Consider the following 72,089-nt stretch of genomic DNA (forward strand, 5'->3'; position numbering starts at 1 on the left):
CAAATACGAATATTATTAAAAACAATTACATAATACTAGATAACAATGATAACATTAAAATTTATGAAATTAGTTCATTCAATGAAACACATTCACATAGTGGTGTCACCCCAATTTTGGAACAACAGGATTCCAATTTTTTTTTCAATTTATATATGCATATATAATACATATATAGGTATATTATATTTATATTTCTGTATATATCTATATTTCTAATAACCTATGAGTGAAGTAAGAATATACATAAATGAGAGATAAAGAGAGCCTATAATGCAAATTATATAAAATATAGTGTGAAAACGATAAAGTTATAGGCGATTAAACAATTAAATTTTGACAAAACGATAGGGTGGCAGAAAGGAAGATAAATACGGCAACTTACCATTAGACGTCAAGATGGTCAAAATTGTAGCATTTTTAAGCGTGTCTATTACGATTATTTTTCACCAATGAACTATCAGAAACGATTCAAATTTCCATCGTTGACCAAAGCGCACAAAATGGCAGTTTCAAAATGATCGGAAGTTTATAGGAAAAAATACAAAATCGTTAGCGAAGTGAAGTATAGAAAAGGATTGTAATTTCTCTTTATCTGCTATGTAATCGACTGCGAACTTGTCGAAGCCGTAACCGTCGAAAAAAAATTTCAAGATTTGTATAATTTTTGACAAAAATTATATGAATTTTTAGATTTCTAGCCACGGGTTTCCAGAAACTTTTGATTTTTGGCAACGGGTTTCCGAAAATCCATGGAAACCGTTAAGGTGACACCACTGCATTAACATCATACATATATGTATAAAAAATCCACACAGATATTTTCCCGATTTAATTTGCCCGATTCGTAGCGAAAAAAAGTGCACCCTTTGGTTACTCGAGGTTTAGAAGCGCGGACGAAATAACTTTGTAAGGTGATGATGGCACGAATTTTAGAGCGATTCTCAGCATGCATAGATATTATATAAATATGTTTATAAAATGCATGCACGTACATATACATGTATGTATATCTTATATATTAATTTTCCGGTGGGTTGAATGACAACGCGCGCTGCAACGTTCCTCCTGAATATTATATAGGGGGTGAAATGAGGTCTGGGTTTTTCGGGTTTTCCCTCTCTCCGGGTCCCTATCCGGGTGTTTGGCGATGACGGGTGCCTTGAGGCAATCTACTTGGGGGTGAATTGTTGAAGTTTGGCGGTGCAACCATTACCAGCACCATAATTCCGGGCTCCTCGGCTTCGTCAAACAACTCGTTAATCCCGAGCACGGCACGCCGGCCTTCCAATGCTACTTCTCCAGCTTCGCATTTTACACTTGGCAACTTTCAAATTATTAATTTTACAATTTTCAACTTTAGACCGTGCGAAAGAAACGTACAGTTCTCTCCCCTTTGAGCCCCTCTCCTACCACCCCTCCCTCCCCCTTACCTACCCATCGTCGTTCTCCTACTTTCTCGTTTTGAGCGTTTGATTTATCACTTTTTAACAAGCTAAAAATGTTGCGAGTGCGTATTCGAAATTGGCGTCAAATTAAAAGTCACAATTCGCTACATCAATCTGCAAAAAATTGTATTTTAAGAAAAAAGTTAAAAGACGGATTTTCAGCCGTAGTAGAAACGCTGGTATTCGACTGAACACAACTAAGTTCTAAGCTGTGATTTGATAAGCGTAATATTCTTGTGGAGTAACAAACCGTAAACGTCTGGCTCGTACATACACACATATATGCAATGTATATATGTATGTTTTTACGCAATACATAATACAATTTAATAATTTCTCAAATGAATATTCATTAGATTAAGGGTAGACAATTAAAAAATAATTTTATATTAAATTGAAAATAAAATAAATTCTGTAATGAAAAAAAACTTGCTTGGCGTGCAAAATCAAAAGAAATTTTTACGAAACTGAGCTCTGTACTGTTAAAATATAATATATGAAATAATGAAAATTAACGCATTATTACGTGGGTCATATGTATGTACATCGATTGCCGACCACTGTACTGTAGATAAATGTTGATAAGAGCAACATATTTTACATAGCATTATGTAATAACAACAAGCATGCTTTAGCATTTACCCGTAAAAAAGCATACAAAATATACTGACAAAGTAAAGGTATTATGTATAATGTAAACAATTTGAAAAATATACAGTCTAACCTTCTAGGAATTTCACTAAAATAATTTCTATACTCATTGTGATTTTTCATCAAAAATATTTATTTTACGTGCTCAGTAAAATACATAAACTCAAAGCCAATTTTCATACTTCCTTACATTATTAACAATATTATTATATACATTTAACAACTACATTTATGTAGACATGTTGATATATGTAGATATAACGGTGGCCAGGGATAAAGCTGCAAATAATCATTTTTGTAGTTTTTATCATCTACTAGCTGAACCCGGAATGCGTTGCAATGCGCATGCAATTCCCGTTCCCATTCCCGTTTATCGATGTGTTTCTATAAGTGAAAACGTGATTTTTCGTATGCTTTTTTACTGTAAAACTACGCAAAATGAATGGATATGTTTCAGGTGAAGTTGGCCGAATGGATATAAGGTACATTTGGCCAAATATATATTTTTGATAAATTTATTTATCAAAAATATCATATTTGAATGATACATCGAGGTAATTTTTGAATAATACATTAGTTTTTGGTGAGTTTTGAATAATTTCGAAACATCGTCCGATACACGTCCGTTTAGCCAAACGTCCATCGCCTTTATGTCCGTTCGGTTAAAAGTCCGTCGGCCACGTATCCTTCGGCAAAAGTCCGCGCACGACATTTCGTTCGTTCACGAAAATACTAGTTTGTTCATACACGGACCAATTTGGCCAGTTATAGTGTAACAAATTGAAAAAAAAACTACATACATAGTTTGTTTCTTTAGGCATAAGTTTAAGTATTCTCAATCGTTTGTTCCATATTCTATGAATATATGCGTACTTTGCGTTGCAATATTTTTAATATTAGCGAAAACGGGAATTATAGCAACTTTGTAATTAAGTTTTCATAAGATTTCCCTTTAAAATACTGGGTGCTTTGACATCTCAATTGTTTTTGACGGCACAAAAGTTTTGACAGCTAAAACTTTCATGCGTCACTTGGTGAGTGTGTTTGAAGATAGCTTTTGACTGTTAGCACTTAAGCTTAAACCAATAATTCATGTATGAACAAACTAGTATGTTCATGAATGAACCGGAGTGATCACTTGGACTGTAACGGATAAATTTTTTTCTTCAATACTAAAGCTTGTAGAAATTTATATTTATTTATTTAAAGCTTGGACCATTGTAGCATTACAGGAATTCAGTGAAATCATAAACCAGTTACATTTTCAGGATTGGTTTTATTCATTTAAGATTAGATTGTTATGGTTGGTATTATTTAAGGGTTATGATAGGTTAGGTTAAGCAAGGGTTGGCCCTATTCATTTAAGTTGTAATTCATTATTTGATACATTTTCACTCGATGACCGTCACCGCATCGAAAGGTCGAAAAATCGAAAATGTTCGTTTACCATGAATACATGGTTTGGCTCCATTATATGGTCTCCCTATCAACTTCGTTACTCTCTAATGTTGGAACGAGTCCAAAGGAAATTCCTTAGATTTTTATATCTGAAGACATTTGGATTTTATCCATATCTGTTCCCTAGTGCCTTTGTCTTGGGATCTTTGGGTTTCAACTCCCTGGCAAAGAGAAGAGATTTATTTCTTGGGAAACATTTCGTAAAATTACTTAGAGGAGAGATTCACAATCCCACTATCCTGGAGAAACTAAAATTCTGGGCCCCGGAAAATCGTAGAGTTTTAAGAAAACATGATATATTTTTACCAATTAGGGCTAAATCAAACGTGCTCATGAACTCCCCCCTCTCGAGAGCTGTTCGACTCCTTAACTTACTGGCACATTACTTGGACCTATTCGATGCCAGTTATGTTGAGTTGGTGGAACACATCCTAAATAGCACGATATAAATTTTACAATCTTATTTCTTTGTTTTTATTTTGTGAAAATATTTTTTACTTGATTTTTATTATTTTTTTATGATGTTTTTTTTTATTTATGATTTTTATTATTTTCTTATGTTTTTTTTTATTTATGATTTTTATTATTTTTTTTATGATGTTTTTTTTGTAATTTTTATGATTTTTATTATTTGTATTAAAATCACATTGACGCTTTGGGGCAACCTGTCAAGTCTCTGTGGTATTGATTTTTTAAAATAAAATAAAATAAAATAAAAATATGAAAAGCGGGTAGTATATACTATATATCAGTGGCGTGCGGTAAAACTCTCTCTCTCCCCGTCGTACCGCCTCACTTAATTTGTATGAGCAGGATACCAGAGGAACAAGCTTTTCCTCTTGTATCCTGCCCGCGCACATTAAGCAAGGCTGTACGACAAAAAGAGAGATAATTTCACCGCATGCCAATGATATATATTATATAAACATAGTACCGTTTACCATGCATACATTCTTTTTGATCTTTCAACTTACGAGGGCTGTACACCTGAAACCTTAATTTTGTTACCGTTCCTTTCTTCGATATACATATATATTGAGTGTATCTATATATTGAGTGAATGCGACAATATATATCAATATATATATTGAGAGAATACGACAGTTGCACTTCGACCAGATAAAATTTATTTTAAATTGACAAAATCGAGGTTTCGTATTCTCCTATTTTCTTCTCCAAAACTGGACCAATTTTTAAAAAAATTTCATCATCGGTATGAGAAAGATACTTTCTGTGTATCTATTGGCGTATTTTTTTTTTTAAACCGACCGTTAAATAAGCACGCTGGACTCGTTTCTTGGGTGAAAAAAGAGGCCATTTTATAGATCATAGGCGGCTTCTAGCTCCTATAAAAAATAATTAATCAAAAAAATAAAACGATAGATGCACCCCAATGGTGGATATCCATAGCATATTAAAAAAAAATTCTCTAGTGCCATAATTGAGGAAGGGAGAAGTATAGTACGTTTGTATGGACTAGGCGCTGCTGTCCAGTCCTCTTTTGATCTCTTTCGATTTTCGATCTTTGCTTTCCGATATTTGCTTTTTCGATGTTTCGACATTCGACATTCGTGAAAATATATTTTCACATGAAATATTCACATACACAAATGAAATGAGTCATTCTCCATTATACCTATGTACATATGTACATATATGTACTTCTAATCGATATTCTATTTTTCCAATATTTTTGTACTTTAGTTTAGTTGTGTAATGTGCTATTTAATCATATTATAGCTTTCATTTTTTTCCTTTTCATTTGTTTATTTTGTATTTACCTTTTTCATTTGTTTTATATTTGTAAATTTCAATTTCTTCTTCTATTCTATTTTATAACCGTTTCCAAATATTTTAATACTATAGTTTAATTATGCAATGTTCTACATATTTTTTCATGCCTTTATTCTTTACTTTTTAATTTGTTTTCCTTATATTTATCTTTTTCATTTTTGTAAAAATCTATTATTGGACTCGGATGTTACATTTATAATTTATTTACTATTTTTTTTTTAAACATATCTATGTACATCCTGTCTGTTGATTTTTCAATTAATAAAATAAAAAAAATAAAATAAAATACATTTGAATACTTGAAAAATACCAACACGAATATCAATGCGTGGAAAAATCCAAGCTTTCCACGAAATAGTGAGCGATCTATATAAAGCAACTCTGGCATACATACTAAGTAACGTGTCTTATAACACGTGATTACAATGTGCGTCATTGTAGAACGAAAATCGTATCTAAATACCGATTTCACGGCAAGAGCAGAGACGGTCCGGTGTCGCGCACAACTTTGGCAATTTGGCGCAGATTGGCATTTCAGCATTGACGGTTTGCGTGTGTGTAGAGGGCCGGCGAGGGGGCCCAGGGTGGCGGAGCCTCCCAGGGGGCCAGAGGGCGTAGCGCCGGTATCATCCGGGGCTCGCGGTAATACCCTCGTCACACCCCCCCGCACTCCCCCGTCAAACTGTCAAAGTTACATTGTTTTGAGCGCGAGACGATCCCACGTATCAGTTTGAGCGACGACCGTACTACATTTTACCTACAATCTCTCGATTAAAATCGACCGTTTTATTTATTTTTTTTACTCGGCAACCGCAAGCGACATTCTCGAAAAACGTTGCTTTTTACGACGTGTATTATATTAAAAAGTAATACTATTTGTAATACCAGAGCCGTGGATTCGTTGGAAAAAATACGACTCTTACTCTGAATTTTCCTATAATCTGACTACGATTGCGATTTTGAAAATGTTAATTTTTGAATATCTTTGGAGTACTAATGTTTACTTTTAATGTTCTTTTGGAGTACTAATTTATTTATTTATTTATTTACATATATACCAGGAAGGCCTTACAGGTAAATCCCAATGCGCCTTCCTGGCCAATTACAAATACAAATACAAATGCAGCATTTTTATTACTATTAAGTAGTTGAATCGCGAGACACTGAAAAACTCGCAAATTAACGAGACATCTATGAATTGTACAAAATTTGTATTGTACATCAATCAAACTTCAAATAGTGGTGACATAGTAGGTAGGAAGGATTTTTAGCCAATTTTTTTTCCGGAAACCGTTTCAACAATGAAATCAGAGAAAATTGGCAAACTCTGATAGGAAACGATTAACCTGGAGTCACAAATCCAGGTCTGACCAACAGCATACTCTGAAAAATTCATTTCCATTCAGGGATTGAACCCGGCACCTTCTTGACGCTAAGCAGAAGCTTAACGACCGGGCTATGCTGCTGGCTCAGATTATTCTAATGTTTGCCTGCTAGGCCTTCCAGGTATTTATTTATTTAAGCTTAAGTTTGGACCATTGTGGCATTACAGGAGTACTTAATGCGCCGCAATGGTCCAAAAAATACAGAGATATGAGAAAACTAAAAAAATCATATATATATATATATATATATATATATATATATATATATATATATATATATATATATATATATATATATATATATATATATATATATATATATATATATATATATATATATATAATATCGCTATTCTGTCTGTCTGCGATAACGCTCACCGTACTACAATAGTCGTTTCAATTCAACATGAATATGTACGTCACAACTAAACTACTGCCAACAAAACTTATATTTATAATGTTCAATACGAATGTTTCCGCCAGGTAGGAAAATAGACGGCGCTAAATTTCTGAAAATTTAAAGCAATGTATTGAAAATTTATTTAATTAATTAATTAATTAATTAATGTGTAGATCGAACACAGGACCGACACATTTTTTTTATTTAATAACATAATATGCTAACATCCATGAGATGATATGTCATCGGTTACAACACTAGTATACCTAATATATAATACATAATACACATACAAAAAATAAATTTATACATAATCATATATTTACTTTATCTGCATTATAATAATAGCAGATAAAGAAAATATATTAATATCAAATAATAAAATACAAAGTAGGGAATGCTTTGCATCTATAGCCAGTACCAATATTCATATGCATGTATAAGAACCAGCCGCAAATACAAAACATCCCTGCGAGGCCCAAATGGAAGAGAGTGGAGCAAAATTCCAGTCATACATCACATTCAATAATACTAATTATTAAATACTACAACTGTAGTATTTGATATGTCAATAGATACCGGTGTTTTAACGTAGAATTAAGTCTAGTCGTTTAGTATGTAATTGTATATCCCTTTTAAAATCGATATGAGCACTTTTATATTATATGATTCATTAAAGCAAAAACTGATGCTAACAATATATTTAGTTGGCCAGGCTCCTAATATTCAAACCTACGCAAAAAATGTACGAAGTTTCGTAAATGGCCATAATATGTAAATAGTTTCAATGCTGATACGATGGGATTGTGAAATAAATGAACCTATGTAAAACAACAGTACCTCTGGTATTTTCATTTCTGCAATAAATCCTTATCTAGTGTACGTAGATTTTGGTTGAAACACAGCTTGCGAATACAATTCAATGTCGTTAATACCAATTGTTACCGATGTCTGTTAGAAACTAACTGTTGTTTTTTTAAATAAATTTTTTTTCAGCAGAAAAATAAAAGAAAGAAAAATCGAAAAAACAATTGAAAATTTTTATTCATAAAAATTTGTATAAAATATTGATTGATATAATATATACGTATGTTTTTTCAAAAATATTATTCAGAAACACATTCATATATATGTAGCTCGTATTAAAAATTATTATGAAATACATATGGTATGTGGGAAGCTATGTATATAAGGATATATTTTATATAAATCACAATATTTTCATATGACTCATCACCATCATCCAGTACAATCATTCACCACCCAATGCTGGATAAAGGTCTCTCCAACACGCTTCAACTCGTGTATGTTTTGCAGAACTCTCATCCATCTCACCCCATACATCTTCCTAATTAAGTTCACCCATCTTTCCCGTGGTCTTCTTTTTACCGTTTTGCATTATCTCGGGAACCATTCTAGCACTTATTTTATCCAGACTATCCCCCACAAAATCAAATACAAAAATGAAATTAATATTATATAAAATCAACACATTTAAATATAACTACAAACTACATATTGTAACGTGGGAACACGAGAGAGAGAGTATCCGCTGTCTAAGTGCATTCGGGGGCTAACAATGGAGACCCCAGAATTGGCCTAACAGTACTCATAAGTGACCGCTATAATTCTCAGAACCCGAAGGCGTGGGAGAAAGTGATTGTGGGACTCACTTAAAACTGTGCATTGACAATAGATACATAAACGGATCGGGGAAGCTGTGGTGAGCAACAATGATACGCTGGAGTTCTCACAGACCTGGACGAGTACGTACGTAAACTATAGACTCACCAGGGTAGACAATATATACATTAATGGATCGGGGAAGCTGCGCTGTGCAACTTGTCCTTTATACGAAGGTATACACGGTAGATCAGATTATTCTAGAGTGAGCGGTAAATCCGTATGGACTTCTTGAATCGTTGAATAAATTATGTGATGTGACTTTGGCCTTTCATTAGGATCCTGAACTCACCCATACGCAACAGTATCATATAACGGATGATCATACAACTTATCACTTTATATAAGTATGTACATATGTGTACACTATTTTCTGAAAAAATAATGTTGTTGACATTTAATAATATTACAGGTATATACATATATACTTATAGTTAATATAATAATAAAACCTTTATGTCAATTTACGTTGTTTAATTGTTTTTTCCATGTGGCAACACTGGTCACTAGTTTGCGGCGTAGCCATGACGAGCACACGTTCAACAAGTGATGCAACGTTTTCACATCAGATGGTAAAATTTATTTTAACCAATGTTAACATAATCAAAAAATGTTAAAATGATTTGATTTCTATATTTATGATGCATTCTCTTTTAGTTAAAGGCCACAATCTTTGAAGAATGTTCAAGATCTTTCAATTGGATGCGCCATTATGTCAAGTATGTATGTTTTTCAAATGAATTTAATTATGGTCGCTTTATGTATGTATGTAGTGCTGTGAAATGTACTAATTCTGAAAGCAGAAAACATACATATATAATTTAATTATTTGATTCATATGTAGGCAGTTTTATTTGTCAACGGCCAAGCAATTTTTATTCAAACGTTGTATTAAAAATACTCATTTGTTTTCAATGTATTTTCTTCGTAGAAATGTATATACGGAAGTGTGATCAAATTTTGTAGGGACTTTTCCGTTCTCGAAAAAAACAACAGCGAGGTAGCTCGTTTATAGATACGTAACGTTTTTAAATCTACCCCTACTTTGACCCCCTTCGGAAAAGTGTTATCGGTTTTTCCGGAACGTTTTCGCGCACAAAGAGCGTTTATAGATCGTTATTTGGCTAGGATGAAGGCGGGGACGACTTTATCGGCTGCGTTGTGTTTTATTGAACGATCAGGACCAGAATGGATACTCACTAATCAATTTATACATTTGACAAGAAAGGAGGATCAGGTAAAGGACAGCCGATGTCTCACATCGTATATACGTACATATGTATAAATATGTGTGTCGGTTTATGTTTTATGATTAATATGTCTTAATGTGTAAATTTATATTATATATTAAATTTCAAGACGTCAAATAATGTATGCACATATGTTATACGACATATTAAAATAAGGATCGAACTTTTGAAGACGAACTTGATATAGCAGATTTGATATATTTTAATTAATTTATCTACATATATGTATGTACATGGAATATTTTACAAACTTTGATTGATATGTATCAGTATTATTAGTTGTATTTACATATATTCGTTTTATGGTACATCAAATTTGATATATTGTTGTGTTCTTTACTTAACTTTTGACTAATTAAGACTTATCTTATAAGTTTCATAAAATGAATATTTTTCTCATAGCCTTAACAGATATTGATCTATTTATACATTTGTATGTATATTATATACTACATTTAAAATAATTTGAATGAATCTATGTATAGCATGGCTAAGCTTCAATTAAAGGAATCCGAATTAACGAACGTCATAAACTGTATGCTTAACGTCGGACTCTACGCTAAATGACGTTTAATACTTTCCCATATTGGGGTCTAAAGGACAACCCGTTTCCTCTTTAAGTCTATAAATTTTGGGTTTCACTCGAAAATAGGCTCAAAATGGTTTTGCATTTCTTCGACGAGTTCAGTGAAAATTACATAGATACGTTTTCAATAATGCAATAAATTTCGTTCATAATATGATGGATAAGTAAGGTACAGTCTAAGCGTTCGCTCCAGCTCGTTCATGAACATACTAGTTGGTTCATATATGAATCATTGATTTTTGGTTATTTGTTAACAGTCAAAAGCTATCTTCAAATTGACTCACTAGGTGTCGCATGAAAGTTTTGGCTGTCAAAACTTTTGAGCTGCTAAAGCCTTTGAGATGTCTAAACACCAAGTATTTAAAAGGGAAATCTTATGGAAACTACATTACAACGTTGTTATAATAAAAATATGAATGAATAAAATTTATTTATTTAATTACTATATATACTAATACAGGAATACAATGGTTAGACTAATTTCGGTGTACAATTATTCAAACATAAAAATATATAGAATGCATATAGACGCATCTATGGACAATTAAAAAAATGTGACAGCAAATTTGCGAGAAATACGTTTTGTAGGTATCAATTATAAGATTCGAAAAATTTGAAATGCTAATTTTAATTCGAATTTGTGAGAAACTGCGGAGGACGATATCGATTTATTGGATCGGTCACAATAATTTAGCTAGAAAAATCGGAAAATTCAAACAGGAGTCGGTCGACTTGTGTTTTCTTTAATAACCACAAGAACACGCCAGCAGTATTTTCCCGGGACTTGAACCCACGACCTATCTACTCGTATGCAATAGCTCTACCAGTCTACTACGCTGTGGCTTAAATGTTCACTGTATCTTATACATTATTCATTGATTTAATATGAAAAATAGCGGCTACAAAATTATGTCATAAATTTTATGTTCACTGTAAATGTCATTTTCATTACGTTACAGCCTGATAATATCTAACGAGTCCGTAATGCACGCTCAACACGTTACGACTTAATTATAATCCAGTTCATTAACGCCGACCCGTGTCGTTCTCTATTATTCCAATGCTTTGCACAATCGTTTTAAAGTTTTAAATATAAAATTTTGCAAAAACAGTACAAAATCTATTTTCAACTTTCATCGCCGGATTCAATAAGAAGACAGGAAATAGTTCGCCGCTGCAACAGGAATATACGAATATGTGGCACTTTCCTTCCGGCACCTGGTTCAAATACGCTTCCACGTGTAGGGGAAGAAAGCATACGGGGGATGGAAAAGGGTTGAAAGCTTCGCCTGCCTCTATTTTCTGATTCCATCACGCTTAGTTCGGGAATATGTTTCGATATATCGCACCAACTCAGGCGACGAAAAGCCCCACCCTATCTTCTCGTTAAGCTTTTAATACTATTATTTATTAACATGCGTTATACGACGTAATAAGATACTAGAAATACGTATATAAATGCATGTATATATATAAGTCATAAGAAATACTGCAAAAATGCGAGGCGGTCTTATTAATCAGAATAAAATACAAAAAAATAATTAATTATGCACCAACTGTTATCGAAACTGTTCATAACAGCAGCCGTCCCCTCTTAAGTGCTACAAAAGTTCCCCCAGTACTACAAGGGGAGTGTATTTTATTATGTAAGGGGTAGTATTAGTCAATAGAGAGATGGATTAGTACATAGAAAATCTTTAAAAAATTAAATGAAAAATATGAACGCTCATATTTTGAATATTGCACGTAATGTACCGTTGTATATGTATGTGTATCATACAACTTTTAATGTGCGAGTTGATTTCGTGTTCGTAATTTTGTCTCTATTATTTTTAATTAATTGATTTGTTCGACGTGAGTGATGGATATCAATTATATTTATTTATTCGTTTACTACAATTAAGCCATAGTTATATTATACTGGGAGACCGAAAATTGGTAATTTATTACCAAAATGCACGAGGTCTCAGGACAAAGCTGGCTGCGTTTAATTCAGCCGTTTCTACTACATATTTGTGATGATATGGTAGCACTAACGGAAACATGGTTGACTTCATCATTTTTTGATGCTGAACTTTTTGATTCTTCCTGGAGGCTGCATCGTCGCGATAGAGTAGATCGACGTGGTGGTGGTGTATTATTTGCTTGTCGTGATTGGTTTTGGTCAGTCCGGATGACAAATTTTGAAACTCTATCTGGTGAGGACTTATGGAATTCATAACTTGAAAATCATAATCGAGAAAGAATATTACGAAATACAAAAACCTTGTAAACATAGAATGAATTCAAGACGATAAACGATATATAATAATTATAATTATTATTTTTAGTTGTTTGTGTATATATATGTTTTGTTTTTGTTATGTCTAATTTATTATTTTGTTTCTTGTCTTTTCTGTTATATTTTTGACCATTGTGGCGCATTAGGAATTCCTGTAATGCTACAACGGTCCAAACTTTAAATAAATAAATTATAAATATGCTCCAGGGCGTCACAATAGCTAAGCATACTTTAGATTGAACAAATCCAAGTTAACAGAAATCTAGTTGAGGAGCTCGATGCCCTTGCAATAGGTGACAAAACTATTAAATTGATACGTGCCCCAGGAGAAGAGAAGAAAGAAGAAAGAAGAGCGCTATCCATTGTACCTGAGTTGGCTGGGAACATTGAAGCTCAATTCTGCGAGAATTTGAGTATTGCTCACCAAACCAACCAGTAATTTATAGAAATGTTTCCCCAAATATATAATTCATGCCATGACTCGAGGGAATTATGACCTAGTGATTCCGGCAGGTAAGCACTAGGATAGAGCCAAAGATTGCGAACGTCAACTATCATATACTAGGTACGTATGTCTAAGAAACCTCCTCAGTATTCTCTCAATTCTCAAGCAATGGACCCTATCCCTAGGGTTCTATAACATTTGAGAATACTTCGTTCTAGCGAATCATATATGTACATATATGTATGTTTGTAGGATACGGAGTTCTACATATTGCACTCTGGAAAGGCTTACTTGGTCGCAGTATGAAACCCAAAATTTTTTTTAGTTCTTGAGCAAATATCATCAATGTCAAATTACTGAAACTCATGCCGAATTTAGCTTATTTCATTTAAATGGTAAGAGTTTTTAAGTTGGTTTTGCGATCTGGTCTTAGAAAGCAGCACTTCTCAATGTTTAACAGAAACACGTTAACAGCTGAACGATTGAAAATACCTTCCAAATCAAATTGGGGATCAAACGAATCACAAAGAGAATCAATAAATTTGAATAATTTGTGATCGTCAGCCAACAATAGGGATATATATATATATATATATATATATATATATATATATATATATATATAATATATATATATATATATATATATATATATATATATATATATATATATATATATATATATATATATATATATATATATATATATATATATACATATATATATGTATGTCTCTTAATATACTATAATACATACATATATATCACGTAAAGGGGAAAATTTTTCGAAATCTCTTTACCTGATTGCGTCTGTAGATCGTTATCCCCCCGTTTGCAACACGTCGAACCTGTCAACGGCACATGCCAGTTTATTTCTCTTAACTTTATTACGTCGGGAACAAAACAAAAGACATTGTTATCCGAAATAAGACCGGGATATAATAGCCTTTCAGTTTAACTTTTTCCATTTCAGTATTGATACGTAGCCCGAGAGATATTTCTTTCTTAACTTTGTGTGTCGTATCATCATGATATGACATACACATTAAGCGAACGTATTTAATGCAATATATTTTAAAATCACATCATCAGATATTGCAACGGTTACGTGTTATTAAGGCTAATTGAAGTAAACCATTCTTCTTTTTTTTTTTAGAAAATAAGTTATGATTTGATATTCTCATGGAACATTTATTGAAATTAATTTGAACTTTGTTCGTTTGTGCGGGATGGGTAGAGGGAGGGTGATATAAGAAGGTTCACCGAAGTTTGACGGGGTGGTGAATCCTGAAACCAGATTAAGCTGAAAATCACGAGTGATGGCAGTTTTCAAATTTCTCGTTTGCGAGAGCATACTTACTATCTTCGCGTTAAAACTTGCTTCATTTAAAATATCGAATATTGAAAATTGCACAAATTAATGTTCTTTTCAATAATAGTAAAATTTCATATCTCGTTGAGCATTCATATGTACATAATAGCACAGTATAACTATGTAGCTCTTTTTGTGTTCCGAAATGATCGATCGATGCATTTTGTACGTAATTGGGGTATATTATACCCACACAATAATATACTACGTCGGACAATACAACCAGGAACAATGTGCCAACGAGGAAAATTTTATTTATTCGACCGTTGATTTATTTATGTGCCCGGCCTATTTTATCAACAATAGTGTTTGCGATTTGGAATGCCATAAATGAAAGGGGTTTCATTGTTGCGTCGGTTCGATCAAACATCGCGAGTATTTTTTAATTAAAGTCATGCATATGCATGTACATATGTATGTACATACTATTCGCTTTCGTAATTTTATAACGTCGGAAAATTCACATCTCAAATACGAAACAACGACGCCAACAATCGGGAAAATGTTTCGTTCGATCGTAAATTAAATTAGCATAGAACCACTGTCAAGAGGGCTGAAAACTGTCACGGGATAGGTCGACACACTTTTATGACTCCGGGTCTTGTATATTTGATGGTGTCAAAATATGGGAAAAGATCACGCCTCAGGTCTCGTTCGTTTTTCCATCTGTGACAAATTCGCTTATAAAAAATTGAATGCCACTGTGGGACTGGTTCCCTTTTCCAAATCGGAATACATCGCTTTATATTTCAGAGTTCGAAACTAATCTAATAAGTTTGTACAGTTTTACGATTTTGAAGTTTCTCTGATTAAACTAAATATTTAACTGATAAATTTAAAACTGAATATTAAATCATAAATCTTGTTCAGAAATGAAGTGTTTATGTTGTGTGTATATTTATAAATGGATTTTCGGTTTATCTGTACGTAATCTGTGACTCGAGCATGCACGTTATGAATATTGAACGTTTTCCCGGCGAGAGTGTTTGAGCGCGCGCGCTCGGGAAAACCGTGAAAATGCATCATTCTTTTCCGGCGTAGTCGTCGTCTCATTCCGATTGCGATATCCGGCGTTCAAGGATGGGCTCCGATTTGTCATGGGTTCATGTCATCCGCAAACACGACGACATTTTTTATCCGAGATTCGTCCTTTTCGGCAGCTCGTTTGTCAAATAACGCGCACGCGAATTGAAAAAAAAAAGCGACCGAGTCGCACTTTTCAAAAAGTTTTTCGTCGTTCCGGGTCCGGCCCTGACTAAAACAAATTGAACTAATAAATTCTTGGACCTACGTCGCCGATGTTCGACTCAAAAAAATATATAGATATCTCTCCGATATCGAAAGTTTTCCGCGATGACGCGACGTCTTTTGTGTTAAATTTCGAAAAAAACGGCGCAAGCTCACTTCTTGTTTGCAAGTCGAAAATTACAAGTGTACTTATATTTTTTGAATAATATTGTATTTACTTCGATTAACACGCATATATTTTATTCCGTAATTTATTAAAGAACACTTTGGAAAGGTGGCAAAGCCGATGAACCCGAAGAGTGTGTTAATACATAGAGTAGTACCGAAATACAAACATTAAATAAGATACTTCATTAAAAAATTAAAAACGAAAAAAACCGAAAAGAATATATAAACAACTCAAAATAGAGGAAAATATAATAAACAAGAAAATTACAAGAAGTAGACTATTCCAAATTTTGACTACTATATTTGAAAATAAGGGTTCCCTTATTATTTTGTATTTTTTGAGTCTGAGAGTATAACCTCTTAGATGACTTCGATTATGTAGATATTTTTGGAGGTTTCATCTCTTTTATAACAACGCTATTATTTAATCAATAAATACAATTCGTTTCAAAAAGAAAGTCAAACATAATAATATGTAGGGAAATACTTTTTCTGGTTGGTACTTTTTGTCGCTATATTAACCAGCAATAGTATATGTAGCTCTCTCTGGTTAACGTTTGATGGTATCAGCTAAAGGGTCGTGGGTTAAATTCCTTGTCCGGTGTTGCTGTCCATAGCTTAGATAGACATACTCGAATGAATATGTATATTTGACTCCAATTTGATCGTTTTCTATCAAAGTTTGTCGATTTATCTGATTTAATTTTTGAAATGGTTGCCAAAGAAATTGGCAACCTAAATTAAAACCATAACAAAAAAATAGGCCTCAAGATTTAAAGGACATCCAATTCCTTCGAAGAAAAATCAATTATATTCCGGAAATTCCCATGCATTTTTGCACAAAGCATTTGACTACCTTTTTTTGTTGTAAAGTACAAGGTTTTGCGAAAATAATGTTTTATAACTAAGTTGTGTAGGTCATTGAAACTACCGAGAATTAATACTTTGGTGCGGTTAGCACGATTTGTGAATAACTTACAATCTCGAATTCTTTGATTTCGGTGATGGTTAGGTTAGGATGGGGTAGGTTTAGTGAGGGTATCGAGTTCTTTGTATATTTTTCAATGTCGAATTCTTTGATCTCGGAGTTGGTTAGGTTAGGTTAGATAAGGTTTGGTGAGATGAGCGAGTTTTTTGTATATTTTTGCAATGTCGAGGTCTTTGATTTCCGTGATGGTTAGGTTAGGTTGGGTAAGGTTTGGTGCGGTTAGCACATTTAGTGAATAATTTACAATCTCGAATTCTTTGTTTTCGGTGATAGTAAGGTTAGGATGGGTTAGGTTTGGTGAGGTAAGCGAGTTTTTTGTATATTTTTGCAATGTCGAATTCTTTGATTTCGGTGATAGTTAGGTTAGGTTGGGTGAGGTTTTTGTCCGGTAAGCATGATTTGTGAATAACTTACAATCTCGAAATCTTTGATTTCGGTGATGGTTAGGTTAGGTTGGGTTAGGTTTAGTGAGATAAACGGATTTTTTGTAAATTTTTGCAATGTCGAATTCTTTGATTTCGGAAATGGTTAGGTTAGGATGGGTTAGGCTTAGGGAGGTAAGCGGATTTTTTGTAAATTTTTGCAATGTCAAATTCTTTGATTTCGGAGATGGTTAGGTTAGGTTGGCTAAGGTTAATTGAGGTAAGCGAGTTTATTGTATATTTTTGCAATGTCGAATTCTTTGATTTCGGTGATAGTTAGGTTAGGTTGGATTAGGTTTGGTCCGGTAAGCATGATTTGTAAATAACTTACAATCTCGAAATCTTTGATTTCGGAAATGGTTAGGTTAGGATGGGTTAGGTTTAGTGAGGTAAGCGGATTTTTTGTAAATTTTTGCAATGTCGAATTCTTTGATTTCGGAGATGGTTAGGTTAGGTTGGGTTAGGTTTGGGGAGGTTAGCACCTTTTGTGTATATTTTTCAATGTCGAATTCTTTGATTTCGGTGATGGTTAGGTTAGGTTGGGTTAGGTTTATTGAGGTAAGCGGATTTTTTGTAAATTTTTGCAATGTCAAATTCTTTGATTTCGGAGATGGTTAGGTTAGGTTGGCTAAGGTTAATTGAGGTAAGCGAGTTTATTGTATATTTTTGCAATGCCGAATTCTTTGATTTCGGTGATAGTTAGGTTAGGTTGGATTAGGTTTGGTCCGGTAAGCATGATTTGTAAATAACTTACAATCTCGAAATCTTTGATTTCGGTGATGGTTAGGTTAGGTTGGGTTAGGTTTAGTAAGGGTATCGAGTTCTTTGTAAATTTTTGCAATGTCGAATTCTTTGATTTCGGTGATAGGTAGGTTAGATTGGGTTAGGTTTGGTGAGGTAAGCACCTTTTGTGTATATTTTTGCAATGTCGAATTCTTTGATTTCGGTGAAGGTTTGGTTAGGTTGGGTTAGGTTCGGTGCGGTAAGCAAGATTTGTGAATAAATTACAATCTCGAATTCTTTGATTTCGGTGATGGTAAGGTTAGGTTGGGTTAGGTTAAGTGAGGGTATCGAGTTCTTTGTATATTTTTGCAATGTCGAATTCTTTGATTTCGGTGATAGTTAGGTTAGGTTGGGTTAGGTTTGGTGAGGTTAGCACCTTTTGTGTATATTTTTCAATGTCGAATTCTTTGATTTCGGAGATGGTTAGGTTAGGTTGGATTAGGTTTGGTGAGATGAGCGAGTTTTTTGTATATTTTTGCAATGTTGAATTCTTTGATTTCGGTGATGGTTAGGTTAGGTTGGGTTAGGTTTGGTGCGGTTAGCACATTAAGTGAATAATTAACAATCTCGAATTCTTTGTTTTCGGTGATAGTAAGGTTAGGTTGGGTTAGGTTTGGTGAGGTTAGCTACTTTTGTGTATATTTTTATAAATGTCGAATTCTTTGATTTAGGAGATGGTTAGGTTAGCTTGGGTTAGGTTTGGTGAGGTAAGCATGATTTGTGAATAACTTACAATCTCGAAATCTTTGATTTCGGTGATGGTTAGGTTAGGTTGGGTTAGGTTTAGTAAGGTAAGCGGATTTTTTGTAAATTTTTGCAATGTCGAATTCTTTGATTTCGGAGATGGTTAGGTTAGGTTGGGTTAGGTTTAGTGAGGTAAGCGGATTTTTGTAAATTTTTGCAATGTCGAATTCTTTGATTTCGGAGATGGTTAGGTTAGGTTGGGTTAGGTTAAATGAGGTTCTTTGATTTCTGTGATGGTTAGGTAAAGTCTGGTTAGGTTTAGTGAGGGTATCGAGTTCTTTGTATATTTTTGCAATGTCGAATTCTTTGATTTCGGAGATGGTTAGGTTAGGTTGGGTTAGGTTTGGTGAGGTAAACGGATTTTTTGTAAATTTTTGCAATGTCGAATTCTTTGATTTCGGAAATGGTTAGGTTAGGATGGGTTAGGTTTAGTGAGGTAAGCGGATTTTTTGTAAATTTTTGCAATGTCGAATTCTTTGATTTCGGAGATGGTTAGGTTAGGTTGGGTGAGGTTTTTGTCCGGTAAGCATGATTTGTGAATAACTTACAATCTCGAAATCTTTGATTTCGGTGATGGTTAGGTTAGGTTGGGTTAGGTTTAGTGAGATAAACGGATTTTTTGTAAATTTTTGCAATGTCGAATTCTTTGATTTCGGAAATGGTTAGGTTAGGATGGGTTAGGCTTAGGGAGGTAAGCGGATTTTTTGTAAATTTTTGCAATGTCAAATTCTTTGATTTCGGAGATGGTTAGGTTAGGTTGGCTAAGGTTAATTGAGGTAAGCGAGTTTATTGTATATTTTTGCAATGTCGAATTCTTTGATTTCGGTGATAGTTAGGTTAGGTTGGATTAGGTTTGGTCCGGTAAGCATGATTTGTAAATAACTTACAATCTCGAAATCTTTGATTTCGGAAATGGTTAGGTTAGGATGGGTTAGGTTTAGTGAGGTAAGCGGATTTTTTGTAAATTTTTGCAATGTCGAATTCTTTGATTTCGGAGATGGTTAGGTTAGGTTGGGTTAGGTTTGGGGAGGTTAGCACCTTTTGTGTATATTTTTCAATGTCGAATTCTTTGATTTCGGTGATGGTTAGGTTAGGTTGGGTTAGGTTTATTGAGGTAAGCGGATTTTTTGTAAATTTTTGCAATGTCAAATTCTTTGATTTCGGAGATGGTTAGGTTAGGTTGGCTAAGGTTAATTGAGGTAAGCGAGTTTATTGTATATTTTTGCAATGCCGAATTCTTTGATTTCGGTGATAGTTAGGTTAGGTTGGATTAGGTTTGGTCCGGTAAGCATGATTTGTAAATAACTTACAATCTCGAAATCTTTGATTTCGGTGATGGTTAGGTTAGGTTGGGTTAGGTTTAGTAAGGGTATCGAGTTCTTTGTAAATTTTTGCAATGTCGAATTCTTTGATTTCGGTGATAGGTAGGTTAGATTGGGTTAGGTTTGGTGAGGTAAGCACCTTTTGTGTATATTTTTGCAATGTCGAATTCTTTGATTTCGGTGAAGGTTTGGTTAGGTTGGGTTAGGTTCGGTGCGGTAAGCAAGATTTGTGAATAAATTACAATCTCGAATTCTTTGATTTCGGTGATGGTAAGGTTAGGTTGGGTTAGGTTAAGTGAGGGTATCGAGTTCTTTGTATATTTTTGCAATGTCGAATTCTTTGATTTCGGTGATAGTTAGGTTAGGTTGGGTTAGGTTTGGTGAGGTTAGCACCTTTTGTGTATATTTTTCAATGTCGAATTCTTTGATTTCGGAGATGGTTAGGTTAGGTTGGATTAGGTTTGGTGAGATGAGCGAGTTTTTTGTATATTTTTGCAATGTTGAATTCTTTGATTTCGGTGATGGTTAGGTTAGGTTGGGTTAGGTTTGGTGCGGTTAGCACATTAAGTGAATAATTAACAATCTCGAATTCTTTGTTTTCGGTGATAGTAAGGTTAGGTTGGGTTAGGTTTGGTGAGGTTAGCTACTTTTGTGTATATTTTTATAAATGTCGAATTCTTTGATTTAGGAGATGGTTAGGTTAGCTTGGGTTAGGTTTGGTGAGGTAAGCATGATTTGTGAATAACTTACAATCTCGAAATCTTTGATTTCGGTGATGGTTAGGTTAGGTTGGGTTAGGTTTAGTAAGGTAAGCGGATTTTTTGTAAATTTTTGCAATGTCGAATTCTTTGATTTCGGAGATGGTTAGGTTAGGTTGGGTTAGGTTTAGTGAGGTAAGCGGATTTTTGTAAATTTTTGCAATGTCGAATTCTTTGATTTCGGAGATGGTTAGGTTAGGTTGGGTTAGGTTAAATGAGGTTCTTTGATTTCTGTGATGGTTAGGTAAAGTCTGGTTAGGTTTAGTGAGGGTATCGAGTTCTTTGTATATTTTTGCAATGTCGAATTCTTTGATTTCGGAGATGGTTAGGTTAGGTTGGGTTAGGTTTGGTGAGGTAAACGGATTTTTTGTAAATTTTTGCAATGTCGAATTCTTTGATTTCGGAAATGGTTAGGTTAGGATGGGTTAGGTTTAGTGAGGTAAGCGGATTTTTTGTAAATTTTTGCAATGTCGAATTCTTTGATTTCGGAGATGGTTAGGTTAGGTTGGGTTAGGTTTGGTGAGGTAAGCGAGTTTTTTGTATATTTTTGCAATGTCGAATTCTTTGATTTCGGTGATAGTTAGGTTAGGTTATGTTAGGTTTTTGTCCGGTAAGCATGATTTGTGAATATCTTACAATCTCGAATTCTTTGATTTCGGTGATGGTAAGGGTAGGTTGGGTTAGGTTAAGTGAGGGTATCGAGTTCTTTGTATATTTTTGCAATGTCGAATTCTTTGATTTCGGTGATAGTTAGGTTAGGTTGGGTTAGGTTTGGTGAGGTAAGCACCTTTTGTGTATATTTTTGCAATGTCGAATTCTTTGATTTCGGTGATGGTTTGGTTAGGTTGGGTTAGGTTCGGTGCGGTAAGCAAGATTTGTGAATAAATTACAATCTCGAATTCTTTGATTTCGGTGATGGTTAGGTTAGGTTGGGTTAGGTTTAGTGAGATAAACGGATTTTTTGTAAATTTTTGCAATGTCGAATTCTTTGATTTCGGAAATGGTTAGGTTAGGATGGGTTAGGTTTAGTGAGGTAAGCGGATTTTTTGTAAATTTTTGCAATGTCGAATTCTTTGATTTCGGAGATGGTTAGGTTAGGTTGGGTTAGGTTTGGGGAGGTAAGCACCTTTTGTGTATATTTTTCAATGTCGAATTCTTTGATTTCGGTGATGGTTAGGTTAGGTTGGGTTAGGTTTATTGAGGTAAGCGGATTTTTTGTAAATTTTTGCAATGTCGAATTCTTTGATTTCGGAGATGGTTAGGTTAGATTGGGTTAGGTTTAGTGAGGTAAGCGGATTTTTGTAAATTTTTGCAATGTCGAATTCTTTGATTTCGGAGATGGTTAGGTTAGGTTGGGTTAGGTTAAATGAGGTTCTTTGATTTCTGTGATGGTTAGGTAAAGTCTGGTTAGGTTTAGTGAGGGTATCGAGTTCTTTGTATATTTTTGCAATGTCGAATTCTTTGATTTCGGAGATGGTTAGGTTAGGTTGGGTTAGGTTTGGTGAGGTAAGCGAGTTTTTTGTATATTTTTGCAATGTCGAATTCTTTGATTTCGGTGATAGTTAGGTTAGGTTATGTTAGGTTTTTGTCCGGTAAGCATTATTTGTGAATATCTTACAATCTCGAATTCTTTGATTTCGGTGATGGTAAGGGTAGGTTGGGTTAGGTAAAGTGAGGGTATCGAGTTCTTTGTATATTTTTGCAATGTCGAATTCGTTGATTTCGGTGATAGTTAGGTTAGGTTGGGTTAGGTTTGGTGAGGTTAGCACCTTTTGTGTATATTTTTCAATGTCGAATTCTTTGATTTCGGAGATGGTTAGGTTAGGTTGGATTAGGTTTGGTGAGATGAGCGAGTTTTTTGTATATTTTTGCAATGTTGAATTCTTTGATTTCGGTGATGGTTAGGTTAGGTTGGGTTAGGTTTGGTGCGGTTAGCACATTAAGTGAATAATTAACAATCTCGAATTCTTTGTTTTCGGTGATAGTAAGGTTAGGTTGGGTTAGGTTTGGTGAGGTTAGCTACTTTTGTGTATATTTTTATAAATGTCGAATTCTTTGATTTAGGAGATGGTTAGGTTAGCTTGGGTTAGGTTTGGTGAGGTAAGCATGATTTGTGAATAACTTACAATCTCGAAATCTTTGATTTCGGTGATGGTTAGGTAAGGTTGGGTTAGGTTTAGTAAGGTAAGCGGATTTTTTGTAAATTTTTGCAATGTCGAATTCTTTGATTTCGGAGATGGTTAGGTTAGGTTGGGTTAGGTTTAGTGAGGTAAGCGGATTTTTGTAAATTTTTGCAATGTCGAATTCTTTGATTTCGGAGATGGTTAGGTTAGGTTGGGTTAGGTTAAATGAGGTTCTTTGATTTCTGTGATGGTAAGGTAAAGTCTGGTTAGGTTTAGTGAGGGTATCGAGTTCTTTGTATATTTTTGCAATGTCGAATTCTTTGATTTCGGAGATGGTTAGGTTAGGTTGGGTTAGGTTTGGTGAGGTAAGCGAGTTTTTTGTATATTTTTGCAATGTCGAATTCTTTGATTTCGGTGATAGTTAGGTTAGGTTATGTTAGGTTTTTGTCCGGTAAGCATGATTTGTGAATATCTTACAATCTCGAAATCTTTGATTTCGGTGATGGTTAGGTTAGGTTGGGTTAGGTTTAGTGAGGTAAGCAGATTTTTTGTAAATTTTTGCAATGTCGAATTCTTTGATTTCGGAGATGGTTAGGTTAGGTTGGGTTAGGTTTGGGGAGGTTAGCACCTTTTGTGTATATTTTTCAATGTCGAATTCTTTGATTTCGGTGATGGTTAGGTTAGGTTGGGTTAGGTTAAATGAGGTTCTTTGATTTCTGTGATGGTAAGGTAAAGTCTGGTTAGGTTTAGTGAGGGTATCGAGTTCTTTGTATATTTTTGCAATGTCGAATTCTTTGATTTCGGAGATGGTTAGGTTAGGTTGGGTTAGGTTTGGTGAGGTAAGCGAGTTTTTTGTATATTTTTGCAATGTCGAATTCTTTGATTTCGGTGATAGTTAGGTTAGGTTATGTTAGGTTTTTGTCCGGTAAGCATGATTTGTGAATATCTTACAATCTCGAAATCTTTGATTTCGGTGATGGTTAGGTTAGGTTGGGTTAGGTTTAGTGAGGTAAGCGGATTTTTTGTAAATTTTTGCAATGTCGAATTCTTTGATTTCGGAGATGGTTAGGTTAGGTTGGGTTAGGTTAAATGAGGTAAGCGAGTTTTTTGTATATTTTTGCAATGTCGAATTCTTTGATTTCGGTGATAGTTAGGTTGGGTTGGGTTAGGTTTGGTCCGGTAAGCATGATTTGTGAATAACTTACAATCTCGAAATCTTTGATTTCGGTGATGGTTAGGTTAGGATGGGTTAGGTTTAGTAAGGGTATCGAGTTCTTTGTATATTTTTGCAATGTCGAATTCTTTGATTTCGGAGATGGTTAGGTTAGGTTGGGTTAGGTTTGGGGAGGTAAGCACCTTTTGTGTATATTTTTCAATGTCGAATTCTTTGATTTCGGTGATGGTTAGGTTAGGTTAATTAGGTTTAGTGCGGTTAGCACGTTTAGTGAATAATTAACAATCTCAAATTCTTTGATTTTGGTGATAGTTAGGTTAGGTTTGGTTAGGTTTGGTGAGGTAAGCGAGTTTTTTGTAAATTTTTGCAATGTCGAATTCTTTGATTTCGGAGATGGTTAGGTTAGGTTGGGTTAGGTTTGGGGAGGTAAGCACCTTTTATGTATATTTTTCAATGTCGAATTCTTTGATTTCGGTGATGGTTAGGTTAGGTTGGGTTAGGTTTATTGAGGTAAGCGGATTTTTTGTAAATTTTGGCAATGTCAAATTATTTGATTTCGGAGATGGTTAGGTTAGGTTGGCTAAGGTTAATTGAGGTAAGCGAGTTTATTGTATATTTTTGCAATGTCGAATTCTTTGATTTCGGTGATAGTTAGGTTAGGTTGGATTAGGTTTGGTCCGGTAAGCATGATTTGTAAATAACTTACAATCTCGAAATCTTTGATTTCGGTGATGGTTAGGTTAGGTTGGGTTAGGTTTAGTAAGGGTATCGAGTTCTTTGTAAATTTTTGCAATGTCGAATTCTTTGATTTCGGTGATAGGTAGGTTAGGTTGGGTTAGGTTTGGTGAGGTAAGCACCTTTTGTGTATATTTTTGCAATGTCGAATTCTTTGATTTCGGTGATGGTTTGGTTAGGTTGGGTTAGGTTCGGTGCGGTAAGCAAGATTTGTGAATAAATTACAATCTCGAATTCTTTGATTTCGGTGATGGTAAGGTTAGGTTGGGTTAGGTTAAGTGAGGGTATCGAGTTCTTTGTATATTTTTGCAATGTCGAATTCTTTGATTTCGGTGATAGTTAGGTTAGGTTGGGTTAGGTTTGGTGAGATGAGCGAGTTTTTTGTATATTTTTGCAATGTTGAATTCTTTGATTTCGGTGATGGTTAGGTTAGGTTGGGTTAGGTTTGGTGCGGTTAGCACATTAAGTGAATAATTAACAATCTCGAATTCTTTGTTTTCGGTGATAGTAAGGTTAGGTTGGGTTAGGTTTGGTGAGGTTAGCTACTTTTGTGTATATTTTTATAAATGTCGAATTCTTTGATTTAGGAGATGGTTAGGTTAGCTTGGGTTAGGTTTGGTGAGGTAAGCATGATTTGTGAATAACTTACAATCTCGAAATCTTTGATTTCGGTGATGGTTAGGTTAGGTTGGGTTAGGTTTAGTAAGGTAAGCGGATTTTTTGTAAATTTTTGCAATGTCGAATTCTTTGATTTCGGAGATGGTTAGGTTAGGTTGGGTTAGGTTTAGTGAGGTAAGCGGATTTTTGTAAATTTTTGCAATGTCGAATTCTTTGATTTCGGAGATGGTTAGGTTAGGTTGGGTTAGGTTAAATGAGGTTCTTTGATTTCTGTGATGGTTAGGTAAAGTCTGGTTAGGTTTAGTGAGGGTATCGAGTTCTTTGTATATTTTTGCAATGTCGAATTCTTTGATTTCGGAGATGGTTAGGTTAGGTTGGGTTAGGTTTGGTGAGGTAAGCGAGTTTTTTGTATATTTTTGCAATGTCGAATTCTTTGATTTCGGTGATAGTTAGGTTAGGTTATGTTAGGTTTTTGTCCGGTAAGCATGATTTGTGAATATCTTACAATCTCGAATTCTTTGATTTCGGTGATGGTAAGGGTAGGTTGGGTTAGGTAAAGTGAGGGTATCGAGTTCTTTGTATATTTTTGCAATGTCGAATTCTTTGATTTCGGTGATAGTTAGGTTAGGTTGGGTTAGGTTTGGTGAGGTTAGCACCTTTTGTGTATATTTTTCAATGTCGAATTCTTTGATTTCGGAGATGGTTAGGTTAGGTTGGATTAGGTTTGGTGAGATGAGCGAGTTTTTTGTATATTTTTGCAATGTTGAATTCTTTGATTTCGGTGATGGTTAGGTTAGGTTGGGTTAGGTTTGGTGCGGTTAGCACATTAAGTGAATAATTAACAATCTCGAATTCTTTGTTTTCGGTGATAGTAAGGTAAGGTTGGGTTAGGTTTGGTGAGGTTAGCTACTTTTGTGTATATTTTTATAAATGTCGAATTCTTTGATTTAGGAGATGGTTAGGTTAGCTTGGGTTAGGTTTGGTGAGGTAAGCATGATTTGTGAATAACTTACAATCTCGAAATCTTTGATTTCGGTGATGGTTAGGTAAGGTTGGGTTAGGTTTAGTAAGGTAAGCGGATTTTTTGTAAATTTTTGCAATGTCGAATTCTTTGATTTCGGAGATGGTTAGGTTAGGTTGGGTTAGGTTTAGTGAGGAAAGCGGATTTTTGTAAATTTTTGCAATGTCGAATTCTTTGATTTCGGAGATGGTTAGGTTAGGTTGGGTTAGGTTAAATGAGGTTCTTTGATTTCTGTGATGGTAAGGTAAAGTCTGGTTAGGTTTAGTGAGGGTATCGAGTTCTTTGTATATTTTTGCAATGTCGAATTCTTTGATTTCGGAGATGGTTAGGTTAGGTTGGGTTAGGTTTGGTGAGGTAAGCGAGTTTTTTGTATATTTTTGCAATGTCGAATTCTTTGATTTCGGTGATAGTTAGGTTAGGTTATGTTAGGTTTTTGTCCGGTTAGCATGATTTGTGAATATCTTACAATCTCGAAATCTTTGATTTCGGTGATGGTTAGGTTAGGTTGGGTTAGGTTTAGTGAGGTAAACGGATTTTTTGTAAATTTTTGCAATGTCGAATTCTTTGATTTCGGAAATGGTTAGGTTAGGATGGGTTAGGTTTAGTGAGGTAAGCGGATTTTTTGTAAATTTTTGCAATGTCGAATTCTTTGATTTCGGAGATGGTTAGGTTAGGTTGGGTTAGGTTTGGGGAGGTTAGCACCTTTTGTGTATATTTTTCAATGTCGAATTCTTTGATTTCGGTGATGGTTAGGTTAGGTTGGGTTAGGTTTATTGAGGTAAGCGGATTTTTTGTAAATTTTTGCAATGTCAAATTCTTTGATTTCGGAGATGGTTAGGTTAGGTTGGCTAAGGTTAATTGAGGTAAGCGAGTTTATTGTATATTTTTGCAATGCCGAATTCTTTGATTTCGGTGATAGTTAGGTTAGGTTGGATTAGGTTTGGTCCGGTAAGCATGATTTGTAAATAACTTACAATCTCGAAATCTTTGATTTCGGTGATGGTTAGGTTAGGTTGGGTTAGGTTTAGTAAGGGTATCGAGTTCTTTGTAAATTTTTGCAATGTCGAATTCTTTGATTTCGGTGATAGGTAGGTTAGATTGGGTTAGGTTTGGTGAGGTAAGCACCTTTTGTGTATATTTTTGCAATGTCGAATTCTTTGATTTCGGTGATGGTTTGGTTAGGTTGGGTTAGGTTCGGTGCGGTAAGCAAGATTTGTGAATAAATTACAATCTCGAATTCTTTGATTTCGGTGATGGTAAGGTTAGGTTGGGTTAGGTTAAGTGAGGGTATCGAGTTCTTTGTATATTTTTGCAATGTCGAATTCTTTGATTTCGGTGATAGTTAGGTTAGGTTGGGTTAGGTTTGGTGAGGTTAGCACCTTTTGTGTATATTTTTCAATGTCGAATTCTTTGATTTCGGAGATGGTTAGGTTAGGTTGGATTAGGTTTGGTGAGATGAGCGAGTTTTTTGTATATTTTTGCAATGTTGAATTCTTTGATTTCGGTGATGGTTAGGTTAGGTTGGGTTAGGTTTGGTGCGGTTAGCACATTAAGTGAATAATTAACAATCTCGAATTCTTTGTTTTCGGTGATAGTAAGGTTAGGTTGGGTTAGGTTTGGTGAGGTTAGCTACTTTTGTGTATATTTTTATAAATGTCGAATTCTTTGATTTAGGAGATGGTTAGGTTAGCTTGGGTTAGGTTTGGTGAGGTAAGCATGATTTGTGAATAACTTACAATCTCGAAATCTTTGATTTCGGTGATGGTTAGGTTAGGTTGGGTTAGGTTTAGTAAGGTAAGCGGATTTTTTGTAAATTTTTGCAATGTCGAATTCTTTGATTTCGGAGATGGTTAGGTTAGGTTGGGTTAGGTTTAGTGAGGTAAAAGGAGAAGCCAACAAGGACGAAATCAGCCCCTGCGGAAGCAATCCACCAACGAGTGGGGTCCCCAAAGGGGTGAGGTGAGTCGGGGGAGTTTTTTAGTCAGTAAAAATCTGACACTTCCCTCTAGTGCGGACTAGAGGGAGTCTTATTGAAGATTTTCTCCTCCCACGCATAGGAAAAAAAAAAAAAAAAAAAAAAAAAAAAAAAAAAAAAAAAAAAAGGTTTAGTGAGGTAAGCGGATTTTTGTAAATTTTTGCAATGTCGAATTCTTTGATTTCGGAGATGGTTAGGTTAGGTTGGGTTAGGTTAAATGAGGTTCTTTGATTTCTGTGATGGTAAGGTAAAGTCTGGTTAGGTTTAGTGAGGGTATCGAGTTCTTTGTATATTTTTGCAATGTCGAATTCTTTGATTTCGGAGATGGTTAGGTTATGTTGGGTTAGGTTTGGTGAGGTAAACGGATTTTTTGTAAATTTTTGCAATGTCGAATTCTTTGATTTCGGAAATGGTTAGGTTAGGATGGGTTAGGTTTAGTGAGGTAAGCGGATTTTTTGTAAATTTTTGCAATGTCGAATTCTTTGATTTCGGAGATGGTTAGGTTAGGTTGGGTTAGGTTTGGTGAGGTAAGCGAGTTTTTTGTATATTTTTGCAATGTCGAATTCTTTGATTTCGGTGATAGTTAGGTTAGGTTATGTTAGGTTTTTGTCCGGTAAGCATGATTTGTGAATATCTTACAATCTCGAATTCTTTGATTTCGGTGATGGTAAGGGTAGGTTGGGTTAGGTTAAGTGAGGGTATCGAGTTCTTTGTATATTTTTGCAATGTCGAATTCTTTGATTTCGGTGATAGTTAGGTTAGGTTGGGTTAGGTTTGGTGAGGTAAGCACCTTTTGTGTATATTTTTGCAATGTCGAATTCTTTGATTTCGGTGATGGTTTGGTTAGGTTGGGTTAGGTTCGGTGCGGTAAGCAAGATTTGTGAATAAATTACAATCTCGAATTCTTTGATTTCGGTGATGGTTAGGTTAGGTTGGGTTAGGTTTAGTGAGATAAACGGATTTTTTGTAAATTTTTGCAATGTCGAATTCTTTGATTTCGGAAATGGTTAGGTTAGGATGGGTTAGGTTTAGTGAGGTAAGCGGATTTTTTGTAAATTTTTGCAATGTCGAATTCTTTGATTTCGGAGATGGTTAGGTTAGGTTGGGTTAGGTTTGGGGAGGTAAGCACCTTTTGTGTATATTTTTCAATGTCGAATTCTTTGATTTCGGTGATGGTTAGGTTAGGTTGGGTTTGGTTTATTGAGGTAAGCGGATTTTTTGTAAATTTTTGCAATGTCGAATTCTTTGATTTCGGAGATGGTTAGGTTAGGTAGGGTTAGGTTTAGTGAGGTAAGCGGATTTTTGTAAATTTTTGCAATGTCGAATTCTTTGATTTCGGAGATGGTTAGGTTAGGTTGGGTTAGGTTAAATGAGGTTCTTTGATTTCTGTGATGGTTAGGTAAAGTCTGGTTAGGTTTAGTGAGGGTATCGAGTTCTTTGTATATTTTTGCAATGTCGAATTCTTTGATTTCGGAGATGGTTAGGTTAGGTTGGGTTAGGTTAAATGAGGTTCTTTGATTTCTGTGATGGTAAGGTAAAGTCTGGTTAGGTTTAGTGAGGGTATCGAGTTCTTTGTATATTTTTGCAATGTCGAATTCTTTGATTTCGGAGATGGTTCGGTTATGTTGGGTTAGGTTTGGTGAGGTAAACGGATTTTTTGTAAATTTTTGCAATGTCGAATTCTTTGATTTCGGAAATGGTTAGGTTAGGATGGGTTAGGTTTAGTGAGGTAAGCGGATTTTTTGTAAATTTTTGCAATGTCGAATTCTTTGATTTCGGAGATGGTTAGGTTAGGTTGGGTTAGGTTTGGTGAGGTAAGCGAGTTTTTTGTATATTTTTGCAATGTCGAATTCTTTGATTTCGGTGATAGTTAGGTTAGGTTATGTTAGGTTTTTGTCCGGTAAGCATGATTTGTGAATATCTTACAATCTCGAATTCTTTGATTTCGGTGATGGTAAGGGTAGGTTGGGTTAGGTTAAGTGAGGGTATCGAGTTCTTTGTATATTTTTGCAATGTCGAATTCTTTGATTTCGGTGATAGTTAGGTTAGGTTGGGTTAGGTTTGGTGAGGTAAGCACCTTTTGTGTATATTTTTGCAATGTCGAATTCTTTGATTTCGGTGATGGTTTGGTTAGGTTGGGTTAGGTTCGGTGCGGTAAGCAAGATTTGTGAATAAATTACAATCTCGAATTCTTTGATTTCGGTGATGGTTAGGTTAGGTTGGGTTAGGTTTAGTGAGATAAACGGATTTTTTGTAAATTTTTGCAATGTCGAATTCTTTGATTTCGGAAATGGTTAGGTTAGGATGGGTTAGGTTTAGTGAGGTAAGCGGATTTTTTGTAAATTTTTGCAATGTCGAATTCTTTGATTTCGGAGATGGTTAGGTTAGGTTGGATTAGGTTTGGGGAGGTAAGCACCTTTTGTGTATATTTTTCAATGTCGAATTCTTTGATTTCGGTGATGGTTAGGTTAGGTTGGGTTTGGTTTATTGAGGTAAGCGGATTTTTTGTAAATTTTTGCAATGTCGAATTCTTTGATTTCGGAGATGGTTAGGTTAGGTTGGGTTAGGTTTAGTGAGGTAAGCGGATTTTTGTAAATTTTTGCAATGTCGAATTCTTTGATTTCGGAGATGGTTAGGTTAGGTTGGGTTAGGTTAAATGAGGTTCTTTGATTTCTGTGATGGTTAGGTAAAGTCTGGTTAGGTTTAGTGAGGGTATCGAGTTCTTTGTATATTTTTGCAATGTCGAATTCTTTGATTTCGGAGATGGTTAGGTTAGGTTGGGTTAGGTTTGGTGAGGTAAGCGAGTTTTTTGTATATTTTTGCAATGTCGAATTCTTTGATTTCGGTGATAGTTAGGTTAGGTTATGTTAGGTTTTTGTCCGGTAAGCATGATTTGTGAATATCTTACAATCTCGAATTCTTTGATTTCGGTGATGGTAAGGGTAGGTTGGGTTAGGTAAAGTGAGGGTATCGAGTTCTTTGTATATTTTTGCAATGTCGAATTCTTTGATTTCGGTGATAGTTAGGTTAGGTTGGGTTAGGTTTGGTGAGGTTAGCACCTTTTGTGTATATTTTTCAATGTCGAATTCTTTGATTTCGGAGATGGTTAGGTTAGGTTGGATTAGGTTAGGTGAGATGAGCGAGTTTTTTGTATATTTTTGCAATGTTGAATTCTTTGATTTCGGTGATGGTTAGGTTAGGTTGGGTTAGGTTTGGTGCGGTTAGCACATTAAGTGAATAATTAACAATCTCGAATTCTTTGATTTCGGTGATAGTTAGGTTAGGTTGGGTTAGGTTTGGTGAGGTTAGCACCTTTTGTGTATATTTTTCAATGTCGAATTCTTTGATTTCGGAGATGGTTAGGTTAGGTTGGATTAGGTTTGGTGAGATGAGCGAGTTTTTTGTATATTTTTGCAATGTTGAATTCTTTGATTTCGGTGATGGTTAGGTTAGGTTGGGTTAGGTTTGGTGCGGTTAGCACATTAAGTGAATAATTAACAATCTCGAATTCTTTGTTTTCGGTGATAGTAAGGTTAGGTTGGGTTAGGTTTGGTGAGGTTAGCTACTTTTGTGTATATTTTTATAAATGTCGAATTCTTTGATTTAGGAGATGGTTAGGTTAGCTTGGGTTAGGTTTGGTGAGGTAAGCATGATTTGTGAATAACTTACAATCTCGAAATCTTTGATTTCGGTGATGGTTAGGTAAGGTTGGGTTAGGTTTAGTAAGGTAAGCGGATTTTTTGTAAATTTTTGCAATGTCGAATTCTTTGATTTCGGAGATGGTTAGGTTAGGTTGGGTTAGGTTTAGTGAGGTAAGCGGATTTTTGTAAATTTTTGCAATGTCGAATTCTTTGATTTCGGAGATGGTTAGGTTAGGTTGGGTTAGGTTAAATGAGGTTCTTTGATTTCTGTGATGGTAAGGTAAAGTCTGGTTAGGTTTAGTGAGGGTATCGAGTTCTTTGTATATTTTTGCAATGTCGAATTCTTTGATTTCGGTGATAGTTAGGTTAGGTTATGTTAGGTTTTTGTCCGGTAAGCATGATTTGTGAATATCTTACAATCTCGAAATCTTTGATTTCGGTGATGGTTAGGTTAGGTTGGGTTAGGTTTAGTGAGGTAAGCGGATTTTTTGTAAATTTTTGCAATGTCGAATTCTTTGATTTCGGAGATGGTTAGGTTAGGTTGGGTTAGGTTAAATGAGGTAAGCGAGTTTTTTGTATATTTTTGCAATGTCGAATTCTTTGATTTCGGTGATAGTTAGGTTGGGTTGGGTTAGGTTTGGTCCGGTAAGCATGATTTGTGAATAACTTACAATCTCGAAATCTTTGATTTCGGTGATGGTTAGGTTAGGATGGGTTAGGTTTAGTAAGGGTATCGAGTTCTTTGTATATTTTTGCAATGTCGAATTCTTTGATTTCGGAGATGGTTAGGTTAGGTTGGGTTAGGTTTGGGGAGGTAAGCACCTTTTGTGTATATTTTTCAATGTCGAATTCTTTGATTTCGGTGATGGTTAGGTTAGGTTAATTAGGTTTAGTGCGGTTAGCACGTTTAGTGAATAATTAACAATCTCAAATTCTTTGATTTTGGTGATAGTTAGGTTAGGTTTGGTTAGGTTTGGTGAGGTAAGCGAGTTTTTTGTAAATTTTTGCAATGTCGAATTCTTTGATTTCGGAGATGGTTAGGTTAGGTTGGGTTAGGTTTGGGGAGGTAAGCACCTTTTGTGTATATTTTTCAATGTCGAATTCTTTGATTTCGGTGATGGTTAGGTTAGGTTGGGTTAGGTTTATTGAGGTAAGCGGATTTTTTGTAAATTTTTGCAATGTCAAATTATTTGATTTCGGAGATGGTTAGGTTAGGTTGGCTAAGGTTAATTGAGGTAAGCGAGTTTATTGTATATTTTTGCAATGTCGAATTCTTTGATTTCGGTGATAGTTAGGTTAAGTTGGAATAGGTTTGGTCCGGTAAGCATGATTTGTAAATAACTTACAATCTCGAAATCTTTGATTTCGGTGATGGTTAGGTTAGGTTGGGTTAGGTTTAGTAAGGGTATCGAGTTCTTTGTAAATTTTTGCAATGTCGAATTCTTTGATTTCGGTGATAGGTAGGTTAGGTTGGGTTAGGTTTGGTGAGGTAAGCACCTTTTGTGTATATTTTTGCAATGTCGAATTCTTTGATTTCGGTGATGGTTTGGTTAGGTTGGGTTAGGTTTGGTGAGATGAGCGAGTTTTTTTGTATATTTTTGCAATGTTGAATTCTTTGATTTCGGTGATGGTTAGGTTAGGTTGGGTTAGGTTTGGTGCGGTTAGCACATTAAGTGAATAATTAACAATCTCGAATTCTTTGTTTTCGGTGATAGTAAGGTTAGGTTGGGTTAGGTTTGGTGAGGTTAGCTACTTTTGTGTATATTTTTATAAATGTCGAATTCTTTGATTTAGGAGATGGTTAGGTTAGCTTGGGTTAGGTTTGGTGAGGTAAGCATGATTTGTGAATAACTTACAATCTCGAAATCTTTGATTTCGGTGATGGTTAGGTTAGGTTGGGTTAGGTTTAGTAAGGTAAGCGGATTTTTTGTAAATTTTTGCAATGTCGAATTCTTTGATTTCGGAGATGGTTAGGTTAGGTTGGGTTAGGTTTAGTGAGGTAAGCGGATTTTTGTAAATTTTTGCAATGTCGAATTCTTTGATTTCGGAGATGGTTAGGTTAGGTTGGGTTAGGTTAAATGAGGTTCTTTGATTTCTGTGATGGTTAGGTAAAGTCTGGTTAGGTTTAGTGAGGGTATCGAGTTCTTTGTATATTTTTGCAATGTCGAAATCTTTGATTTCGGAGATGGTTAGGTTAGGTTGGGTTAGGTTTGGTGAGGTAAACGGATTTTTTGTAAATTTTTGCAATGTCGAATTCTTTGATTTCGGAAATGGTTAGGTTAGGATGGGTTAGGTTTAGTGAGGTAAGCGGATTTTTTGTAAATTTTTGCAATGTCGAATTCTTTGATTTCGGAGATGGTTAGGTTAGGTTGGGTTAGGTTTGGTGAGGTAAGCGAGTTTTTTGTATATTTTTGCAATGTCGAATTCTTTGATTTCGGTGATAGTTAGGTTAGGTTATGTTAGGTTTTTGTCCGGTAAGCATGATTTGTGAATATCTTACAATCTCGAATTCTTTGATTTCGGTGATGGTAAGGGTAGGTTGGGTTAGGTAAAGTGAGGGTATCGAGTTCTTTGTATATTTTTGCAATGTCGAATTCTTTGATTTCGGTGATAGTTAGGTTAGGTTGGGTTAGGTTTGGTGAGGTTAGCACCTTTTGTGTATATTTTTCAATGTCGAATTCTTTGATTTCGGAGATGGTTAGGTTAGGTTGGATTAGGTTTGGTGAGATGAGCGAGTTTTTTGTATATTTTTGCAATGTTGAATTCTTTGATTTCGGTGATGGTTAGGTTAGGTTGGGTTAGGTTTGGTGCGGTTAGCACATTAAGTGAATAATTAACAATCTCGAATTCTTTGTTTTCGGTGATAGTAAGGTTAGGTTGGGTTAGGTTTGGTGAGGTTAGCTACTTTTGTGTATATTTTTATAAATGTCGAATTCTTTGATTTAGGAGATGGTTAGGTTAGCTTGGATTAGGTTTGGTGAGGTAAGCATGATTTGTGAATAACTTACAATCTCGAAATCTTTGATTTCGGTGATGGTTAGGTAAGGTTGGGTTAGGTTTAGTAAGGTAAGCGGATTTTTTGTAAATTTTTGCAATGTCGAATTCTTTGATTTCGGAGATGGTTAGGTTAGGTTGGGTTAGGTTTAGTGAGGTAAGCGGATTTTTGTAAATTTTTGCAATGTCGAATTCTTTGATTTCGGAGATGGTTAGGTTAGGTTGGGTTAGGTTTGGTGCGGTTAGCACATTAAGTGAATAATTAACAATCTCGAATTCTTTGTTTTCGGTGATAGTAAGGTTAGGTTGGGTTAGGTTTGGTGAGGTTAGCTACTTTTGTGTATATTTTTATAAATGTCGAATTCTTTGATTTAGGAGATGGTTAGGTTAGCTTGGATTAGGTTTGGTGAGGTAAGCATGATTTGTGAATAACTTACAATCTCGAAATCTTTGATTTCGGTGATGGTTAGGTAAGGTTGGGTTAGGTTTAGTAAGGTAAGCGGATTTTTTGTAAATTTTTGCAATGTCGAATTCTTTGATTTCGGAGATGGTTAGGTTAGGTTGGGTTAGGTTTAGTGAGGTAAGCGGATTTTTGTAAATTTTTGCAATGTCGAATTCTTTGATTTCGGAGATGGTTAGGTTAGGTTGGGTTAGGTTAAATGAGGTTCTTTGATTTCTGTGATGGTAAGGTAAAGTCTGGTTAGGTTTAGTGAGGGTATCGAGTTCTTTGTATATTTTTGCAATGTCGAATTCTTTGATTTCGGAGATGGTTAGGTTAGGTTGGGTTAGGTTTGGTGAGGTAAGCGAGTTTTTTGTATATTTTTGCAATGTCGAATTCTTTGATTTCGGTGATAGTTAGGTTAGGTTATGTTAGGTTTTTGTCCGGTAAGCATGATTTGTGAATATCTTACAATCTCGAAATCTTTGATTTCGGTGATGGTTAGGTTAGGTTGGGTTAGGTTTAGTGAGGTAAGCGGATTTTTTGTAAATTTTTGCAATGTCGAATTCTTTGATTTCGGAGATGGTTAGGTTAGGTTGGGTTAGGTTAAATGAGGTAAGCGAGTTTTTTGTATATTTTTGCAATGTCGAATTCTTTGATTTCGGTGATAGTTAGGTTGGGTTGGGTTAGGTTTGGTCCGGTAAGCATGATTTGTGAATAACTTACAATCTCGAAATCTTTGATTTCGGTGATGGTTAGGTTAGGATGGGTTAGGTTTAGTAAGGGTATCGAGTTCTTTGTATATTTTTGCAATGTCGAATTCTTTGATTTCGGAGATGGTTAGGTTAGGTTGGGTTAGGTTTGGGGAGGTAAGCACCTTTTGTGTATATTTTTCAATGTCGAATTCTTTGATTTCGGTGATGGTTAGGTTAGGTTAATTAGGTTTAGTGCGGTTAGCACGTTTAGTGAATAATTAACAATCTCAAATTCTTTGATTTTGGTGATAGTTAGGTTAGGTTTGGTTAGGTTTGGTGAGGTAAGCGAGTTTTTTGTAAATTTTTGCAATGTCGAATTCTTTGATTTCGGAGATAGTTAGGTTAGGTTGGGTTAGGTTTGGGGAGGTAAGCACCTTTTGTGTATATTTTTCAATGTCGAATTCTTTGATTTCGGTGATGGTTAGGTTAGGTTGGGTTAGGTTTAGTGAGGTAAGCAGATTTTTTGTAAATTTTTGCAATGTCGAATTCTTTGATTTCGGAGATGGTTAGGTTAGGTTGGGTTAGGTTTAGTGAGGTAAGCGGATTTTTTGTAAATTTTTGCAATGTCGAATTCTTTGATTTCGGAGATGGTTAGGTTAGGTTGGGTGAGGTTTGGGGAGGTTAGCACCTTTTGTGTATATTTTTCAATGTCGAATTCTTTGATTTCGGTGATGGTTAGGTTAGGTGAATTAGGTTTGGTGCGGTTAGCACGTTTAGTGAATAATTAACAATCTCAAATTCTTTGATTTCGGTGATAGTTAGGTAAGGTAAGGTTAGGTTTGGTGAGGTAAGTGAGTTTTTTGTATATTTTTGCAATGTCGAATTCTTTGATTTCGGTGATAGTTAGGTTAGGTTGGGTTAGGTTTGGGGAGGTAAGCACCTTTTGTGTATATTTTTCAATGTCGAATTCTTTGATTTCGGTGATGGTTAGGTTAGGTTGGGTTAGGTTTATTGAGGTAAGCGGATTTTTTGTAAATTTTTGCAATGTCAAATTATTTGATTTCGGAGATGGTTAGGTTAGGTTGGCTAAGGTTAATTGAGGTAAGCGAGTTTATTGTATATTTTTGCAATGTCGAATTCTTTGATTTCGGTGATAGTTAGGTTAGGTTGGAATAGGTTTGGTCCGGTAAGCATGATTTGTAAATAACTTACAATCTCGAAATCTTTGATTTCGGTGATGGTTAGGTTAGGTTGGGTTTGGTTTAGTAAGGGTATCGAGTTCTTTGTAAATTTTTGCAATGTCGAATTCTTTGATTTCGGTGATAGGTAGGTTAGGTTGGGTTAGGTTTGGTGAGGTAAGCACCTTTTGTGTATATTTTTGCAATGTCGAATTCTTTGATTTCGGTGATGGTTTGGTTAGGTTGGGTTAGGTTCGGTGCGGTAAGCAAGATTTGTGAATAAATAACAATCTCGAATTCTTTGATTTCGGTGATGGTAAGGTTAGGTTGGGTTAGGTTAAGTGAGGGTATCGAGTTCTTTGTATATTTTTGCAATGTCGAATTCTTTGATTTCGGTGATAGTTAGGTTAGGTTGGGTTAGGTTTGGTGAGATGAGCGAGTTTTTTGTATATTTTTGCAATGTTGAATTCTTTGATTTCGGTGATGGTTAGGTTAGGTTGGGTTAGGTTTGGTGAGGTAAGCGAGTTTTTTGTATATTTTTGCAATGTCGAATTCTTTTATTTCGGTGATAGTTAGGTTAGGTTGGGTTAGGTTTGGTGAGGTTAGCACCTTTTGTGTATATTTTTCAATGTCGAATTCTTTGATTTCGGAGATGGTTAGGTTAGCTTGGGTTAGGTTTGGTGAGGTAAGCATGATTTGTGAATAACTTACAATCTCGAAATCTTTGATTTCGGTGATGGTTAGGTAAGGTTGGGTTAGGTTTAGTAAGGTAAGCGGATTTTTTGTAAATTTTTGCAATGTCGAATTCTTTGATTTCGGAGATGGTTAGGTTAGGTTGGGTTAGGTTTAGTGAGGAAAGCGGATTTTCGTAAATTTTTGCAATGTCGAATTCTTTGATTTCGGAGATGGTTAGGTTAGGTTGGGTTAGGTTAAATGAGGTTCTTTGATTTCTGTGATGGTAAGGTAAAGTCTGGTTAGGTTTAGTGAGGGTATCGAGTTCTTTGTATATTTTTGCAATGTCGAATTCTTTGATTTCGGAGATGGTTAGGTTAGGTTGGGTTAGGTTTGGTGAGGTAAGCGAGTTTTTTGTATATTTTTGCAATGTCGAATTCTTTGATTTCGGTGATAGTTAGGTTAGGTTATGTTAGGTTTTTGTCCGGTTAGCATGATTTGTGAATATCTTACAATCTCGAAATCTTTGATTTCGGTGATGGTTAGGTTAGGTTGGGTTAGGTTTAGTGAGGTAAGCAGATTTTTTGTAAATTTTTGCAATGTCGAATTCTTTGATTTCGGAGATGGTTAGGTTAGGTTGGGTTAGGTTTAGTGAGGTAAGCGGATTTTTTGTAAATTTTTGCAATGTCGAATTCTTTGATTTCGGAGATGGTTAGGTTAGGTTGGGTGAGGTTTGGGGAGGTTAGCACCTTTTGTGTATATTTTTCAATGTCGAATTCTTTGATTTCGGTGATGGTTAGGTTAGGTGAATTAGGTTTGGTGCGGTTAGCACGTTTAGTGAATAATTAACAATCTCAAATTCTTTGATTTCGGTGATAGTTAGGTAAGGTAAGGTTAGGTTTGGTGAGGTAAGTGAGTTTTTTGTATATTTTTGCAATGTCGAATTCTTTGATTTCGGTGATAGTTAGGTTAGGTTGGGTTAGGTTTGGGGAGGTAAGCACCTTTTGTGTATATTTTTTAATGTCGAATTCTTTGATTTCGGTGATGGTTAGGTTAGGTTGGGTTAGGTTTAGTGAGGTAAGCGGATTTTTTGTAAATTTTTGCAATGTCGAATTCTTTGATTTCGGAGATGGTTAGGTTAGGTTGGGTTAGGTTAAATGAGGTAAGCGAGTTTTTTGTATATTTTTGCAATGTCGAATTCTTTGATTTCGGTGATAGTTAGGTTGGGTTGGGTTAGGTTTGGTCCGGTAAGCATGATTTGTGAATAACTTACAATCTCGAAATCTTTGATTTCGGTGATGGTTAGGTTAGGATGGGTTAGGTTTAGTAAGGGTATCGAGTTCTTTGTATATTTTTGCAATGTCGAATTCTTTGATTTCGGAGATGGTTAGGTTAGGTTGGGTTAGGTTTGGGGAGGTAAGCACCTTTTGTGTATATTTTTCAATGTCGAATTCTTTGATTTCGGTGATGGTTAGGTTAGGTTAATTAGGTTTAGTGCGGTTAGCACGTTTAGTGAATAATTAACAATCTCAAATTCTTTGATTTTGGTGATAGTTAGGTTAGGTTTGGTTAGGTTTGGTGAGGTAAGCGAGTTTTTTGTATAATTTTGCAATGTCGAATTCTTTTATTTCGGTGATAGTTAGGTTAGGTTGGGTTAGGTTTGGTGAGGTAAGCGAGTTTTTTGTATATTTTTGCAATGTCGAATTCTTTTATTTCGGTGATAGTTAGGTTAGGTTGGGTTAGGTTTGGTGAGGTTAGCACCTTTTGTGTATATTTTTCAATGTCGAATTCTTTGATTTCGGAGATGGTTAGGTTAGGTTGGGTTAGGTTTAGTGGGGTAAGCGGAATTTTTGTAAATTTTTGCAATGTCGAATTCTTTGATTTCGGAGATGGTTAGGTTAGGTTGGGTTAGGTTTAGTGAGGTAAGCGGAATTTTTGTAAATTTTTTCAATGTCGAATTCTTTGATTTCGGAGATGGTTAGGTTAGGTTGGGTTAGGTTTGGGGAAGTAAGCACCTTTTGTGTATATTTTTCAATGTCGAATTCTTTGATTGCGGTGATGGTTAGGTTAGGTTAATTAGGTTTAGTGCGGTTAGCACGTTTAGTGAATAATTTACAATCTCAAATTCTTATATTTTGGTGATAGTAAGGTTAGGTTTGGTTAGGTTTGGTGAGGTAAGCGAGTTTTTTGTATATTTTTGCAATGTCGAATTCTTTTATTTCGGTGATAGTTAGGTTAGGTTGGGTTAGGTTTGGTGAGGTTAGCACCTTTTGTGTATATTTTTCAATGTCGAATTCTTTGATTTCGGAGATGGTTAGGTTAGGTTGGATTAGGTTTAGTAAGGTAAGCGGATTTTTTGTAAATTTTTGCAATGTCGAATTCTTTGATTTCGGAGATGGTTAGGTTAGGTTGGGTTAGGTTAAATGAGGTAAGCGAGTTTTTTGTATATTTTTGCAATGTCGAATTCTTTGATTTCGGTGATAGTTAGGTTGGGTTGGGTTAGGTTTGGTCCGGTAAGCATGATTTGTGAATAACTTACAATCTCGAAATCTTTGATTTTGGTGATGGTTAGGTTAGGTTGGGTTAGGTTTGGTGAGGTAAGCGAGTTTTTTTGTATATTTTTGCAATGTCGAATTCTTTGATTTCGGAGATGGTTAGGTTAGCTTGGGTTAGGTTTGGTGAGGTAAGCAAGATTTGTGAATAACTTACAACTTCGAATTCTTTGATTTCGGTGATAGTAAGGTTAGGTCTGGTTAGGTTTAGTGTGGGTATCGAGTTCTTTGTATATTTTTGCAATGTCGAATTCTTTGATTTCGGTGATAGTTAGGTTAGGTTATGTTAGGTTTTTGTCCGGTAAGCATGATTTGTGAATATCTTACAATCTCGAAATCTTTGATTTCGGTGATGGTTAGGTTAGGTTGGGTTAGGTTTAGTGAGGTAAGCAGATTTTTTGTAAATTTTTGCAATGTCGAATTCTTTGATTTCGGAGATGGTTAGGTTAGGTTGGGTTAGGTTTAGTGAGGTAAGCGGATTTTTTGTAAATTTTTGCAATGTCGAATTCTTTGATTTCGGAGATGGTTAGGTTAGGTTGGGTGAGGTTTGGGGAGGTTAGCACCTTTTGTGTATATTTTTCAATGTCGAATTCTTTGATTTCGGTGATGGTTAGGTTAGGTGAATTAGGTTTGGTGCGGTTAGCACGTTTAGTGAATAATTAACAATCTCAAATTCTTTGATTTCGGTGATAGTTAGGTAAGGTAAGGTTAGGTTTGGTGAGGTAAGTGAGTTTTTTGTATATTTTTGCAATGTCGAATTCTTTGATTTCGGTGATAGTTAGGTTAGGTTGGGTTAGGTTTGGGGAGGTAAGCACCTTTTGTGTATATTTTTTAATGTCGAATTCTTTGATTGCGGTGATGGTTAGGTTAGGTTAATTAGGCTTAGTGCGGTTAGCACGTTTAGTGAATAATTTACAATCTCAAATTCTTATATTTTGGTGATAGTAAGTTTAGGTTTGGTTAGGTTTGGTGAGGTAAGCGAGTTTTTTGTATATTTTTGCAATGTCGAATTCTTTTATTTCGGTGATAGTTAGGTTAGGTTGGATTAGGTTTGGTCCGGTAAGCATGATTTGTGAATAACTTACAATCTCGAAATCTTTGATTTTGGTGATGGTTAGGTTAGGTTGGGTTAGGTTTGGTGAGGTAAGCGAGTTTTTTTGTATATTTTTGCAATGTCGAATTCTTTGATTTCGGAGATGGTTAGGTTAGCTTGGGTTAGGTTTGGTGAGGTAAGCAAGATTTGTGAATAACTTACAACTTCGAATTCTTTGATTTCGGTGATAGTAAGGTTAGGTCTGGTTAGGTTTAGTGTGGGTATCGAGTTCTTTGTATATTTTTGCAATGTCGAATTCTTTGTTTTCGGTGATAGTAAGGTCAGGTTGGATTAGGTTTGGTGAGATGAGCGAGTTTTTTGTATATTTTTGCAATGTCGAATTCATTGATTTCGGTGATGGTTAGGTTAGGTTGGGTTAGGTTTAGTGAGGTAAGCAAGATTTGTGAATAACATACAATTTCGAATTCTTTGATTTCGGTGATGGTTAGGTTAGATCTGGTTAGGTTTAGTGTGGGTATCGAGTTCTTTGTATATTTTTGCAATGTCGAATTATTTGATTTCGGAGAAGGTAAGGTTAGGTTGGGTTAGGTTTATTGAGGTAAGCGAGTTTTTTGTATATTTTGCAATGTCGAATTCTTTGATTTCGGTGATGGTAAGGTTAGGTTGGATTAGGTTTGGTCCGGTAAGCATGATTTGTGAATAACTTACAATCTCGAAATCTTTGATTTCGGTGATGGTTAGGTTAGCTTGGGTTAGGTTTGGTGAGGTAAGCAAGATTTGTGAATAACTTACAACTTCGAATTCTTTGATTTCGGTGATAGTAAGGTTAGGTCTGGTTAGGTTTAGTGTGGCTATCGAGTTCTTTGTATATTTTTGCAATGTCGAATTCTTTGTTTTCGGTGATAGTAAGGTCAGGTTGGATTAGGTTTGGTGAGATGAGCGAGTTTTTTGTATATTTTTGCAATGTCGAATTCATTGATTTCGGTGATGGTTAGGTAAGGTTGGGTTAGGTTTAGTGAGGTAAGCAAGATTTGTGAATAACATACAACTTCGAATTCTTTGATTTCGGTGATGGTTAGGTTAGATCTGGTTAGGTTTAGTGTGGGTATCGAGTTCTTTGTATATTTTTGCAATGTCGAATTCTTTGATTTCGGAGAAGGTAAGGTTAGTTTGGGTTAGGTTTAGTGAGGTAAGCGAGTTTTTTGTATATTTTTGCAATGTCGAATTCTTTGATTTCGGTGATTGTAAGGTTGGGTTGGGTTAGGTTTGGTGCGGTAAGCATGATTTGGGAATAACTTACAATATCGAATTCTTTTTTTTCGGTGATGGTTAGGTTAGGTTGGATTAGGTTAAGTGAGGGTATCGAGTTCTTTGTATATTTTTGCAATGTCGAATTCTTTGATTTCGGAGATGGTAAGGTTAGGTTGGGTTAGGTTTGGTGAGGTAAGCGAGTTTTTTGTATATTTTTGCGATGTCGAATTCGATGATTTTGGTGTTAGTTAGGTTAGGTTGGGTTAGGTTTGGTGAGGTTAGCACTTTTTGTGTATATTTTAACAATGTCGAATTCTTTGATTTCGGAGATGGCTAGGTTAGGTTGGGTTAGGTTTGGTGCGGTAAGCACATTAACTGAATAATTTACAATCTCGAATTCTTTGTTTTCGGTGATAGTAAGGTCAGGTTGGATTAGGTTTGGTGAGATGAGCGAGTTTTTTGTATATTTTTGCAATGTCGAATTCTTTGATTTCGGTGATGGTTAGGTTAGGTTGAGTTAGGTTTGGTGCGGTTAGCACGATTTGTGAATAACTTACAATCTCAAAATCTTTGAGTTCGGTGATGGTTAGGTTAGGTTGGGTTAGGTTTAGTAAGGTAAGCGGATTTTTTGTAAATTTTTGCAATGTCGAATTCTTTGATTTCGGAGATGGTTAGGTTAGGTTGGGTTAGGTTTAGTGAGGTAAGCGGATTTTTTGTAAATTTTTGCAATGTCGAATTCTTTGATTTCGGAGATGGTTAGGTTAGGTTGGGTTAGGTTAAATGAGGTAAGCGAGTTTTTTGTATATTTTTGCAATGTCGAATTCTTTGATTTCGGTGATAGTTAGGTTGGGTTGGGTTAGGTCTGGTCCGGTAAGCATGATTTGTGAAAAACTTACAATCTCGAAATCTTTGATTTCGGTGATGGTTAGGTTAGGATGTGTTAGGTTTAGTAAGGGTATCGAGTTCTTTGTATATTTTTGCAATGTCGAATTCTTTGATTTCGGAGATGGTTAGGTTAGGTTGGGTTAGGTTTGGGGAGGTAAGCACCTTTTGTGTATATTTTTCAATGTCGAATTCTTTGATTTCGGTGATGGTTAGGTTAGGTTAATTAGGTTTAGTGCGGTTAGCACGTTTAGTGAATAATTTACATTCTCAAATTTTTTGATTTTGGTGATAGTTAGGTTAGGTTTGGTTAGGTTTGGTGAGGTAAGCGAGTTTTTTGTATATTTTTGCAATGTCGAATTCTTTTATTTCGGTGATAGTTAGGTTAGGTTGGGTTAGGTTTGGTGAGGTAAGCGAGTTTTTTGTATATTTTTGCAATGTCGAATTCTTTTATTTCGGTGATAGTTAGGTTAGGTTGGGTTAGGTTTGGTGAGGTTAGCATCTTTTGTGTATATTTTTCAATGTCGAATTCTTTGATTTCGGAGATGGTTAGGTTAGGTTGGGTTAGGTTTAGTGAGGTAAGCGGAATTTTTGTAAATTTTTGCAATGTCGAATTCTTTGATTTCGGAGATGGTTAGGTTAGGTTGGGTTAGGTTAAATGAGGTAAGCGAGTTTTTTGTATATTTTTGCAATGTCGAATTCTTTGATTTCGGTGATAGTAAGTTAGGTTGGGTTAGGTTTGGTCCGGTAAGCATGATTTGTGAATAACTTACAATCTCGAAATCTTTGATTTCGGTGATGGTTAGGTTAGGATGGGTTAGGTTTAGTAAGGGTATCGAGTTCTTTGTATATTTTTGCAATGTCGAATTCTTTGATTTCGGAGATGGTTAGGTTAGGTTGGGTTAGGTTTGGGGAGGTAAGCACCTTTTGTGTATATTTTTCAATGTCGAATTCTTTGATTGCGGTGATGGTTAGGTTAGGTTAATTAGGTTTAGTGCGGTTAGCACGTTTAGTGAATAATTTACAATCTCAAATTCTTATATTTTGGTGATAGTAAGGTTAGGTTTGGTTAGGTTTGGTGAGGTAAGCGAGTTTTTTGTATATTTTTGCAATGTCGAATTCTTTTATTTCGGTGATAGTTAGGTTAGGTTGGATTAGGTCTGGTCCGGTAAGCATGATTTGTGAATAACTTACAATCTCGAAATCTTTGATTTCGGTGATGGTTAGGTTAGGTTGGGTTAGGTTTGGTGAGGTAAGCGAGTTTTTTTGTATATTTTTGCAATGTCGAATTCTTTGATTTCGGAGATGGTTAGGTTAGCTTGGGTTAGGTTTGGTGAGGTAAGCAAGATTTGTGAATAACTTACAACTTCGAATTCTTTGATTTCGGTGATAGTAAGGTTAGGTCTGGTTAGGTTTAGTGTGGGTATCGAGTTCTTTGTATATTTTTGCAATGTCGAATTCTTTGATTGCGGTGATGGTTAGGTTAGGTTAATTAGGTTTAGTGCGGTTAGCACGTTTAGTGAATAATTTACAATCTCAAATTCTTATATTTTGGTGATAGTAAGGTTAGGTTTGGTTAGGTTTGGTGAGGTAAGCGAGTTTTTTGTATATTTTTGCAATGTCGAATTCTTTTATTTCGGTGATAGTTAGGTTAGGTTGGGTTAGGTTTGGTGCGGTTGGCACGTTTACTGAATAATTAACAATCTCGAATTCTTTGATTTCGGTGATAGTTAGGTTAGGTTGGATTAGGTTTGGTGAGGTGAGCGAGTTTTTTGTATATTTTTGCAATGTCGAATTCTTTGATTTCGGTGATGGTTAGGTTAGGTCTGGTTAGGTTAAATGAGGTAAGCGAGTTTTTTGTATATTTTTGCAATGTCGAATTCTATGATATCGGTGATGGTTAGGTTAGGTCTGGTTAGGTTTAGTGAGGGTATCGAGTTCTTTGTATATTTTTGCAATGTCGAATTCTTTGATTTCGGAGATGGTAAGGTTAGGTTGGGTTAGGTTTGGGGAGGTAAGCACCTTTTGTGTATATTTTTCAATGTCGAATTCTTTGATTGCGGTGATGGTTAGGTTAGGTTAATTAGGTTTAGTGCGGTTAGCACGTTTAGTGAATAATTTACAATCTCAAATTCTTATATTTTGGTGATAGTAAGGTTAGGTTTGGTTAGGTTTGGTGAGGTAAGCGAGTTTTTTGTATATTTTTGCAATGTCGAATTCTTTTATTTCGGTGATAGTTAGGTTAGGTTGGATTAGGTTTGGTCCGGTAAGCATGATTTGTGAATAACTTACAATCTCGAAATCTTTGATTTCGGTGATGGTTAGGTTAGGTTGGGTTAGGTTTGGTGAGGTAAGCGAGTTTTTTGTATATTTTTGCAATGTCGAATTCTTTTATTTCGGTGATAGTTAGGTTAGGTTGGATTAGGTTTGGTCCGGTAAGCATGATTTGTGAATAACTTACAATCTCGAAATCTTTGATTTCGGTGATGGTTAGGTTAGGTTGGGTTAGGTTTGGTGAGGTAAGCGAGTTTTTTTGTATATTTTTGCAATGTCGAATTCTTTGATTTCGGAGATGGTTAGGTTAGCTTGGGTTAGGTTTGGTGAGGTAAGCAAGATTTGTGAATAACTTACAATCTCGAATTCTTTGATTTCGGTGATGGTTAGGTTAGGTCCGGTTAGGTTTAGTGTGGGTATCGAATTCTTTGTATATTTTTGCAATGTCGAATTCTTTGATTTCGGAGAAGGTAAGGTTAGGTTGGGTTAGTTTTATTGAGGTAAGCGAGTTTTTTGTATATTTTTGCAATCTCGAATTCTTTAATTTCGATGATGGTTAGGTTAGGTTGGGTTAGGTTACGTGAGGGTATCGAGTTCTTTGTATATTTTTGCAATGTCGAATTCTTTGATTTCGGAGATGGTTAGGTTAGGTTGGGTTAGGTTTGGTGAGGTAAGCGAGTTTTTTGTATATTTTTGCAATGTCGAATTCTTTGATTTCGGTGATTGTAAGGTTGGGTTGGGTTAGGTTTGGTGCGGTAAGCATGATTTGGGAATAACTTACAATATCGAATTCTTTTTTTTTCGGTGATGGTTAGGTTAGGTTGGATTAGGTTAAGTGAGGGTATCGAGTTCTTTGTATATTTTTGCAATGTCGAATTCTTTGATTTCGGAGATGGTAAGGTTAGGTTGGGTTAGGTTTGGTGAGGTAAGCGAGTTTTTTGTATATTTTTGCGATGTCGAATTCGATGATTTTGGTGTTAGTTAGGTTAGGTTGGGTTAGGTTTGGTGAGGTTAGCACTTTTTGTGTATATTTTAACAATGTCGAATTCTTTGATTTCGGAGATGGCTAGGTTAGGTTGGGTTAGGTTTGGTGCGGTTAGCACATTAACTGAATAATTTACAATCTCGAATTCTTTGTTTTCGGTGATAGTAAGGTCAGGTTGGATTAGGTTTGGTGAGATGAGCGAGTTTTTTGTATATTTTTGCAATGTCGAATACTTTGATTTCGGTGATGGTTAGGTTAGGTTGGGTTAGGTTTGGTGAGGGAAGCGAGTTTTTTGTATATTTTTGCGATGTCGAATTCTTTTATTTCGGTGATAGTTAGGTTAGGTTGGGTTAGGTTTGGTGAGGTTAGCACCTTTTGTGTATATTTTTCAATGTCGAATTCTTTGATTTCGGAGATGGTTAGGTTAGGTTGGATTAGGTTTTGTAAGGTAAGCGGATTTTTTGTAAATTTTTGCAATGTCGAATTCTTTGATTTCGGAGATGGTTAGGTTAGGTTGGGTTAGGTTTAGTGAGGTAAGCGGAATTTTTGTAAATTTTTGCAATGTCGAATTCTTTAATTTCGGAGATGGTTAGGTTAGGTTGGGTTAGGTTGGGTTAGGTTTGGGGAAGTAAGCACCTTTTGTGTATATTTTTCAATGTCGAATTCTTTGATTGCGGTGATGGTTAGGTTAGGTTAATTAGGCTTAGTGCGGTTAGCACGTTTAGTGAATAATTTACAATCTCAAATTCTTATATTTTGGTGATAGTAAGGTTAGGTTTGGTTAGGTTTGGTGAGGTAAGCGAGTTTTTTGTTTATTTTTGCAATGTCGAATTCTTTAATTTCGGTGATCGTTAGGTTAGGTTGGGTTAGGTTTGGTGAGGTTAGCACCTTTTGTATATATTTTTCAATGTCGAATTCTTTGATTTCGGAGATGGTTAGGTTAGGTTGGGTTAGGTTTAGTGAGGTAAGCGGATTTTTTGTAAATTTTTGCAATGTCGAATTCTTTGATTTCGGAGATGGTTAGGTTAGGTTGGGTAAGGTTAAATGAGGTAAGCGAGTTTTTTGTATATTTTTGCAATGTCGAATTCTATGATATCGGTGATAGTAAGTTAGGTTGGGTTAGGTTTGGTCCGGTAAGCATGATTTGTGAATAACTTACAATCTCGAAATCTTTGATTTCGGTGATGGTTAGGTTAGGATGGGTTAGGTTTAGTAAGGGTATCGAGTTCTTTGTATATTATTGCAATGTCGAATTCTTTGATTTCGGAGATGGTTAGGTTAGGTTGGGTTAGGTTTGGGGAGGTAAGCACCTTTTGTGTATATTTTTCAATGTCGAATTCTTTGGTTGCGGTGATGGTTAGGTTAAGTTGGATTAGGTTTAGTAAGGTAAGCGGATTTTTTGTAAATTTTTGCAATGTCGAATTCTTTGATTTCGGAGATGGTAAGGTTAGGTTGGGTTAGGTTTAGTGAGGTAAGCGGAATTTTTGTAAATTTTTGCAATGTCGAATTCTTTGATTTCGGAGATGGTTAGGTTAGGTTGGGTTAGGTTTGGGGAAGTAAGCACCTTTTGTGTATATTTTTCAATGTCGAATTCTTTGATTGCGGTGATGGTTAGGTTAGGTTAATTAGGTTTAGTGCGGTTAGCACGTTTAGTGAATAATTTACAATCTCAAATTCTTATATTTTGGTGATAGTAAGGTTAGGTTTGGTTAGGTTTGGTGAGGTAAGCGAGTTTTTTGTATATTTTTGCAATGTCGAATTCTTTGATTTCGGTGATAGTTAGGTTGGGTTGGGTTAGGTTTGGTCCGGTAAGCATGATTTGTGAATAACTTACAAACTCGAAATCTTTGATTTCGGTGATGGTTAGGTTAGGATGTGTTAGGTTTAGTAAGGGTATCGAGTTCTTTGTATATTTTTGCAATGTCGAATTCTTTGATTTCGGAGATGGTTAGGTTAGGTTGGGTTAGGTTTGGGGAGGTAAGCACCTTTTGTGTATATTTTTCAATGTCGAATTCTTTGATTTCGGTGATGGTTAGGTTAGGTTAATTAGGTTTAGTGCGGTCAGCACGTTTAGTGAATAATTTACATTCTCAAATTTTTTGATTTTGGTGATAGTTAGGTTAGGTTTGGTTAGGTTTGGTGAGGTAAGCGAGTTTTTTGTATATTTTTGCAATGTCGAATTCTTTTATTTCGGTGATAGTTAGGTTAGGTTGGGTTAGGTTTGGTGAGGTTAGCACCTTTTGTGTATATTTTTCAATGTCGAATTCTTTGATTTCGGAGATGGTTAGGTTAGGTTGGATTAGGTTTAGTAAGGTAAGCGGATTTTTTGTAAATTTTTGCAATGTCGAATTCTTTGATTTCGGAGATGGTTAGGTTAGGTTGGGTTAGGTTTAGTGAGGTAAGCGGAATTTTTGTAAATTTTTGCAATGTCGAATTCTTTGATTTCGGAGATGGTTAGGTTAGGTTAGGTTAGGTTTGGGGAAGTAAGCATCTTTTGTGTATATTTTTCAATGTCGAATTCTTTGATTGCGGTGATGGTTAGGTTAGGTTAATTAGGTTTAGTGCGGTTAGCACGTTAAGTGAATAATTTACAATCTCAAATTCTTATATTTTGGTGATAGTAAGGTTAGGTTTGGTTAGGTTTGGTGAGGTAAGCGAGTTTTTTTGTATATTTTTGCAATGTCGAATTCTTTGATTTCGGAGATGGTTAGGTTAGCTTGGGTTAGGTTTGGTGAGGTAAGCAAGATTTGTGAATAACTTACAATCTCGAATTCTTTGATTTCGGTGATGGTTAGGTTAGGTCCGGTTAGGTTTAGTGTGGGTATCGAATTCTTTGTATATTTTTGCAATGTCGAATTCTTTGATTTCGGAGAAGGTAAGGTTAGGTTGGGTTAGTTTTATTGAGGTAAGCGAGTTTTTTGTATATTTTTGCAATCTCGAATTCTTTAATTTCGATGATGGTTAGGTTAGGTTGGGTTAGGTTACGTGAGGGTATCGAGTTCTTTGTATATTTTTGCAATGTCGAATTCTTTGATTTCGGAGATGGTTAGGTTAGGTTGGGTTAGGTTTGGTGAGGTAAGCGAGTTTTTTGTATATTTTTGCAATGTCGAATTCTTTGATTTCGGTGATTGTAAGGTTGGGTTGGGTTAGGTTTGGTGCGGTAAGCATGATTTGGGAATAACTTACAATATCGAATTCTTTTTTTTTCGGTGATGGTTAGGTTAGGTTGGATTAGGTTAAGTGAGGGTATCGAGTTCTTTGTATATTTTTGCAATGTCGAATTCTTTGATTTCGGAGATGGTAAGGTTAGGTTGGGTTAGGTTTGGTGAGGTAAGCGAGTTTTTTGTATATTTTTGCGATGTCGAATTCGATGATTTTGGTGTTAGTTAGGTTAGGTTGGGTTAGGTTTGGTGAGGTTAGCACTTTTTGTGTATATTTTAACAATGTCGAATTCTTTGATTTCGGAGATGGCTAGGTTAGGTTGGGTTAGGTTTGGTGCGGTTAGCACATTAACTGAATAATTTACAATCTCGAATTCTTTGTTTTCGGTGATAGTAAGGTCAGGTTGGATTAGGTTTGGTGAGATGAGCGAGTTTTTTGTATATTTTTGCAATGTCGAATACTTTGATTTCGGTGATGGTTAGGTTAGGTTGGGTTAGGTTTGGTGAGGGAAGCGAGTTTTTTGTATATTTTTGCGATGTCGAATTCTTTTATTTCGGTGATAGTTAGGTTAGGTTGGGTTAGGTTTGGTGAGGTTAGCACCTTTTGTGTATATTTTTCAATGTCGAATTCTTTGATTTCGGAGATGGTTAGGTTAGGTTGGATTAGGTTTTGTAAGGTAAGCGGATTTTTTGTAAATTTTTGCAATGTCGAATTCTTTGATTTCGGAGATGGTTAGGTTAGGTTGGGTTAGGTTTAGTGAGGTAAGCGGAATTTTTGTAAATTTTTGCAATGTCGAATTCTTTAATTTCGGAGATGGTTAGGTTAGGTTGGGTTAGGTTTGGGGAAGTAAGCACCTTTTGTGTATATTTTTCAATGTCGAATTCTTTGATTGCGGTGATGGTTAGGTTAGGTTAATTAGGCTTAGTGCGGTTAGCACGTTTAGTGAATAATTTACAATCTCAAATTCTTATATTTTGGTGATAGTAAGGTTAGGTTTGGTTAGGTTTGGTGAGGTAAGCGAGTTTTTTGTTTATTTTTGCAATGTCGAATTCTTTAATTTCGGTGATCGTTAGGTTAGGTTGGGTTAGGTTTGGTGAGGTTAGCACCTTTTGTATATATTTTTCAATGTCGAATTCTTTGATTTCGGAGATGGTTAGGTTAGGTTGGGTTAGGTTTAGTGAGGTAAGCGGATTTTTTGTAAATTTTTGCAATGTCGAATTCTTTGATTTCGGAGATGGTTAGGTTAGGTTGGGTAAGGTTAAATGAGGTAAGCGAGTTTTTTGTATATTTTTGCAATGTCGAATTCTATGATATCGGTGATAGTAAGTTAGGTTGGGTTAGGTTTGGTCCGGTAAGCATGATTTGTGAATAACTTACAATCTCGAAATCTTTGATTTCGGTGATGGTTAGGTTAGGATGGGTTAGGTTTAGTAAGGGTATCGAGTTCTTTGTATATTATTGCAATGTCGAATTCTTTGATTTCGGAGATGGTTAGGTTAGGTTGGGTTAGGTTTGGGGAGGTAAGCACCTTTTGTGTATATTTTTCAATGTCGAATTCTTTGGTTGCGGTGATGGTTAGGTTAAGTTGGATTAGGTTTAGTAAGGTAAGCGGATTTTTTGTAAATTTTTGCAATGTCGAATTCTTTGATTTCGGAGATGGTAAGGTTAGGTTGGGTTAGGTTTAGTGAGGTAAGCGGAATTTTTGTAAATTTTTGCAATGTCGAATTCTTTGATTTCGGAGATGGTTAGGTTAGGTTGGGTTAGGTTTGGGGAAGTAAGCACCTTTTGTGTATATTTTTCAATGTCGAATTCTTTGATTGCGGTGATGGTTAGGTTAGGTTAATTAGGTTTAGTGCGGTTAGCACGTTTAGTGAATAATTTACAATCTCAAATTCTTATATTTTGGTGATAGTAAGGTTAGGTTTGGTTAGGTTTGGTGAGGTAAGCGAGTTTTTTGTATATTTTTGCAATGTCGAATTCTTTGATTTCGGTGATAGTTAGGTTGGGTTGGGTTAGGTTTGGTCCGGTAAGCATGATTTGTGAATAACTTACAATCTCGAAATCTTTGATTTCGGTGATGGTTAGGTTAGGATGTGTTAGGTTTAGTAAGGGTATCGAGTTCTTTGTATATTTTTGCAATGTCGAATTCTTTGATTTCGGAGATGGTTAGGTTAGGTTGGGTTAGGTTTGGGGAGGTAAGCACCTTTTGTGTATATTTTTCAATGTCGAATTCTTTGATTTCGGTGATGGTTAGGTTAGGTTAATTAGGTTTAGTGCGGTCAGCACGTTTAGTGAATAATTTACATTCTCAAATTTTTTGATTTTGGTGATAGTTAGGTTAGGTTTGGTTAGGTTTGGTGAGGTAAGCGAGTTTTTTGTATATTTTTGCAATGTCGAATTCTTTTATTTCGGTGATAGTTAGGTTAGGTTGGGTTAGGTTTGGTGAGGTTAGCACCTTTTGTGTATATTTTTCAATGTCGAATTCTTTGATTTCGGAGATGGTTAGGTTAGGTTGGATTAGGTTTAGTAAGGTAAGCGGATTTTTTGTAAATTTTTGCAATGTCGAATTCTTTGATTTCGGAGATGGTTAGGTTAGGTTGGGTTAGGTTTAGTGAGGTAAGCGGAATTTTTGTAAATTTTTGCAATGTCGAATTCTTTGATTTCGGAGATGGTTAGGTTAGGTTAGGTTAGGTTTGGGGAAGTAAGCATCTTTTGTGTATATTTTTCAATGTCGAATTCTTTGATTGCGGTGATGGTTAGGTTAGGTTAATTAGGTTTAGTGCGGTTAGCACGTTAAGTGAATAATTTACAATCTCAAATTCTTATATTTTGGTGATAGTAAGGTTAGGTTTGGTTAGGTTTGGTGAGGTAAGCGAGTTTTTTGTATATTTTTGCAATGTCGAATTCTTTTATTTCGGTGATAGTAAGGTTAGGTTGGGTTAGGTTTGGTGAGGTTAGCACCTTTTGTATATATTTTTCAATGTCGAATTCTTTGATTTCGGAGATGGTGAGGTTAGGTTGGATTAGGTTTAGTAAGGTAAGCGGATTTTTTGTAAATTTTTGCAATGTCGAATTCTTTGATTTCGGAGATGGTTAGGTTAGGTTGGGTTAGGTTTAGTGAGGTAAGCGGAATTTTTGTAAATTTTTGCAATGTCGAATTCTTTGATTTCGGAGATGGTTAGGTTAGGTTGGGTTAGGTTAAATGAGGTAAGCGAGTTTTTTGTATATTTTTGCAATGTCGAATTCTTTGATTTCGGTGATAGTAAGTTAGGTTGGGTTAGGTTTGGTCCGGTAAGCATGATTTGTGAATAACTTACAATCTCGAAATCTTTGATTTCGGTGATGGTTAGGTTAGGATGGGTTAGGTTTAGTAAGGGTATCGAGTTCTTTGTATATTTTTGCAATGTCGAATTCTTTGATTTCGGAGATGGTTAGGTTAGGTTGGGTTAGGTTTGGGGATGTAAGCACCTTTTGTGTATATTTTTCAATGTCGAATTCTTTGATTGCGGTGATGGTTAGGTTAGGTTAATTAGGTTTAGTGCGGTTAGCACGTTTAGTGAATAATTTACAATCTCAAATTCTTATATTTTGGTGATAGTAAGGTTAGGTTTGGTTAGGTTTGGTGAGGTAAGCGAGTTTTTTGTATATTTTTGCAATGTCGAATTCTTTTATTTCGGTGATAGTTAGGTTAGGTTGGATTAGGTTTGGTCCGGTAAGCATGATTTGTGAATAACTTACAATCTCGAAATCTTTGATTTCGGTGATGGTTAGGTTAGGTTGGGTTAGGTTTGGTGAGGTAAGCGAGTTTTTTTGTATATTTTTGCAATGTCGAATTCTTTGATTTCGGAGATGGTTAGGTTAGCTTGGGTTAGGTTTGGTGAGGTAAGCAAGATTTGTGAATAACTTACAACTTCGAATTCTTTGATTTCGGTGATAGTAAGGTTAGGTCTGGTTAGGTTTAGTGTGGGTATCGAGTTCTTTGTATATTTTTGCAATGTCGAATTCTTTGATTTCGGAGAAGGTAAGGTTAGGTTGGGTTAGTTTTATTGAGGTAAGCGAGTTTTTTGTATATTTTTGCAATCTCGAATTCTTTAATTTCGATGATGGTTAGGTTAGGTTGGGTTAGGTTACGTGAGGGTATCGAGTTCTTTGTATATTTTTGCAATGTCGAATTCTTTGATTTCGGAGATGGTTAGGTTAGGTTGGGTTAGGTTTGGTGAGGTTAGCGAGTTTTTTGTATATTTTTGCAATGTCGAATTCTTTTATTTCGGTGATAGTTAGGTTAGGTTGGGTTAGGTTTGGTGAGGTTAGCACCTTTTGTGTATATTTTTCAATGTCGAATTCTTTGATTTCGGAGATGGTTAGGTTAGGTTGGATTAGGTTTTGTAAGGTAAGCGGATTTTTTGTAAATTTTTGCAATGTCGAATTCTTTGATTTCGGAGATGGTTAGGTTAGGTTGGGTTAGGTTTAGTGAGGTAAGCGGAATTTTTGTAAATTTTTGCAATGTCGAATTCTTTAATTTCGGAGATGGTTAGGTTAGGTTGGGTTAGGTTGGGTTAGGTTTGGGGAAGTAAGCACCTTTTGTGTATATTTTTCAATGTCGAATTCTTTGATTGCGGTGATGGTTAGGTTAGGTTAATTAGGCTTAGTGCGGTTAGCACGTTTAGTGAATAATTTACAATCTCAAATTCTTATATTTTGGTGATAGTAAGGTTAGGTTTGGTTAGGTTTGGTGAGGTAAGCGAGTTTTTTGTTTTTTTTTGCAATGTCGAATTCTTTAATTTCGGTGATCGTTAGGTTAGGTTGGGTTAGGTTTGGTGAGGTTAGCACCTTTTGTATATATTTTTCAATGTCGAATTCTTTGATTTCGGAGATGGTCAGGTTAGGTTGGGTTAGGTTTAGTGAGGTAAGCGGATTTTTTGTAAATTTTTGCAATGTCGAATTCTTTGATTTCGGAGATGGTTAGGTTAGGTTGGGTTAGGTTAAATGAGGTAAGCGAGTTTTTTGTATATTTTTGCAATGTCGAATTCTATGATATCGGTGATAGTAAGTTGGGTTGGGTTAGGTTTGGTCCGGTAAGCATGATTTGTGAATAACTTACAATCTCGAAATCTTTGATTTCGGTGATGGTTAGGTTAGGATGGGTTAGGTTTAGTAAGGGTATCGAGTTCTTTGTATATTATTGCAATGTCGAATTCTTTGATTTCGGAGATGGTTAGGTTAGGTTGGGTTAGGTTTGGGGAGGTAAGCACCTTTTGTGTATATTTTTCAATGTCGAATTCTTTGGTTGCGGTGATGGTTAGGTTAGGTTGGATTAGGTTTAGTAAGGTAAGCGGATTTTTTGTAAATTTTTGCAATGTCGAATTCTTTGATTTCGGAGATGGTAAGGTTAGGTTGGGTTAGGTTTAGTGAGGTAAGCGGAATTTTTGTAAATTTTTGCAATGTCGAATTCTTAGATTTCGGAGATGGTTAGGTTAGGTTGGGTTAGGTTTGGGGAAGTAAGCACCTTTTGTGTATATTTTTCAATGTCGAATTCTTTGATTGCGGTGATGGTTAGGTTAGGTTAATTAGGTTTAGTGCGGTTAGCACGTTTAGTGAATAATTTACAATCTCAAATTCTTATATTTTACTGATAGTAAGGTTAGGTTTGGTTAGGTTTGGTGAGGTAATCGAGTTTTTTGTATATTTTTGCAATGTCGAATTCTTTTATTTCGGTGATAGTTAGGTTAGGTTGGGTTAGGTTTGGTGCGGTTGGCACGTTTACTGAATAATTAACAATCTCGAATTCTTTGATTTCGGTGATAGTTAGGTTAGGTTGGATTAGGTTTGGTGAGGTGAGCGAGTTTTTTGTATATTTTTGCAATGTCGAATTCTTTGATTTCGGTGATGGTTAGGTTAGGTCTGGTTAGGTTTAGTGAGGGTATCGAGTACTTTGTATAGTTTTGCAATGTCGAATTCTTTGATTTCGGAGATGGTAATGTTAGGTTGGGTTAGGTTTGGTGAGGAAAGCGAGTTTTTCGTATATTTTTGCAATGTCGATTTCTTTGATTTCGGTGATAATTAGTTGAAGTTGGGTTAGGTTTGGTGAGGTTAGCACCTTTTGTGTATATTTTTTAATGTCGAATTCTTTGATTTCGGTGATGGTTAGGTTAGGTTGGGTTAAGTTTGGTGAGGTTAGCACCTTTTGTGTATATTTTTATAAATGTCGAAATCTTTGATTTCGGAGATGGTTAGGTTAGCTTTGGTTAGGTTTGGTGAGGTAAGCAAGATTTGTGAATAACTTACAATCTCGAATTCTTTGATTTCGGTGATGGTTAGGTTAGGTCCGGTTAGGTTTAGTGTGGGTATCGAATTCTTTGTATATTTTTGCAATGTCGAATTCTTTGATTTCGGAGAAGGTAAGGTTAGGTTGGGTTAGTTTTATTGAGGTAAGCGAGTTTTTTGTATATTTTTGCAATCTCGAATTCTTTAATTTCGATGATGGTTAGGTTAGGTTGGGTTAGGTTACGTGAGGGTATCGAGTTCTTTGTATATTTTTGCAATGTCGAATTCTTTGATTTCGGAGATGGTTAGGTTAGGTTGGGTTAGGTTTGGTGAGGTAAGCGAGTTTTTTGTATATTTTTGCAATGTCGAATTCTTTGATTTCGGTGATTGTAAGGTTGGGTTGGGTTAGGTTTGGTGCGGTAAGCATGATTTGGGAATAACTTACAATATCGAATTCTTTTTTTTTCGGTGATGGTTAGGTTAGGTTGGATTAGGTTAAGTGAGGGTATCGAGTTCTTTGTATATTTTTGCAATGTCGAATTCTTTGATTTCGGAGATGGTAAGGTTAGGTTGGGTTAGGTTTGGTGAGGTAAGCGAGTTTTTTGTATATTTTTGCGATGTCGAATTCGATGATTTTGGTGTTAGTTAGGTTAGGTTGGGTTAGGTTTGGTGAGGTTAGCACTTTTTGTGTATATTTTAACAATGTCGAATTCTTTGATTTCGGAGATGGCTAGGTTAGGTTGGGTTAGGTTTGGTGCGGTTAGCACATTAACTGAATAATTTACAATCTCGAATTCTTTGTTTTCGGTGATAGTAAGGTCAGGTTGGATTAGGTTTGGTGAGATGAGCGAGTTTTTTGTATATTTTTGCAATGTCGAATACTTTGATTTCGGTGATGGTTAGGTTAGGTTGGGTTAGGTTTGGTGAGGGAAGCGAGTTTTTTGTATATTTTTGCGATGTCGAATTCTTTTATTTCGGTGATAGTTAGGTTAGGTTGGGTTAGGTTTGGTGAAGTTAGCACCTTTTGTGTATATTTTTCAATGTCGAATTCTTTGATTTCGGAGATGGTTAGGTTAGGTTGGATTAGGTTTTGTAAGGTAAGCGGATTTTTTGTAAATTTTTGCAATGTCGAATTCTTTGATTTCGGAGATGGTTAGGTTAGGTTGGGTTAGGTTTAGTGAGGTAAGCGGAATTTTTGTAAATTTTTGCAATGTCGAATTCTTTAATTTCGGAGATGGTTAGGTTAGGTTGGGTTAGGTTGGGTTAGGTTTGGGGAAGTAAGCACCTTTTGTGTATATTTTTCAATGTCGAATTCTTTGATTGCGGTGATGGTTAGGTTAGGTTAATTAGGCTTAGTGCGGTTAGCACGTTTAGTGAATAATTTACAATCTCAAATTCTTATATTTTGGTGATAGTAAGGTTAGGTTTGGTTAGGTTTGGTGAGGTAAGCGAGTTTTTTGTTTATTTTTGCAATGTCGAATTCTTTAATTTCGGTGATCGTTAGGTTAGGTTGGGTTAGGTTTGGTGAGGTTAGCACCTTTTGTATATATTTTTCAATGTCGAATTCTTTGATTTCGGAGATGGTTAGGTTAGGTTGGGTTAGGTTTAGTGAGGTAAGCGGATTTTTTGTAAATTTTTGCAATGTCGAATTCTTTGATTTCGGAGATGGTTAGGTTAGGTTGGGTAAGGTTAAATGAGGTAAGCGAGTTTTTTGTATATTTTTGCAATGTCGAATTCTATGATATCGGTGATAGTAAGTTAGGTTGGGTTAGGTTTGGTCCGGTAAGCATGATTTGTGAATAACTTACAATCTCGAAATCTTTGATTTCGGTGATGGTTAGGTTAGGATGGGTTAGGTTTAGTAAGGGTATCGAGTTCTTTGTATATTATTGCAATGTCGAATTCTTTGATTTCGGAGATGGTTAGGTTAGGTTGGGTTAGGTTTGGGGAGGTAAGCACCTTTTGTGTATATTTTTCAATGTCGAATTCTTTGGTTGCGGTGATGGTTAGGTTAGGTTGGATTAGGTTTAGTAAGGTAAGCGGATTTTTTGTAAATTTTTGCAATGTCGAATTCTTTGATTTCGGAGATGGTAAGGTTAGGTTGGGTTAGGTTTAGTGAGGTAAGCGGAATTTTTGTAAATTTTTGCAATGTCGAATTCTTTGATTTCGGAGATGGTTAGGTTAGGTTGGGTTAGGTTTGGGGAAGTAAGCACCTTTTGTGTATATTTTTCAATGTCGAATTCTTTGATTGCGGTGATGGTTAGGTTAGGTTAATTAGGTTTAGTGCGGTTAGCACGTTTAGTGAATAATTTACAATCTCAAATTCTTATATTTTGGTGATAGTAAGGTTAGGTTTGGTTAGGTTTGGTGAGGTAAGCGAGTTTTTTGTATATTTTTGCAATGTCGAATTCTTTGATTTCGGTGATAGTTAGGTTGGGTTGGGTTAGGTTTGGTCCGGTAAGCATGATTTGTGAATAACTTACAATCTCGAAATCTTTGATTTCGGTGATGGTTAGGTTAGGATGTGTTAGGTTTAGTAAGGGTATCGAGTTCTTTGTATATTTTTGCAATGTCGAATTCTTTGATTTCGGAGATGGTTAGGTTAGGTTGGGTTAGGTTTGGGGAGGTAAGCACCTTTTGTGTATATTTTTCAATGTCGAATTCTTTGATTTCGGTGATGGTTAGGTTAGGTTAATTAGGTTTAGTGCGGTTAGCACGTTTAGTGAATAATTTACATTCTCAAATTTTTTGATTTTGGTGATAGTTAGGTTAGGTTTGGTTAGGTTTGGTGAGGTAAGCGAGTTTTTTGTATATTTTTGCAATGTCGAATTCTTTTATTTCGGTGATAGTTAGGTTAGGTTGGGTTAGGTTTGGTGAGGTTAGCACCTTTTGTGTATATTTTTCAATGTCGAATTCTTTGATTTCGGAGATGGTTAGGTTAGGTTGGATTAGGTTTAGTAAGGTAAGCGGATTTTTTGTAAATTTTTGCAATGTCGAATTCTTTGATTTCGGAGATGGTTAGGTTAGGTTGGGTTAGGTTTAGTGAGGTAAGCGGAATTTTTGTAAATTTTTGCAATGTCGAATTCTTTAATTTCGGAGATGGTTAGGTTAGGTTGGGTTAGGTTGGGTTAGGTTTGGGGAAGTAAGCACCTTTTGTGTATATTTTTCAATGTCGAATTCTTTGATTGCGGTGATGGTTAGGTTAGGTTAATTAGGCTTAGTGCGGTTAGCACGTTTAGTGAATAATTTACAATCTCAAATTCTTATATTTTGGTGATAGTAAGGTTAGGTTTGGTTAGGTTTGGTGAGGTAAGCGAGTTTTTTGTTTTTTTTTGCAATGTCGAATTCTTTAATTTCGGTGATCGTTAGGTTAGGTTGGGTTAGGTTTGGTGAGGTTAGCACCTTTTGTATATATTTTTCAATGTCGAATTCTTTGATTTCGGAGATGGTCAGGTTAGGTTGGGTTAGGTTTAGTGAGGTAAGCGGATTTTTGTAAATTTTTGCAATGTCGAATTCTTTGATTTCGGAGATGGTTAGGTTAGGTTGGGTTAGGTTAAATGAGGTTCTTTGATTTCTGTGATGGTTAGGTAAAGTCTGGTTAGGTTTAGTGAGGGTATCGAGTTCTTTGTATATTTTTGCAATGTCGAATTCTTTGATTTCGGAGATGGTTAGGTTAGGTTGGGTTAGGTTTGGTGAGGTAAGCGAGTTTTTTGTATATTTTTGCAATGTCGAATTCTTTGATTTCGGTGATAGTTAGGTTAGGTTATGTTAGGTTTTTGTCCGGTAAGCATGATTTGTGAATATCTTACAATCTCGAATTCTTTGATTTCGGTGATGGTAAGGGTAGGTTGGGTTAGGTAAAGTGAGGGTATCGAGTTCTTTGTATATTTTTGCAATGTCGAATTCTTTGATTTCGGTGATAGTTAGGTTAGGTTGGGTTAGGTTTGGTGAGGTTAGCACCTTTTGTGTATATTTTTCAATGTCGAATTCTTTGATTTCGGAGATGGTTAGGTTAGGTTGGATTAGGTTTGGTGAGATGAGCGAGTTTTTTGTATATTTTTGCAATGTTGAATTCTTTGATTTCGGTGATGGTTAGGTTAGGTTGGGTTAGGTTTGGTGCGGTTAGCACATTAAGTGAATAATTAACAATCTCGAATTCTTTGTTTTCGGTGATAGTAAGGTAAGGTTGGGTTAGGTTTGGTGAGGTTAGCTACTTTTGTGTATATTTTTATAAATGTCGAATTCTTTGATTTAGGAGATGGTTAGGTTAGCTTGGGTTAGGTTTGGTGAGGTAAGCATGATTTGTGAATAACTTACAATCTCGAAATCTTTGATTTCGGTGATGGTTAGGTAAGGTTGGGTTAGGTTTAGTAAGGTAAGCGGATTTTTTGTAAATTTTTGCAATGTCGAATTCTTTGATTTCGGAGATGGTTAGGTTAGGTTGGGTTAGGTTTAGTGAGGAAAGCGGATTTTTGTAAATTTTTGCAATGTCGAATTCTTTGATTTCGGAGATGGTTAGGTTAGGTTGGGTTAGGTTAAATGAGGTTCTTTGATTTCTGTGATGGTAAGGTAAAGTCTGGTTAGGTTTAGTGAGGGTATCGAGTTCTTTGTATATTTTTGCAATGTCGAATTCTTTGATTTCGGAGATGGTTAGGTTAGGTTGGGTTAGGTTTGGTGAGGTAAGCGAGTTTTTTGTATATTTTTGCAATGTCGAATTCTTTGATTTCGGTGATAGTTAGGTTAGGTTATGTTAGGTTTTTGTCCGGTTAGCATGATTTGTGAATATCTTACAATCTCGAAATCTTTGATTTCGGTGATGGTTAGGTTAGGTTGGGTTAGGTTTAGTGAGGTAAACGGATTTTTTGTAAATTTTTGCAATGTCGAATTCTTTGATTTCGGAAATGGTTAGGTTAGGATGGGTTAGGTTTAGTGAGGTAAGCGGATTTTTTGTAAATTTTTGCAATGTCGAATTCTTTGATTTCGGAGATGGTTAGGTTAGGTTGGGTTAGGTTTGGGGAGGTTAGCACCTTTTGTGTATATTTTTCAATGTCGAATTCTTTGATTTCGGTGATGGTTAGGTTAGGTTGGGTTAGGTTTATTGAGGTAAGCGGATTTTTTGTAAATTTTTGCAATGTCAAATTCTTTGATTTCGGAGATGGTTAGGTTAGGTTGGCTAAGGTTAATTGAGGTAAGCGAGTTTATTGTATATTTTTGCAATGCCGAATTCTTTGATTTCGGTGATAGTTAGGTTAGGTTGGATTAGGTTTGGTCCGGTAAGCATGATTTGTAAATAACTTACAATCTCGAAATCTTTGATTTCGGTGATGGTTAGGTTAGGTTGGGTTAGGTTTAGTAAGGGTATCGAGTTCTTTGTAAATTTTTGCAATGTCGAATTCTTTGATTTCGGTGATAGGTAGGTTAGATTGGGTTAGGTTTGGTGAGGTAAGCACCTTTTGTGTATATTTTTGCAATGTCGAATTCTTTGATTTCGGTGATGGTTTGGTTAGGTTGGGTTAGGTTCGGTGCGGTAAGCAAGATTTGTGAATAAATTACAATCTCGAATTCTTTGATTTCGGTGATGGTAAGGTTAGGTTGGGTTAGGTTAAGTGAGGGTATCGAGTTCTTTGTATATTTTTGCAATGTCGAATTCTTTGATTTCGGTGATAGTTAGGTTAGGTTGGGTTAGGTTTGGTGAGGTTAGCACCTTTTGTGTATATTTTTCAATGTCGAATTCTTTGATTTCGGAGATGGTTAGGTTAGGTTGGATTAGGTTTGGTGAGATGAGCGAGTTTTTTGTATATTTTTGCAATGTTGAATTCTTTGATTTCGGTGATGGTTAGGTTAGGTTGGGTTAGGTTTGGTGCGGTTAGCACATTAAGTGAATAATTAACAATCTCGAATTCTTTGTTTTCGGTGATAGTAAGGTTAGGTTGGGTTAGGTTTGGTGAGGTTAGCTACTTTTGTGTATATTTTTATAAATGTCGAATTCTTTGATTTAGGAGATGGTTAGGTTAGCTTGGGTTAGGTTTGGTGAGGTAAGCATGATTTGTGAATAACTTACAATCTCGAAATCTTTGATTTCGGTGATGGTTAGGTTAGGTTGGGTTAGGTTTAGTAAGGTAAGCGGATTTTTTGTAAATTTTTGCAATGTCGAATTCTTTGATTTCGGAGATGGTTAGGTTAGGTTGGGTTAGGTTTAGTGAGGTAAAAGGAGAAGCCAACAAGGACGAAATCAGCCCCTGCGGAAGCAATCCACCAACGAGTGGGGTCCCCAAAGGGGTGAGGTGAGTCGGGGGAGTTTTTTAGTCAGTAAAAATCTGACACTTCCCTCTAGTGCGGACTAGAGGGAGTCTTATTGAAGATTTTCTCCTCCCACGCATAGGAAAAAAAAAAAAAAAAAAAAAAAAAAAAAAAAAAAAAAAAAAAAGGTTTAGTGAGGTAAGCGGATTTTTGTAAATTTTTGCAATGTCGAATTCTTTGATTTCGGAGATGGTTAGGTTAGGTTGGGTTAGGTTAAATGAGGTTCTTTGATTTCTGTGATGGTTAGGTAAAGTCTGGTTAGGTTTAGTGAGGGTATCGAGTTCTTTGTATATTTTTGCAATGTCGAATTCTTTGATTTCGGAGATGGTTAGGTTAGGTTGGGTTAGGTTTGGTGAGGTAAACGGATTTTTTGTAAATTTTTGCAATGTCGAATTCTTTGATTTCGGAAATGGTTAGGTTAGGATGGGTTAGGTTTAGTGAGGTAAGCGGATTTTTTGTAAATTTTTGCAATGTCGAATTCTTTGATTTCGGAGATGGTTAGGTTAGGTTGGGTTAGGTTTGGTGAGGTAAGCGAGTTTTTTGTATATTTTTGCAATGTCGAATTCTTTGATTTCGGTGATAGTTAGGTTAGGTTATGTTAGGTTTTTGTCCGGTAAGCATGATTTGTGAATATCTTACAATCTCGAATTCTTTGATTTCGGTGATGGTAAGGGTAGGTTGGGTTAGGTTAAGTGAGGGTATCGAGTTCTTTGTATATTTTTGCAATGTCGAATTCTTTGATTTCGGTGATAGTTAGGTTAGGTTGGGTTAGGTTTGGTGAGGTAAGCACCTTTTGTATATATTTTTGCAATGTCGAATTCTTTGATTTCGGTGATGGTTTGGTTAGGTTGGGTTAGGTTCGGTGCGGTAAGCAAGATTTGTGAATAAATTACAATCTCGAATTCTTTGATTTCGGTGATGGTTAGGTTAGGTTGGGTTAGGTTTAGTGAGATAAACGGATTTTTTGTAAATTTTTGCAATGTCGAATTCTTTGATTTCGGAAATGGTTAGGTTAGGATGGGTTAGGTTTAGTGAGGTAAGCGGATTTTTTGTAAATTTTTGCAATGTCGAATTCTTTGATTTCGGAGATGGTTAGGTTAGGTTGGGTTAGGTTTGGGGAGGTAAGCACCTTTTGTGTATATTTTTCAATGTCGAATTCTTTGATTTCGGTGATGGTTAGGTTAGGTTGGGTTAGGTTTATTGAGGTAAGCGGATTTTTTGTAAATTTTTGCAATGTCGAATTCTTTGATTTCGGAGATGGTTAGGTTAGGTTGGGTTAGGTTTAGTGAGGTAAGCGGATTTTTGTAAATTTTTGCAATGTCGAATTCTTTGATTTCGGAGATGGTTAGGTTAGGTTGGGTTAGGTTAAATGAGGTTCTTTGATTTCTGTGATGGTTAGGTAAAGTCTGGTTAGGTTTAGTGAGGGTATCGAGTTCTTTGTATATTTTTGCAATGTCGAATTCTTTGATTTCGGAGATGGTTAGGTTAGGTTGGGTTAGGTTTGGTGAGGTAAGCGAGTTTTTTGTATATTTTTGCAATGTCGAATTCTTTGATTTCGGTGATAGTTAGGTTAGGTTATGTTAGGTTTTTGTCCGGTAAGCATGATTTGTGAATATCTTACAATCTCGAATTCTTTGATTTCGGTGATGGTAAGGGTAGGTTGGGTTAGGTAAAGTGAGGGTATCGAGTTCTTTGTATATTTTTGCAATGTCGAATTCTTTGATTTCGGTGATAGTTAGGTTAGGTTGGGTTAGGTTTGGTGAGGTTAGCACCTTTTGTGTATATTTTTCAATGTCGAATTCTTTGATTTCGGAGATGGTTAGGTTAGGTTGGATTAGGTTAGGTGAGATGAGCGAGTTTTTTGTATATTTTTGCAATGTTGAATTCTTTGATTTCGGTGATGGTTAGGTTAGGTTGGGTTAGGTTTGGTGCGGTTAGCACATTAAGTGAATAATTAACAATCTCGAATTCTTTGATTTCGGTGATAGTTAGGTTAGGTTGGGTTAGGTTTGGTGAGGTTAGCACCTTTTGTGTATATTTTTCAATGTCGAATTCTTTGATTTCGGAGATGGTTAGGTTAGGTTGGATTAGGTTTGGTGAGATGAGCGAGTTTTTTGTATATTTTTGCAATGTTGAATTCTTTGATTTCGGTGATGGTTAGGTTAGGTTGGGTTAGGTTTGGTGCGGTTAGCACATTAAGTGAATAATTAACAATCTCGAATTCTTTGTTTTCGGTGATAGTAAGGTTAGGTTGGGTTAGGTTTGGTGAGGTTAGCTACTTTTGTGTATATTTTTATAAATGTCGAATTCTTTGATTTAGGAGATGGTTAGGTTAGCTTGGGTTAGGTTTGGTGAGGTAAGCATGATTTGTGAATAACTTACAATCTCGAAATCTTTGATTTCGGTGATGGTTAGGTAAGGTTGGGTTAGGTTTAGTAAGGTAAGCGGATTTTTTGTAAATTTTTGCAATGTCGAATTCTTTGATTTCGGAGATGGTTAGGTTAGGTTGGGTTAGGTTTAGTGAGGTAAGCGGATTTTTGTAAATTTTTGCAATGTCGAATTCTTTGATTTCGGAGATGGTTAGGTTAGGTTGGGTTAGGTTAAATGAGGTTCTTTGATTTCTGTGATGGTAAGGTAAAGTCTGGTTAGGTTTAGTGAGGGTATCGAGTTCTTTGTATATTTTTGCAATGTCGAATTCTTTGATTTCGGAGATGGTTAGGTTAGGTTGGGTTAGGTTTGGTGAGGTAAGCGAGTTTTTTGTATATTTTTGCAATGTCGAATTCTTTGATTTCGGTGATAGTTAGGTTAGGTTATGTTAGGTTTTTGTCCGGTAAGCATGATTTGTGAATATCTTACAATCTCGAAATCTTTGATTTCGGTGATGGTTAGGTTAGGTTGGGTTAGGTTTAGTGAGGTAAGCGGATTTTTTGTAAATTTTTGCAATGTCGAATTCTTTGATTTCGGAGATGGTTAGGTTAGGTTGGGTTAGGTTAAATGAGGTAAGCGAGTTTTTTGTATATTTTTGCAATGTCGAATTCTTTGATTTCGGTGATAGTTAGGTTGGGTTGGGTTAGGTTTGGTCCGGTAAGCATGATTTGTGAATAACTTACAATCTCGAAATCTTTGATTTCGGTGATGGTTATGTTAGGATGGGTTAGGTTTAGTAAGGGTATCGAGTTCTTTGTATATTTTTGCAATGTCGAATTCTTTGATTTCGGAGATGGTTAGGTTAGGTTGGGTTAGGTTTGGGGAGGTAAGCACCTTTTGTGTATATTTTTCAATGTCGAATTCTTTGATTTCGGTGATGGTTAGGTTAGGTTAATTAGGTTTAGTGCGGTTAGCACGTTTAGTGAATAATTAACAATCTCAAATTCTTTGATTTTGGTGATAGTTAGGTTAGGTTTGGTTAGGTTTGGTGAGGTAAGCGAGTTTTTTGTAAATTTTTGCAATGTCGAATTCTTTGATTTCGGAGATGGTTAGGTTAGGTTGGGTTAGGTTTGGGGAGGTAAGCACCTTTTGTGTATATTTTTCAATGTCGAATTCTTTGATTTCGGTGATGGTTAGGTTAGGTTGGGTTAGGTTTATTGAGGTAAGCGGATTTTTTGTAAATTTTTGCAATGTCAAATTATTTGATTTCGGAGATGGTTAGGTTAGGTTGGCTAAGGTTAATTGAGGTAAGCGAGTTTATTGTATATTTTTGCAATGTCGAATTCTTTGATTTCGGTGATAGTTAGGTTAAGTTGGAATAGGTTTGGTCCGGTAAGCATGATTTGTAAATAACTTACAATCTCGAAATCTTTGATTTCGGTGATGGTTAGGTTAGGTTGGGTTAGGTTTAGTAAGGGTATCGAGTTCTTTGTAAATTTTTGCAATGTCGAATTCTTTGATTTCGGTGATAGGTAGGTTAGGTTGGGTTAGGTTTGGTGAGGTAAGCACCTTTTGTGTATATTTTTGCAATGTCGAATTCTTTGATTTCGGTGATGGTTTGGTTAGGTTGGGTTAGGTTTGGTGAGATGAGCGAGTTTTTTGTATATTTTTGCAATGTTGAATTCTTTGATTTCGGTGATGGTTAGGTTAGGTTGGGTTAGGTTTGGTGCGGTTAGCACATTAAGTGAATAATTAACAATCTCGAATTCTTTGTTTTCGGTGATAGTAAGGTTAGGTTGGGTTAGGTTTGGTGAGGTTAGCTACTTTTGTGTATATTTTTATAAATGTCGAATTCTTTGATTTAGGAGATGGTTAGGTTAGCTTGGGTTAGGTTTGGTGAGGTAAGCATGATTTGTGAATAACTTACAATCTCGAAATCTTTGATTTCGGTGATGGTTAGGTTAGGTTGGGTTAGGTTTAGTAAGGTAAGCGGATTTTTTGTAAATTTTTGCAATGTCGAATTCTTTGATTTCGGAGATGGTTAGGTTAGGTTGGGTTAGGTTTAGTGAGGTAAGCGGATTTTTGTAAATTTTTGCAATGTCGAATTCTTTGATTTCGGAGATGGTTAGGTTAGGTTGGGTTAGGTTAAATGAGGTTCTTTGATTTCTGTGATGGTTAGGTAAAGTCTGGTTAGGTTTAGTGAGGGTATCGAGTTCTTTGTATATTTTTGCAATGTCGAATTCTTTGATTTCGGAGATGGTTAGGTTAGGTTGGGTTAGGTTTGGTGAGGTAAACGGATTTTTTGTAAATTTTTGCAATGTCGAATTCTTTGATTTCGGAAATGGTTAGGTTAGGATGGGTTAGGTTTAGTGAGGTAAGCGGATTTTTTGTAAATTTTTGCAATGTCGAATTCTTTGATTTCGGAGATGGTTAGGTTAGGTTGGGTTAGGTTTGGTGAGGTAAGCGAGTTTTTTGTATATTTTTGCAATGTCGAATTCTTTGATTTCGGTGATAGTTAGGTTAGGTTATGTTAGGTTTTTGTCCGGTAAGCATGATTTGTGAATATCTTACAATCTCGAATTCTTTGATTTCGGTGATGGTAAGGGTAGGTTGGGTTAGGTAAAGTGAGGGTATCGAGTTCTTTGTATATTTTTGCAATGTCGAATTCTTTGATTTCGGTGATAGTTAGGTTAGGTTGGGTTAGGTTTGGTGAGGTTAGCACCTTTTGTGTATATTTTTCAATGTCGAATTCTTTGATTTCGGAGATGGTTAGGTTAGGTTGGATTAGGTTTGGTGAGATGAGCGAGTTTTTTGTATATTTTTGCAATGTTGAATTCTTTGATTTCGGTGATGGTTAGGTTAGGTTGGGTTAGGTTTGGTGCGGTTAGCACATTAAGTGAATAATTAACAATCTCGAATTCTTTGATTTCGGTGATAGTTAGGTTAGGTTGGGTTAGGTTTGGTGAGGTTAGCACCTTTTGTGTATATTTTTCAATGTCGAATTCTTTGATTTCGGAGATGGTTAGGTTAGGTTGGATTAGGTTTGGTGAGATGAGCGAGTTTTTTGTATATTTTTGCAATGTTGAATTCTTTGATTTCGGTGATGGTTAGGTTAGGTTGGGTTAGGTTTGGTGCGGTTAGCACATTAAGTGAATAATTAACAATCTCGAATTCTTTGTTTTCGGTGATAGTAAGGTTAGGTTGGGTTAGGTTTGGTGAGGTTAGCTACTTTTGTGTATATTTTTATAAATGTCGAATTCTTTGATTTAGGAGATGGTTAGGTTAGCTTGGATTAGGTTTGGTGAGGTAAGCATGATTTGTGAATAACTTACAATCTCGAAATCTTTGATTTCGGTGATGGTTAGGTAAGGTTGGGTTAGGTTTAGTAAGGTAAGCGGATTTTTTGTAAATTTTTGCAATGTCGAATTCTTTGATTTCGGAGATGGTTAGGTTAGGTTGGGTTAGGTTTAGTGAGGTAAGCGGATTTTTGTAAATTTTTGCAATGTCGAATTCTTTGATTTCGGAGATGGTTAGGTTAGGTTGGGTTAGGTTAAATGAGGTTCTTTGATTTCTGTGATGGTAAGGTAAAGTCTGGTTAGGTTTAGTGAGGGTATCGAGTTCTTTGTATATTTTTGCAATGTCGAATTCTTTGATTTCGGAGATGGTTAGGTTAGGTTGGGTTAGGTTTGGTGAGGTAAGCGAGTTTTTTGTATATTTTTGCAATGTCGAATTCTTTGATTTCGGTGATAGTTAGGTTAGGTTATGTTAGGTTTTTGTCCGGTAAGCATGATTTGTGAATATCTTACAATCTCGAAATCTTTGATTTCGGTGATGGTTAGGTTAGGTTGGGTTAGGTTTAGTGAGGTAAGCGGATTTTTTGTAAATTTTTGCAATGTCGAATTCTTTGATTTCGGAGATGGTTAGGTTAGGTTGGGTTAGGTTAAATGAGGTAAGCGAGTTTTTTGTATATTTTTGCAATGTCGAATTCTTTGATTTCGGTGATAGTTAGGTTGGGTTGGGTTAGGTTTGGTCCGGTAAGCATGATTTGTGAATAACTTACAATCTCGAAATCTTTGATTTCGGTGATGGTTAGGTTAGGATGGGTTAGGTTTAGTAAGGGTATCGAGTTCTTTGTATATTTTTGCAATGTCGAATTCTTTGATTTCGGAGATGGTTAGGTTAGGTTGGGTTAGGTTTGGGGAGGTAAGCACCTTTTGTGTATATTTTTCAATGTCGAATTCTTTGATTTCGGTGATGGTTAGGTTAGGTTAATTAGGTTTAGTGCGGTTAGCACGTTTAGTGAATAATTAACAATCTCAAATTCTTTGATTTTGGTGATAGTTAGGTTAGGTTTGGTTAGGTTTGGTGAGGTAAGCGAGTTTTTTGTAAATTTTTGCAATGTCGAATTCTTTGATTTCGGAGATAGTTAGGTTAGGTTGGGTTAGGTTTGGGGAGGTAAGCACCTTTTGTGTATATTTTTCAATGTCGAATTCTTTGATTTCGGTGATGGTTAGGTTAGGTTGGGTTAGGTTTATTGAGGTAAGCGGATTTTTTGTAAATTTTTGCAATGTCAAATTATTTGATTTCGGAGATGGTTAGGTTAGGTTGGCTAAGGTTAATTGAGGTAAGCGAGTTTATTGTATATTTTTGCAATGTCGAATTCTTTGATTTCGGTGATAGTTAGGTTAGGTTGGAATAGGTTTGGTCCGGTAAGCATGATTTGTAAATAACTTACAATCTCGAAATCTTTGATTTCGGTGATGGTTAGGTTAGGTTGGGTTAGGTTTAGTAAGGGTATCGAGTTCTTTGTAAATTTTTGCAATGTCGAATTCTTTGATTTCGGTGATAGGTAGGTTAGGTTGGGTTAGGTTTGGTGAGGTAAGCACCTTTTGTGTATATTTTTGCAATGTCGAATTCTTTGATTTCGGTGATGGTTTGGTTAGGTTGGGTTAGGTTCGGTGCGGTAAGCAAGATTTGTGAATAAATAACAATCTCGAATTCTTTGATTTCGGTGATGGTAAGGTTAGGTTGGGTTAGGTTAAGTGAGGGTATCGAGTTCTTTGTATATTTTTGCAATGTCGAATTCTTTGATTTCGGTGATAGTTAGGTTAGGTTGGGTTAGGTTTGGTGAGATGAGCGAGTTTTTTGTATATTTTTGCAATGTTGAATTCTTTGATTTCGGTGATGGTTAGGTTAGGTTGGGTTAGGTTTGGTGAGGTAAGCGAGTTTTTTGTATATTTTTGCAATGTCGAATTCTTTTATTTCGGTGATAGTTAGGTTAGGTTGGGTTAGGTTTGGTGAGGTTAGCACCTTTTGTGTATATTTTTCAATGTCGAATTCTTTGATTTCGGAGATGGTTAGGTTAGCTTGGGTTAGGTTTGGTGAGGTAAGCATGATTTGTGAATAACTGACAATCTCGAAATCTTTGATTTCGGTGATGGTTAGGTAAGGTTGGGTTAGGTTTAGTAAGGTAAGCGGATTTTTTGTAAATTTTTGCAATGTCGAATTCTTTGATTTCGGAGATGGTTAGGTTAGGTTGGGTTAGGTTTAGTGAGGAAAGCGGATTTTCGTAAATTTTTGCAATGTCGAATTCTTTGATTTCGGAGATGGTTAGGTTAGGTTGGGTTAGGTTAAATGAGGTTCTTTGATTTCTGTGATGGTAAGGTAAAGTCTGGTTAGGTTTAGTGAGGGTATCGAGTTCTTTGTATATTTTTGCAATGTCGAATTCTTTGATTTCGGAGATGGTTAGGTTAGGTTGGGTTAGGTTTGGTGAGGTAAGCGAGTTTTTTGTATATTTTTGCAATGTCGAATTCTTTGATTTCGGTGATAGTTAGGTTAGGTTATGTTAGGTTTTTGTCCGGTTAGCATGATTTGTGAATATCTTACAATCTCGAAATCTTTGATTTCGGTGATGGTTAGGTTAGGTTGGGTTAGGTTTAGTGAGGTAAGCGGATTTTTTGTAAATTTTTGCAATGTCGAATTCTTTGATTTCGGAGATGGTTAGGTTAGGTTGGGTGAGGTTTGGGGAGGTTAGCACCTTTTGTGTATATTTTTCAATGTCGAATTCTTTGATTTCGGTGATGGTTAGGTTAGGTGAATTAGGTTTGGTGCGGTTAGCACGTTTAGTGAATAATTAACAATCTCAAATTCTTTGATTTCGGTGATAGTTAGGTAAGGTAAGGTTAGGTTTGGTGAGGTAAGTGAGTTTTTTGTATATTTTTGCAATGTCGAATTCTTTGATTTCGGTGATAGTTAGGTTAGGCTGGGTTAGGTTTGGGGAGGTAAGCACCTTTTGTGTATATTTTTTAATGTCGAAATCTTTGATTTCGGTGATGGTTAGGTTAGGTTGGGTTAGGTTTAGTGAGGTAAGCGGATTTTTTGTAAATTTTTGCAATGTCGAATTCTTTGATTTCGGAGATGGTTAGGTTAGGTTGGGTTAGGTTAAATGAGGTAAGCGAGTTTTTTGTATATTTTTGCAATGTCGAATTCTTTGATTTCGGTGATAGTTAGGTTGGGTTGGGTTAGGTTTGGTCCGGTAAGCATGATT

This window comes from Arctopsyche grandis, chromosome 7, assembly GCF_051622035.1.
Source record: "Arctopsyche grandis isolate Sample6627 chromosome 7, ASM5162203v2, whole genome shotgun sequence".
In the NCBI taxonomy this organism is placed as follows: Eukaryota; Metazoa; Arthropoda; class Insecta; order Trichoptera; family Hydropsychidae; genus Arctopsyche; species Arctopsyche grandis.